Below are 72,089 nucleotides of genomic sequence, written 5' to 3'. Positions count from 1 at the left end.
AAAGAGGACGGACAAGTGTAATGTAGGCTGTCTCTTTAGTGGGTTTGCCGCATCTTCTAAGTGTTCTGCCAACAAAGCGTAGTCTCTGTTTCGCCTTCCCGATAGTATTATCTATGTGGTGTTTCCAATTTAAGTTGCTCGTAATTGTAATTCCTGGGTATTTAGTCGAATTGACAGCACTTAGATTTGTGCGATTTATCGTATACCCAAATTTTGTCGGATTTCTTTTAGTACCCATGTGGTGAATGACGTTACAGAAATCATGGATGCAAGAAGGTCCACAACATTTGATGACATTTCAGGTTGTGTTAGTATTGAAAAAGTAGAAATATATGGGTCCATAACTCAAGTTCCAGTTTCAAAACGCTGTAGAAAGAGAACCACTGTTCAGAATGACGTCAAATTTGAACACAATGTTATCGACGCAGACGAAAACGCCATGGAACAAAGTAAAAATTAGGAATAGATGGCGCTGTCAGCATGTTAATGTAAGTAGTGTAGGCTACAAATGACAAACCGCAATACGACAGCTACTGTTTGAGCTGCACGTTTCACCAACCAAACTGTTCAGTGTGCATCTCTGCACGTAAGCCCAACAACCACGGCAAGGTCCTACCACAACGGATGGCAAGAATCAGTTTTTCATTTTCCTGAGGCTGAAAACCACATTAAAAGCAAAATGACAATGGTTTTTAAGTTTCCTGGATCCAAAAACCGCATAAAAAGCAAAATGACATCGGTTTTCAACAGCTTAGAAAGCAAATGACATCGGTTTCTAACTGTCGCGAGACTATCTCGAGTTCAGTAGAATGTCCACCAAATTTTGCACCGAGTTCAAATGGAGAAACTGAATGTTTCACAACAGACGGGGTCACGTTCAGACTGGGTTACGTTCGTAAATGGAGCGTTCAATACAACATTTTTCAAGTAACCGCACAACCAGAAGTCACAACGATTAAAATCTGGTGATTTAATGGACTACGTTGTAGGGAAATGGTGGCTGATACTCTCTAGATTTTCCGAAATGACTCTGCAGCAGCCGCTTCACTGGCTGTACAGTGTCCGTAGGAGTGCCATCTTGCATGAAAAGAACCGCAAACACCCATCCACGCTGTTGAAGGGTTGGAATGACGTTGCTGCGCAAAAGACTCTCATAGCATTTACCACTCACGGTACAGCTGATAGGACCCACAGGACTGATCTCTACGAAAAAATACGTCCCTAACATAAACTATGCCGTCACCCCGCACGAAAGGCTCACCTTTGCAGATTGAAGTGGTACCATTTGATGCGTGGGTGGATTTTCTGTTGCCTATATTTTGCAATCCATTGTCCTTGGGGAGATGTAAACGGTCTTTCTTCGTCCACCGAATGTCCCATGAACATTCATTGCCCACTTCCACGCAAGCAATAAATTCTACAGCGAACGTCTCCTGTATGTGGATGATTTTGCATGGTAGCAATGCAGGATATTTCGAAGGATTTTATGAACCGAGCACGCAGGCACGTCCCCGTTCACAGCATGTTTTCACACCATCACTCGACCCCTACTGCAATGCTGTGGCCAAGTCTTCGACAGACGTCGGACCAACTGTTTTCTCCCTGCTGCCAAATGGCTTAGCAGACATCGGAACAATGCCTTTTTTAATACATTTGAGTGACTGGAACTTCTGCCGAGCTACTGGCGCACACTCGCCGTTCCTCTAAAATAGCTTTACAAGCAGTGCGCGATCCCTCATGGAGACAACCATGTTGGGCATCTCGGACGCAAATTGGGGAACAGCCGTGTGCAGCATGTCTGGTGACGTGCACACTCTAATGCTTACTGCGGCATCTATCGGACAAATTTTCGTTAAAATATTAAATTTATTTTCCTCCATGACGTTTACCCATGCATCAGTAACATGCTGTTCAAATTTGACGTCATTCTGAGCAGTGGTTCTCTTTGTACAGCGTTTTGAAACTGCAACTTTAATTATGGACATCCTGTGGAAACATTGCTCCCTATGCCATATAGAAAAGCAGTCGCAGCGTCTGCCGGATAAACAGCAACCTGCAAGAATACCTGTACAAGATCACGCAGTGGTATAGTCTACAGAAGATTAAGTCAACCCCACGAAGTGCAGGGCGATGTATTTTACCGCCAAAATCAAGAACTCTGGTCGTCAGATCACCACTAACGACGGAGAATTGATATGGAGAAATTCAGTAACATACGTGGGCCTTGAAACAGATCGACGACTGACTTGGAACAAGCACCTCACCACTGCAGCAAACAAAGTCTGCGCACTCTTCTGTGAGTTGTATCCCCTCCTGAAAAGTGACGGATCAACCATTCAGTGCAAACTCCTCTTCTGGCATTGGCTCATGCTTCCGGTCATCTTGTATGGTCGGAAGTGTGCTCTATGGCGGCAGACGCACCACTAACACGACTGCATTGTCTTCAAAGTTTTCCGTGTTATCTCAGGCGCTGGCAGTCACGTCACCAACATGTACAGGAGTGACCTTTCAGGCCAGCACATCATTTATGCAGGGCAAATACACAATATTTTAATCAGAACACAAACTTCGCCCCACATGCTCAATCAAAATTAGGACACGAACCACTGGAAGCTTCTCACAAATGGCCGAAGTTATCCCTTACGCGCTACTTTAGGTCCAATAACACACGCACGAAACACCAAGCGCAAGTTTGCCCACTGAAAACATACACACATCTCCAATCCCTCATCTTCATGAAATCTCCTAGCGCATTTTGGAATCAGACGGGCTCAGCGCAGTGGTACTTCAGATACAACATACGCAGCAATAGCCTTCACCATTCAGTATCAAATATAGGTGTCGTCAGTGTTACAACCATAAAATTATTTAAGAAGATAATGACTCAGCAGAAGTGACACACCCCCCAGTACCGCCATTACATTTGTCGTTAGTCCCCTATGCCCCTCACCGTACCAAGAAGCATGTGTTCAGTCACAACGGCAGCGGACACGGTGGCATCCATAGTATGACTGTCGCTTGCAACACTCCATCTGAGTCAGCACTGTTAGGTTATATGCCGCCCTAGTTTGCTAGCACCTAACCTGTACCATGTGTGAACTTGGACGGTGCAGTACTGGTCTTTGTGAAAAAGTAGCTTGTTCCGTCATGACCAAATGTCACAAATGACGATATCATTTGCTGGAGACCAATAAGGTCTGTTTCATTCGAACATACAATTTAAAAAAAAATGAACATGAACAGTCACAACCGCAAAAAAACTCCTTTTCTGTGAGTTAACCAGTTTTGGTCTGTTTTAGACGATTTTCAGACCTACTACCATGATGGTAGACAGTGGCGGTGAAACGAGCAGGATGTCTCCAAGAACGCTAACTGGTCCTTTGACCGCCACCATCCGAAATTATGGAGGTTGGTCTGAAGATGGCCTAAAACAGACCGAAATCGTCAGCTTTATTAAAAAAAGCAGTTTCTTGAGGTTGTGACTGTTAATGTTCATTTCTAAATAATAAAAAAAGCCGCTATTCTATGAAATACATATTTTAGAGTAAGATGACGATTCTTAGGAGTACCGGTGGCGAAAGTTGAAACGTAACCATTTGTGGTACTGCGTTAGTAGTCCCTCATGTTTAGATTCATTCGGAGTATTCTCTCTGGCTGTTGATATTTTCACTTGTGGAGCAGTAGATTAATAAGAGCTGTGCTCCGTCATTCTCTGAAGTACCAAGTACAGCGCAACGTTTCATTTAGCGTTGCTGAGTGTCACTTTCTTTCTTTTGTTCGGCAGAATCGTGTTGTTTACCCAACGCTATTCGTTCGTGATATTAAAGTCGTTCACAGGTCCAGAGGCTATTTGGACAAATAGAAACAATATACTTATCTGTCTTCACAAGTCTTTAATGACGAATGAGAGTGACTGTGGAGAGGTGGAATGAGTAAATGCGATTGCAGTCTTTCTCGGCGTATTCCAATGATGAATTCTTCTCGGTTTATCAGCCGAGTGGTGGCGTCGTTTTTTCGCAACGTTTCGATTAGTTTCGTACCCATCACCTTCATACCCATCACCTTCACCAGAAGATGATGCGTACGAAACTCATAGAAAAGTTGCGACAAGATGACGCCACCAGCCGGTTGATGAATGGTTCAAAAAGCTCTGAGCACTATGGGACTTAACTTCTGAGGTCATCAGTCCCCTAGAACTTAGAACTACTTAAACCTAACTAACCTAAGGACATCACACACATCCATGCCCGAGGCAGGATTCGAACCTGCGACCGTAGCGGTCGCGCGGTTCCAAACTGTAGCGCCTAGAACCGCTCGGCCACTCAGGCCGGCTCTCGGTTGATAACCCGAGAAGAATTTATCATCAGGTGGGATAAGTTTTCTCAGCATATATTACGCTGTTACATAATCGACGGGTACTGCAAATTTTTTATGAAACGGTATGAAAAGCCAAGTAGAAAGAATTTAGCAATTAAATTGACAACTAAAGAGCAAAGAAACACAACAATCGACACACTGCATTTATTCTTTTGTACATCAAGAAAAAGTCTGTACTAGATTGGCTATCTTGGAGCACATTAAGAAGTTAATGGTACGAATAGCAAAATTTCTGAAGTTGCACGCATTATCCCACTGCCAGCTCCAATAATTTCCGATGGAACAAATCAAAGAGTATGGAGACACTACGTATTACTGCATAGTACGTTGATTAAGTCAAGCTGCATGCTTGGAAAGATTTTTCGATTTAAAACGCACTGTTGTTGAGTTTATGAAGAAGAAAGGAATGCAGGAACTAAAATTAGAATATCCGGAATGGACTGCAGACTGTGAATTATAAGTAGATTTAACTGCACACCGACGGCAGTCAAACACTGCAATGTGGGCTATAACTTACTTTTGATATGATGGGGATACATTTGAAAAGAAAACTGCGCTGTAGGAAAGAAAATTTCTAACAAACACAGTGGACTTCTCTAAGTTCGCTGACGTTAAAGAAACACAAGGCTTGAAGACTTCACTGAGGTGCTGAAAGAATTACGACGATAGTTTCCTAAAAATGTTGAAGACATTGCCAGTCATATTTGTTTTTGAGCTCTTTTTGAGACCATTTTCTATTTCATTCGATAGCGCTGCGGCGCATAAGCAAATGTAACTGGATGATCTGCAATGTAATTCCTCAGACAGAGTTTTCACATCTCCATAATGAGGTTTCAGAAGAGCTGCAGTATTACCATCAGCGCTGCGGTATCGCAGTGCCACACCAGAATCAGCAACGTGGATCGATACCATAGGCACTAGCGAGTGCTTGCTGCAATCCAGAACAGCTAATAGGAGGTACTCCAGAAGAGCACTCCTCCTCCACAGCGTGGCAGCGCCTTCACACTGAGATGAACATGATGTCGAGCATGCAAACGCTCTGCCTCGGTTCGTGTCATCTAAAGGAGTCAGCATCGTAGTATAGGACCAAGGAGTTGTTAATCTTCCATATGAAACTATACTGTTGTAGATGTCGAACATTGTACTTCAAGGGAGCAATTTGTTAGTTAGTGGATCAAGTGATGCTTCTATCGTCACTGACAGTTTCATATCATCAAGCGCTCTTGTGGCAAAGAAGACGTGTCACAGTTAGCTACAACTTTTATTCATTTATTTAATAAAGTGAACTAATAGTTCACGTGTTCTAGTTTTGATGAAACTTCACCCAAAGCAATAAAAAAACCCACAGTTCCACAATTGTGGCCAGAAAAAGTAGTATCTACTGCTCACAACAAACACATATGTGTGAAAGATCTTTTTCCGACTATGAACCTAAATGAGTCAAGATCATGTGGCGAAATAAATGCGAAACTCTGTGAAACTGTCTACGTCTGTTGGCTTGTGGATAGTTTGTACTAGATAAAAATTATATTATGCCTTCAGCCAAAAATAATTAAATACTACTAAAAATTTCTTTTGTTTGTAATATAACTTATTGTTCTACGAATCGGAGCGTGGAATGTCAGATCCCTTAATCGACCAGGTAGGTTAGAAAATTTAAAAAGGGAAATGGATAGGTTAAAGTTAGATCTAGTAGGAATTAGTGAAGTTCGGTGGCAGGAGGAACAAGACTTTTGGTCAGGTGAATACAGAGTTATAAATACAAAATCAAATAGGGGTAATGCAGGAATAAGTTAATTAATGAATAAAAAAATAGGAGTGCGGGTAAGCTACTATAAACAGCATAGTGAACGCATTATTGTAGCCAAGACAGACACGAAGCCCACGCCTACTACAGTAGTACAAGTTTATATGCCAACTAGCTCTGCAGATTATGAAGAAATTGATGAAATGTGTGATGAGATAAAATAAATTATTCAGGTAGTGAAGGGAGACGATAATTTAATAGTCATGGGTGACTGGAATTCGACAGTAGGAAAAGGAAGAGAACGAAACGTAGTAGGTGAATATGGATTGGGGCTAAGAAATGAAAGAGGAAGCCGCCTGGTAGAACTTTGCACAGAGCATAACTTAATCATAGCTAACACTTGGTTCAAGAATCATGAAAGAAGGTTGTATACATAGAAGAACCCTGGAGATATTAGAAGGTTTCAGATGAATTATACAATGATAAGGCATAGATTTAGGAACCAGATCTTAAATTGTAAGACATTTCCAGGGGCAGAGGTGGACTCTGACCACAATCTATTGGTTATGAACTGTAGATTAAAACTGAAGAAACTGCAAAAAGGTGGGAATTTAAGGAGATTGGATCTGGATAAACTGAAAGAACCAGAGGTTCTACAGAGTTTCAGGGAGAGCATAAGGAAACAATTGACAGGAATGGGGGAAAGAAATACAGTAGAAGAAGAATGGGTAGCTTTGAGGAATGAAATAGTGAAGGCAGCAGAGGATCAAGTAGGTAAAAAGACGAGGGCTAGTAGAAATCCTTGGGTAACAGAAGAGATACTGAATTTAATTGATGAAAGGAGAAAATACAAAAAAGCAGTAAGTGAAGCAGGCAAAAAGGAATATAAACATCTCAAAAATGAGAGCAACAGGAATTGCAAAATGGCTAAGCAAGGATAGCTAGAGGACAAATGCAAGGATGTAGAGGCTTATCTCACGAGGGGTAAGATAGATACTGCCTACAGGAAAATTAAAGAGACCTTTGGAGAAAAGTGAACCACTTACATGAATATCAAGAGCTCAGATGGAAACCCAGTACTAAGCAAAGAAGGGAAAGCAGAAAGGTGGAGGAGTATATAGAGGTTCTATATAGAGGCGATGTTCTTGAGGACAATATTATGGAAATGGAAGAGGAGGTAGATAAAGATGAAATGGGAGATATGATACGGCGTGAAGAGTTTGACAGAGCACTGAAAGACCTAAGTCGAAACAAGGCCCCGGGAGTAGACAACATTCCATTAGAACTATTGACAGCCTTGGGAGAGCCAGTCCTGACAAAACTCGTGAGCAAGATGTATGAGACAGGTGACATTCGCTCAGACTTCAAGGAGAATATAATAATTCCAATCCCAAAGAAAGCAGTTGTTGACAGATGTGAAAATTACCGACTATCAGTTTAATAAGTCACAGCTGCAAAATACTACAGCGAATTCTTTACAGACGAATGGAAAAACTGGTAGAAGCCGACTTCGGGGAAGATCAGTTTGAATTCCGTAGAAATGTTGGAACAGGTGAGGCAATACCGACCCTACGACTTATCTTAGAAGAAAGATTAAGGAAAGGCAAACCTTCGTTTCTAGCATTTGTAGACTTAGAGAAAGCTTTTGACATTGCTGACTGCAATACTCTCCTTCAAATTCTGAAGGTGGCAGGGGTAAAATACAGGGAGCGAAAGGCTATTTACAATTTGCGCAGAAACCAGATGGCAGTTATAAGAGTCCAGGGACATGAAAGGGAGGCAGTGGTTGGGAAGGAAGTGAGACATGCTATTCAATCTGTATATTGAGCAAGCAGTAAAGGAAACAAAGGAAAATTTCGGAGTAGGTATTAAAACCTATGGAGAAGAAATAAAAACTTTGAGGTTCGCCGGTGGCATTGTAATTCTGTCAGAGACAGCAAAGGACTTGGAAGAGCAGTTGAACGGAATGGACAGTGTCTTGAAAGGAGGGTATAAGATGAACATCAACAAAAGCAAAACGCGGATAATGGAATGTAGTCGAATAAAGTCGGGTGATGCTGAGGGAATTAGATTAGGAAATGAGACACTTAAAGTACTAAAGGAGTTTTGCTATTTGGGGAGCAAAATAACTGATGATGGTCGAAGTAGAGAGGATATAAAATGTAGACTGGCAATGGCAAGGAAAGCGTTTCTGAAGAAGAAAAATTTGTTAACATCGCGCATTGATTTAAGTGTCAGGAAGTCGTTTCTGAAAGTATTTGTATGGAGTGTAGCCATGTATGGAGGTGAAACATGGCCGATAAATAGTTTAGACTAGAAGAGAATAGAAGCTTTCTAAATGTGGTGCTACAGAAGAATGCTGAAGAATAGATGGGTAGATCACATAACTAATGAGGAGGTATTGAATAGAATTGGGGAGAAGAGGAGTTTGTGGCACAACTTGACTAGAAGAAGGGATCGGTTGGTAGGACAGTTCTGAGGCATCAAGGGATCACCAATTTAGAACTGGAGGGCAGCGTGGAGGGTATAAATCGTAGAGGGAGACCAAGAGATGAATACACTAAGCAGATTAAGAAGCATGTAGGCTGCAGTAGGTACTGGGGTATGAAGAAGCTTGCACAGGGTAGAGTAGCATGGAGAGCTGCATCAAAACAGTCTCAGGACTGAAGACCACAACAACAACAACAACAACGTAACTTATTGAGGAATATAAAACCAAGCCACGTGGAGTGTGACTGCATTGCCACTTTAATATGGAGCATTCGCAGTTTCGTCCTCTTCCCCATCCTCAAGCTCAGTCAACGTGGCCTCGCGGCATGGGATGTATGCATCCAGGTTGACTGTTATCGCATATGAGCCAAGACGCAGCACGTAAACTTTATTCTTCACCATTCCTGCTGTAGACAAATTGTTTCAGAAAAGATTCAGTAATATCAAAGGTAATGTCTGTGGCGCTCAACCCCACGAATGGGTTCCTGGCCTGACTGCATGTAGAGAACAACCCTTTATTTGCTATGCACTGGATGGGGAAAATGACGAGCCCATTACCCGAGCCACCTTTCATATTCTTCCCCCCCCCCCCCCCCTTTCCATCACCCGTCCCCCAAACACAGGAAACATTGCTGGTACTCAAAGGGATAGCAGGCTAACTGTGTCTGGGGCTGTCTTGGAGGTGTTGTGGAAAAATCTTCCTTCGTACCCAGTACTGAACCCAGGATATCTTTGGCCAGAACCTGGTGCTCTACGTTTCTAATATTAAAATTTAATGTTCACATCCGATGTTAACCTTGTTTTCTTTTCTTGTGATTCGCGTTCTTGTCATTGCCAGTCTGCATTTCATGTTCCCTATATTTATGCCCAAGTAGAAATTTGCATCCATTATTCATTTACACCTAGAATAATCTAAAATAATTCGGGTACACTTCATTTACCTTACTTAACTTTCGTTGATGTCCATCATATAATTAGTTTTGAAGGCGCTTTCCATTCCATTCAACTGATCTAACTCTTTACCACCCGTTATAGAATTGAAGTGTCACAGTCAAATGTCAAATCCTTATTTACTCTCTCTCAGTTTTAAGTATTTTCATCTTACCGCTTGGTATTCATTACTGCTTGCTTCATGTAAAGATTGAGTTTTATTTTATTTAGCGTATGGAATTTAAGTACATTTCAGGATTGGGTAAAGCTATTCTAGATTACATAACATTACACATATTCACAGACAAACATCTAGTCTTTGTATACATTCAATGGATTTTTTGGATGCCATGAGAAATTCTTAAAAGTCCCCATTGAACACTCTAGCACTGCATTCTTCTCTGATTTGTTGGATGGTCTGGTTATGCGCTGGCGAAGACAGCAATCCCCATTTGAAGAGTAAGTCAGCACATCTTCCATGCCCAGTTCTTAGTCGGTTCAAAGTTGACCAGATCTTACAGGGCTGATGAAACCAAGGAGCAGCCTCAGTAATACATGGCATTAGGTGGCAAGTTGTTAGGGCATTTTGGAGCCATTCTCTTCTCCAGTAGTTGTGTCAGACCCAATGAGACTGTCGAGAGCAAGAGGAGGATGTCTTGAACGAAGTCTCTTGATACTCAGATCAGGTACATCAATGTGTAGCGGTAGTTCAGGGTTTGCTTCGATATTGTTGTATTCCCTGACCAAGGCGGCTCCTCGTCGTATTTTTGGGGATGGTATACGACTCATGACAGGTAACCATATGTTAGGTGTAGATTTAACGTTTCCTGAAATAATGCGCATTGTGTTGTTAAGTTCGACATCGATTTTGTTCACATGACTACTGTTCAGCCTTACTGGTGCGCAGTACCCCGCAGCAGAGTATACCAGGCACAGCGCAGACGTCCTCAGGGTTGTTGTAGTTGATCCCTAGGTGGTTCCTCAGAGTTTATGGGTGAGGCTGTTTTTTCTTTTCTCACCTTGGTAGCTGCTTTTGTAAGGTGGGATTTAAATGACAATGTTCTGTCTAACGTGACCCCTAGGTATCTGGTGGTTGAATCGTGTGTCGTGTAGGTATACTTCCAGAGATTTGGCTTCTCTTTTATTGAGGTGGAAGCAAGTTAGACTTCGTGGCGTTAGGCCTAAGCCTCCATTTACGGAAGTATGCTGCCAGGGCAGGCAGATCGGATGACACGGTTTCTTCCATTGTATCAAAATCGGTGTGCCTTGTTGCAATAGCCCAGTCATCAGCGTAGCCAATTTTCCTACAAGCTGTTTCTGGAACGTTAGCGCCGGCCGAAGTGGCCATGCGGTTAAAGGCGCAGCAGTCTGGAACCGCAAGACCGCTATGGTCGCAGGTTCGAATCCTGCCTCGGGCATGGATGTTTGTGATGTCCTTAGGTTACTTAGGTTTAACTAGTTCTAAGTTCTAGGGGACTAATGACCTCAGCAGTTGAGTCCCATAGTGCTCAGAGCCATTTTTTTGGAATGTTAGCAAGGTATAGGCTGAAAAGCAGTGGGGCTAATACAGAGCCTTGAGGTAAGCCATTTTGAAGGAATTTCTGGCTACTAACTTTGTTTCTCATGACGACCTGGTATCCTTTGTTACCACCCATGTTACCAATAACCTTTGTTACGTTTTAACAGGGAATTATTTTCATCAGTTTATAGAGTAGGCCTTGTCTCCAGACGGTATCATAGGCTGCTGACAAGTCAATGGAAGCCACAAATCTTTTTAATTTCTTTTGGAATCCCGCTTCAATATGTATTGTAAGGGTCAGGACTTGGTCTGCAAATCTTCGGTTGGGACGAAAGCCGGCTTGTTCTACTGGGATGTCTGACCTATCTTGTTAAGTAGTACTCGTTCCAGAAGATTGTACACCATGCTAAGCAGTGCTATGGGCCGGTAGTTTTGCGGAAGATTTCCTGGTTAACCTGGCTTGAGGGGGGCAATTATCTTGGCAAGTTTAAGTTCTAGGAGTATGTTTCCTGCTGCAGTTGTGATGTAAAGAACTTTGCTAACCATTTATTCGTATGTTTGCCAGAACTGAGAAGAACCTCTGGGAGTATGTCATCTGAGCCTTGGGCTTTACGTGGTTTTGTGTCCTTTATTGCTGCCGAGATCTCTTCGGGGGTGATTTGCCATGAATATTTAGTGTCAACACTGGCTGTTGCTTTTAGCTTTCTAAGTTCACGTTTAATGCGTATTGTTGTCTCTCGGTGGTTTACCCCTTTAGATGTTTTAACAATATGCAAAGCAATTTTGTTAGGTGTTGTGGGGTTTTCTTCTCGAGTGATACGGCTGGCTCCTCTTACTTTTCGAAGCAGGGACCATGCTTTACTGTTGGATGCTTTAAAGTCCATAGCGTGAATAGCTTCCTTCCACTTCTGTCGTCGTGCAGTATCAAGGCTATGTATGAGATCATCTGCCATATCTCTGTCACCGCTGCTTTGGAAGTCATTATACAGTTCCCCACATTTCTCATCCCAGCCTGGAATGTATTCTTTGCGGTATCCTCTAGGTATGTGCTTTTTTGCTGTAGTGATGACTGCTCCCACAAATCTTTTATAGCTATCAGCAGATGGACGGATCCATCCCAGGCTTTTATCGTGGTCTTCAGAGTAAGCTTTCCAATCCCCTGTTTGTACGTTCCATCTGGGTCGAGGAGTTGAGGTTAACAATGGAATACTTGTGCCAATTTTTACTAGGACTGGACGGTGTTGACTGTGAGGGAAATCTGGCAGAAGATTTCGGCTTTTGTTGACCAGCTGGTGATTTTCATCAACTGTGACAAAGCATAGATCTGGGTCATACTCTCGTTTCCAAGCTGCTGATCTGAACGAACCACGATCTTTAGCATCGAAAATGATGTGGTTTTCTTCTGACCAGTTTGCTAACGCTTCACCATTTATATCAGTTATTCTGTATCTCCATTGCGTGTGGTGGCTGTTAAAGTCCCCTACAAAGACTGCGGGAGAACATCTGCTGGCCATGCGGATTCTTGTGGTTTGCAAATGTTACATATTGACCACATATTTTGATTATCACAAAGTGGACATTGTCATTTGTGGAAGTGAATAGCAGGTGAGCGTTCTCTATTTTATTTTTGACGTATGTGGTTACTCCATAGGCATGGTGGTATGTTGCACCAATGATATGAAAAAAATGGTTCAAATGGCTCTGAGCACTATGGGACTTAACATCTGAGGTCGTCAGTCCGCTACAACTTAGAATTACTTAAACCTAACTAACATAAGGACATCATACACATCCATGCCCGAGGCAGGATTCGAACCTGCGACCGTAGCGGTCGCTCGGTTCCAGTTTGAAACGCCTAGAACCGCTCGGCCACCCCGGCCGGCACGAATGATATCGTATCCTGGTATTTTCCTTCTGGAGCGTAGTTGATCTTCGTTATCTGTGAGGGTTTTCTGTAGGAGAACCATATCAATGTTGTGCTTAGTCAATAACTTTTGAAGAATTTGCCATTTGGTTTCACTAATGCACTAATGTTCAATTGGCATATTTTAATACTTGTTCCAAGTTTCCTAGAGGCTTGGCCCTGAGAAGGGCTTTTGATGTGATTACGTTTCCTCTCGGTTATGTGCTTCTCGAATAGCCACGAGATCTAGAAAGATTGTAAGGCTGCCAGTTTAGTTGCCTACTTAGCACCACCCAGGAGTCACGTGTGGTAAGAATTTCACATCTACACCCACGGACGTAAAGCAACATCGACTTATAAAAATTCAGTAACGTGATGGATAAGACACATCCGTCCTTTCAATATTCTTCTACTCAGAACTGCAGGCACACTAGAACATCAAAATGCCACCTCATCATTGTTTGATCTCAGAATATATTTTAATACAGGTACAAATTAATCTGAACGATAAATCTAGTATTTGACACACTGGAAACAGCAAGTTTTCCTCACTGGAGGGACATCTAGGGAACGCCGAAATAAAATGTGGTGTAGTTCAAGGCTGTAAAATAGAATCTTTCTGCTAGTGTTAGTGATATATATATGGATAGTATTACTTGCAATGTGAGACTTGTGGTACCTGATACGTTACGCGGGAGGAAACTACATTCAGTTAATACTGCAATAATATGCAGGTAGAGTCATGGAAACATTATTCTCCCACAAAGATTAGGAACTGGTTCTGAATATAGATATATGCAAAGCTGTTAATGTTAAGAAACGTAAAAAAGTTGTTTTGCTTTAGGATAACCAAGAGAATCTCATGTTATGAACTGTTTGGGAGTAACAATATGTAGACGTCCGACGTGAAAGAATACAATGCGTCAGCTATAGGTATGGAAAATGGAGACCAATATCCGTTGCTAGGATACTGGGAAACTGCAGCTTGTTTACTGTGGAACGGAGGCACCTCTACAGCCGGCCCTGCTCAATTTCATGAGACTCCTATCAGGTCGGACTATCAGATGACATCTAGCGTATACAAAATATGGACACAGGCTAGTTTTAGTCTAACAGATATTTTGAAAAAATCTTAACCAAATCTACATCTGCATCTATATCCGTACACTGCTAACGACTCTGAAGTGCATGGCAGAGGGTACTTCCTCTTGTACCATTTATTATGGATTCTTACTGTTCCACGTACACGGAACGTCGCAAGAATGTTTTAGTGTCTGTTGTCCGCTGTAGTAAATCTAATCTAGTCGCACTGTCCGTATGGGAAAGAATGTAACTCCATTCTCTGTCTGGCGTGTGGGACAACGGCTACTCAATTTCCAATAATACAATAACAATAGCAGTTATTTAGGGTTTATTTTTAGGCTACCAGTTTCGACTTTACATTAAGTCATCTTCAGACCTGCTTAAATCGAGTAGCTTTTGTGTTACAAAACACAGCAGCACTGTAACTGGCCTCGTGAAGATTATTAATCTTCATGAGACCAGTTACAGTGCTGCTGTGTTTTGTAACACGAAAGTTACTCAATTTATGCAAGCCTGAAGATGACTTAATGTAAAGTCGAAACTGGTTGCCTAAAAATAAACCCTAAATAACTGATATTGGTTTTGTATTATTGGAAAGAATCGTGGAGGATTGTTGTGTATTACAAGATTCATTATTTTAAGTTCGTTAATTGGGGTATATTCGAGAAAAGGCGCCGTGTTTCCGCCGAAAATCCTCTTAAAAAGTTATTGTCAGCGTCTTTCCAAGGAGAAAGTACGAGTGATCTTCAGTTTCCAACGTATCTGCCCTGCAGAGAGGATACAGATGTAATGACGGTTAAAACCTTGCACAGAATAGTAGAAACCATTCATTCCACTCCCCATTCTCAATCGGAACTTGAAAACTTTAAATGTTTGATACAAAAATATACCTTCATTCACCTCACAATAATTCGCAGAGTGTGAACGTTGACGTTTCTAACAAGATTTTTTGAAGAAAGAAATGCACACCATTTTTGTGAAAATACAGTTTTAATTCTGCATGTGTGAAAGTTTTACTGTGTGTAGATACATCTTTCCCGCTTGTCTTCAAACTTAGTTCAACATGTTCCTGTGCGTGGCGCCGTCACAGCATGTCTTCAGGATGGCTGCTACACTTGACGTTCGTTAGAAGCAACGTGCTGTCATAGAATTCCTGTGCTGTGAAAACGAGACAGTGGGAAACATCCACAAGAAGTTGAAAAAGGTGTATAGAGATGCTGCTGTCGATCGCAGTACAGTTAGTCGGTGGGCAAGCAGGTTACGTGATGAAAGCGGGCACGGCAATATTGACGATTGTCCTCGCAGCGGCAGGCCTCGTACTGCACAAACTCCAGACAATGTGAAGAGAGTTAACGAATTGGTGACTCCTGACAGACGCATCACAGTGAACGTATTGTCACGCTACGTTGGGATAGGGGAAGGAAGTGTTTGCAGAATACTGAAAGTGTTGCCGTTAAAAAAGGTTTGTGCCAGGTGGGTTCCCAGGATGTTGACAGTGGCTCACAAAGAAACAAGAAAAGCGGTATGTAGCGAACTTTTGGAACAGTACGAAAATGGAGAAGATGAATTTCTGGGAAGAATCGTGACAGGTGATGGAACATGGCTTCACCATTTTTCACCAGAGACGAAGAGACAATCAGTGGAGTGGCATCAGGCAAATTCACCCAAGAAAAAAATTCAAAACCACACCTTCTGCTGGAAAAGTTATGGCTACAGTGTCTTTCGATTCCGAAGGACTCTTGATTGTGGACATCATGCCAAGTGGAACCACCATAAATTCTGATGCATATGTGACGACGCTGAAGAATCTTCAAGCTCGACTGAATCGTGTTCGACCACATCGGCAAAAGCAGGATGTTTTGCTGTTGCACGACAATGCACGGTCATATGTCAGTCACAAAACTTGGAGGGACAACACTGATAGACCCGCCTTACAGTCCTGACCTGGCTCCACGTGACTATCATCTCTTAGGTATACTGAAAGACTCTCTTCGTGGAACAAGGTTTGAACATGATGACTCCCTTGTGCACGCTGCCAAAGAGTGGTTCCAACAGGTTGATCCAGAATTTTACCGTGCGGGTATACAGGCGCTGGTTCCAAGATGGCGTAAGGCAGTTGAGAAACGAAAATATTATTCCTAAAGGATGTATCTGCACACTGTAAGACTTTCAAACATGTAGAATAAAAGATGGATTTTAAAAAAATGGTGTGCATTTCCTTTTGAGTGACCCTCGTAGTTACATCCACATGTATCGTAGAACCGTCTACAGACCTTCTGCGAGGAAAATGCTGCAGGCTGATAAATCTCGCCGGTCTGTGTTTTCGGAAGCAAATTTCCCCTCACGGTTATTATGTTTACGTATTCGGCAGCTAACGTTTGAGCTCGCGAAGCCCTTGACGTTTATTCTTCCGAACATTTGCAATTATGATGAATCCCTGTGTCGCTCCACGTTTAGCCACTTGTTTTTAACGGTTTACTTTGAGAGCAAACGGAACGCTCAGTGCAGCGCAGTACCAGAAGCCGACTCGCTCCTCTTGTTAACAGATCCCTTTGATCTGTTAAAAAGCTGTTACAGGCCTTCAGCCGGCGTTGCTACAACCCTAATCCAGGAACATCTGGTGGTCTCCGACCAGTCGCCTAATGTCAAACTTTTCCGATGGGCTTAAGTAATCCACGTTATTGTTCATAATATTACTAAGAAGGGTGATTCAGCTGCCGCTACTCATAGGTTTTATGCAACCCGCAACGTGTTCAAACACCAGGCGCTAGATTTTCATAATCTATCGCTTGATATGTCCGAAGTATTAGTCCTACACAAAAAATGAACAGGTTTTCATTTTTTGTAGGAAATTTAATTTAGCCATATTTTGTTCTGGGATGCGCTTTCGCTAGAGGACGTAATTTTCGAATTATTCAAGAAAAATATGCTACAGAAGTCGGCGAGATACCCATTTGGTTACAATCAGTAATGTTTCGTAAGTGATCATTAACTTCTCGAAATTAATAGTTACGTTCTCAGCGGCAGCCTCCATTGGGGAAAAAATTACGTAGTCCATACTCTAGAATATGCATAAAGGGTAACAAAACTTCATTGTGAAGGACGGTTGGAATTCGATAAAACGATAAAGAAGAGATCAAAAAATAATGGGAGAAAAGGGATTTTGGGAAGGGTATGAAAGAGGAAGCTGGTTGATAGAATTTTTATTGAGCATAATTTAATCATTGACCTGAAGGCATTAGAAGTTTTCAGACTGGTAATGTAGGGATCTTGAAACTAGATTTTGAAATATAAGGCATTTTGATGGCCAGATGTGGACATTTATTGGTCATAAACTGCACATTGAAACTGAAGATACTGCAGAAACATTGGGAATTAAGGAGATGGCGCCTAGGTGAATTGAAACAAGCAATTACGCAATAGTATTCCGTTTCTTTGTTTCAGTCAATCGTTGCGTAATGATCCTCCTTTCAAAGATGAAATACTGAAAGCAGCAAAAGGTAAAATACCAGAAAGACAAAGACTATTAGAAATCCTTGGAGTACAAAGGGTACACTGAATTTAGTTGACGGAAGGATGTAAATATGAAAATGTAGCACATCAAATAAACGAAAGAGAATACAGACGCCAAAGAACGTGATTGACAAAGTGTAATTTGACTAAGGAGGTGTGGCTAGACGACTAGAGGGGGGCTGTAGAAGCATGTGTTTCTTCGAGAAGGGCAGATACCTCCGGCAGGAAAGTTAAAGAGGCCTTCGGAGAAAAGAGAAGTAGCTCTTTATGAATATAAGAACTCATATGGAAAGCTAGTGCTAAGCAAAGCAAGAAAGGGAACACAGTGAGGTAGGTGCTGACAGGTGTGAATACTACAGGATCATCAGTTTTATAATTGATGGCCTTAGAGTACTGACACGAATTCTGACAGAATATTGGGCATGAAAGGGAACGCATGGTTCCGAAGGAAATGAAACTGGGTTACGTCCTATCACTGATGTCATTCAATATGTTGTTATTCACTGCAAGCAGTTGAGAGAACCAAGATAAAATATGGAAAGGAAATATAAGTTCAGGGAGAAGAAATATAAGCTTTGAGCATAGTCTATAACACTGTAATTCTGTCAGAGATGTAAAGAACTTGAGAGAGAAGTTGAATAGAACGGGTAGTAACTTGAAAATAGATTTGAAGATGAAAGATGAAAAATTAAAAGGAAGATGACAGAATTCTGTCGAGGAAAACCAGGCAATGCTGAAGGAATTAGAGTAGGGGTTGAGACACGAAAAGTGTAGATATGTTTTACCACATTTGTAGCGAAATAACTGATGATGGAAAAAGTAGAGAGGATATAAAGTGCAGACAGGCTGTAGCAGGAAAATTATTTTTGAACAAGAGGAATTTGTTACGTCTTTTCTGAAGGGATATGTATGGAGTGTACGCTTGTGTGGAAGTGTGGACGATAAACAACACAGGCAAGAAAGATGCAGAAGTTTTTGAAATGTAGTGTAACACAAGACTGTTGCAGATTAAGCGGGCAAATCGAAAAACTGTTGAGAAGATACTGAACCGAATTGCGGGAAAAAACTTATACCGCTAGTTGAGTAAAAGAAGAGGTCAATTGACAAAACAAGTGGTGAAGCAGCAAGGAATCGTTTATCTGGTAAGGGACAGAGGTGTGGGGGATAAGAATTGTGTAGGGAGACCAAGGCTTGATTACGGTAATGAGATTAAATGGATGTAGGTTGCCATAGTTGTTCAGAGATGACTAGGCTTGCCCAGGACAGGGTAGCATGGAGAGCTGCATGGAACGAGTTTTCGGGCTGAAGTCCTCAACAACAACAAATGGCCCATTGTGTTTCCCCTTACCCTAGAGCTAACTAGTATTTTATTGCATAGGTTCGGAATGCTTTTCCGTAATTTTAATAAACATAACAGATACACATAAGAGTTACACATAGCGGATTAGTCATCAATAGTATGGTCTTCACTATTATAATGTAGCAGCATCGCTTCATGCAGACTTACTGTTCGTTGTTCTTGGATTGCTTCTACAAGACGTCTCAGTTGTCGACAGTAAATGTCAGCAGTGTTGGCTACAACTTGGGGAAGTAATTCGTAGTTCGCCACACCACCGCTGTTCCATCAGATGGATAATATTTTCTTTATTCTATGCTCGCAGATTTTTTTTTTTTTTTTTTTTTTTTTTTTTTTTTTTTTTTTTTTTTTTTTTTTACGGGGAGTTGCTACTTTGTTTGAGCTCTGCCATTCCTTTCTTTTCGTTCTGTTGCGAAAAGATGTCATTTCTCGTAACGATACAGGATAGGAAAGGTCGTTGTTGTTTAGGAGGCAACTGATGACGAGAAAACAGAGAAGCATACACCTATATGGCCACCCGCTGGTCTCTGTGGTTTTGGCTTAGAGCATGTGGTACTCACACACCCGATTTTTGAACCTTTCCCATAGCCTGAAAAAGTCGCACGATGCTGGAATGATTAAAGATCATCACATTCAGCAATTCTCGAGTACACTGACGTGGATTACTGGGGATTAACGCTTTTAAACAATCTTCATCAAATCTGGGCGATCTTTCTAAACATGAGTCACTAATGCCATAAAGCTCGGAGCGAGAAAACCATTTTATTGCCGTGCTCTGTCCAATAGCATTATCTCCATTACGGCGCAAATATTTCTGGCTGCATCGGCTGCTGTCAGCCCTCTACTGAAATCGAACAGAAAAATGTGTCGCTGATGTCCCGATTTCTCCACTTGTCACTCCATATTCTAGCACCCACAGCTCCACCTACAATCTCCAATTGACAAAATGACGATAGGAAAACTCAAGCAGTAATAGTGAACTAGAAATAGAAAATGACGACCGGTAAATAAACCCATAGGAAACGGAATACCATCAAGCAAAACAATGAGGCTATGGAATTATAGACCAACCTAATAAATACAGAATGTTTCAAAATGAACATGCCGGTCTTAAGGCCTTGTAGCATTTATTACACTCAAGTTACAATTGTAAATAATACACCAAATGAAACAGCAACTCAAACAGTTATGTTGGTATACCTGTGCGCAATGGGAAGAGTATGGAATGACAAAGAGTGACTGAAAAACGTGTTGAACCAGTGCGAGACTTTCACACTTACACAAAGAAGCATCCCCCCGGAAAGTTTATGGGCCTTTCTTTTTCAGTGAATCAACTGTAACTGATGTTTCTTATCTTGATGTGCTACAGCCATGGCCCGTGTCTCAATGGAAGGAAGCTGAACAACACACAAAATGGTGCGCCGCCTCACTGCCATAACTCATTACGAGACTGGTTAAACGACGTTGTATCCGACCAGTGGATTGGGCGCAAGGGGCCGGTTGACACAGCACTTTATGCATGACCTCCACGTTCACACACGATCTGACGCGATCATGTGTATGAGCCTCCAATACCAGATGGTCTGTCCGAATTTTGGAACAGTGTTATTGCAACAGTTACTCCTGACGCATTGATCAAGGTTTCGGAAAAACTCGTCTATCGATTCGATGTGTGATAGGTGTTCACACTGAATAATTGTAAGAAAAACTGTTTGTGTTTCTCTTTCATTTGGCTTATTATCTATAATTATTAGATGAATGTACACTACTGTCCATTAAAATTGATACACCAAGAAGAAATTCAGATAATAAAAGGGTAGTCATTGGGCAAATACATTATACTAGAACTGACATGTGACTACATTTTCACGCAATTAGGGTGCATAGATCCAGAGAAATCAGTACTCAGAACAAACAGGGCAGCAGTCCAACATTTTCTGTATCCAGGAAGGCCCGTAAAGGACCTGCAACTGTAAGGTGTCTGGCAAATCCAACACCTTCCATGAAAACCCTGACATGATAAGCAAATCCAGTAGTATGTCACATAGCTCCGAATAAATCGTGACATTAAATTAACCAAAGTAATACGAGTAACGAGTGAGCAAATGGAATATCACAGACTAACACAAGAATGCCTAAATGCATGTCATACCTTCCCACCGTGAGACAGACGCAGTTCCGGGGGGAGAAACGAGAACAGTAGCCGAGAGCAGAACCGTGTTAAGCTAGAAGGCCCTACGATAAGGGACGGACACCCAGGTTTCCAGCTAACCTACAGGACCACCCCCCAGCCCATGTTAAGAGCTAGAGCCCTCCAGAAGAACAGTATAGATCTTACGATAACACTAAAAGTGCCACACCAGCCGCAAGTTTTAGCGTGAGACTTTTTCGCGTCTCTGTTACGTTGCAAACGTTAAAAACATTGCCCCACCACGAAAAGTAACCGACAGGACCACCCCCAGCCCATGTAAAAAGATAGAGCCCTCCAGAAGAACAGTATTGATCTTACGATAACACTAAAAGGGCCACACCAGCTGCAAGTTTTAGCGTGAGACTTTTTCGCGTCTCTGTTACGTTGCAAACGTTAAAAACATTGCCCCAACACGAAAAATATAACGTTTCTCATTGGATAGGCAGAATTTTTGTAGGCGGAGCTTAAGGTTAACATTGAGACGATGATTGGTCATATGAAAACACACCCAGACAGTTTTTTTTTTAAACCAACTTCGGTAAATTGTAGTAAGGAGAAGCTAGAAAGGAGTTGCTTCAGAGTCGGCGAGGTGCGCGGAGCTGTGAAGACCGACGCCCCCTGACACTGCCTAACCAACGACAAGGTAATGAACGCACGCGATGCCGCATAACAGCGCATAAAGCTTCACTCAGAACTGCAGAAGTCTCATCTGTTACACCCCCTTTTTGCGTAATACTAGTGTCGATCGTCAATTAAAGCTCATGGTATTCACATTTGCTACGTAAGTTAAAATCTGAAACGCGATGATTTTTCTGTTATATAATTATTGAGAAGCCACATCAGCCACTGTAATTTACGACAAGTTAGATAAGTAATTAAAGATGATTGAGGGTCACTGTAGACCATTTTGATAGCTTTCTCTTTTGTGAAACTTAATTTAAACCTAGATTATAGATGTGATGTGGCATAGGTATTCCTCCATTGTAGAACTGGGAAACCCATTCAGAGAATATTCGTACACATTTTTGTTGAACGCAGTTGGTTTTTAACATCCTGTATTAAAACATTTCCTTTTATCAATAGTGCAATTTATAAACAATGTTTTGTGAGTAGAATAAAATTTCCAATGGTAAACTTAACTGCTTTTTGGACGTTATTTTACCAGCTAACTAAAAATAGGAAAGCCTTGAACCTCTTCCACTAAATTTAGTTAGGATTAACATTCTTTTACAGGGAGTGCAGTGGAGCTGACGCTGAAATCATTAAGTATTTGGTTATATCATCGCTAGTCTCACTGAACTCATCTGAACTCTACATGTCATGTGTGGTCTGGCGTCTCCTTACCAGCAACAGGTGCCTGGTTCAAACTAGCCAATTTCCTAAAAAACACGCTCAGAGCGCCGTTACGCGAAAGTGGAAGGGAGACACGACATAGAACAAACAAACACCACGCAGAATGTTAGACAACATCCGGTCGTATATTATCCTGCTGAAATGTAGGGTTCCGCAGAGATGGAATGAATGGTAGAGCCACGGGTCGTAACGCATCTGAAATGTAACGTCCACTGTTCAAAGTGCCGTCAATGCGAACAAGAGGTGACCGAGACGTGTAACCATACCATCACGCCAGGCGATACGCCAATGTGGCGATGGCGAATACACGCGTCCAATGTGCGTTCGCGCGGTGTCGCCAAACACGGATGCGACCGTCATGATGCTGTAAACAGAACCTGCATTCATCCGAAAAAATGGCGTTTTGCCATTCGTCGTTGAGTACACCATCGCAGGCGCTCCTGTCTGTGATGCAGCGTCAAGGGTAACCGCAGCCATGGTCTCAGAGCTGATAGTTCATGCTGCTGGAAACGCCGTCGAACTGTTCGTGAAGATGGTTGTTCTCTTGCAAACGTCCCCATCTGTTGACTCGGGGATCGAGACGTGGCTGCACGATCCGTTACAGCCATGCGGATAAGATACCTGTCATCTCGACTGCTAGTGATACGAGGCCGTTGGGATCCAGCACGGCGTTCCGTATTACCCTCCTGAACGATAAACTGCAATCGCGATAGGCTACAATCCGACCTTTATCATAGACGGAAACGTGATGGTACCCATTTCTCCTCCTTACACGAGGCATCACAAGAACGTTTCACCAGGCAACGCTGGTCAACTGCTGTTTGTGTATGAAAAATCGGTAGCAAATTTTCCTCATATCAGCACGTTGTAGGTGTCGCCAGCTGAGAATGGTCTGAAAAGCTAATCATTCGCATATTACAGCATCTTCTTCCTGTCGGTTAAATTTCGCGTCTGTAGCACGTGATCTTCGTGGTGTAGCAATTTTAATGGCCTGTAGTTTAATATATGCTACAATGGCTTAAAACCTATATATTCATGTTGAAACACCCCGTAACAAACAACCGTGACTAAAGATCTTTTGTGTCACCAGTTTCAGGTTAGGAACATGGCGGACCACGGGCGCCACCTCCGCCCGCCGCTTTCACTACCGCTGCTGGTGCTGGCGGTCGCCGCAGCCTCTGCAGCGCCGCAGCTGCTGCCTCTGGACGATGACCCCGACATCGACGTCCGCCGGTCCTACCTGCCCCCGCAGGGCTACCTGCCGCCGCAAGCGGAGGAGCCGCAGGCGTCTTCCCAGGCAGACGTGGCGCTGGCGGCGGCAGCGGCGCCGGACGGCTCTCTGCTGCTGCCCCCGGGGGCGGCGGACGACGAGACGGCCGAGCAGTGCAGTCACTCCTTCCACTCCTTCCTCTGCGGCCGTCCCGGCCGGCGTCGCAGGCCGGGGGCGGCACCGGCGCCTGCTCCACCTCCAGCTCCAGCGGCGACGTTCCAGCTGCCGTCTCGCTTGCTGCCCGGACCCTTACCGAGAACGCTGCCGCCTACGTCGACGTCGCCTCCCCTTCCGCCGAACCCCCAGTTCCAGGCGACGTTCCTGCAGCCGTCTAGACTCAGGCCACCGTCTGAAAATGCGTTACCATCCCAGCATCTGAACTGCACATCTCACGCTACACTGGAAGTCCGACCGCGACTTACGTCCCCACCTGCGGTAATCAAAGACAGTAAACCAGCTCCGTCAGTAGTATCGTTCCGCCAACTGTATACTCCTCAGAAATTTTCCCTTCCAAATGATATCAAGAAAGAAACTAGCGACCACAACTGTACTTCAGAGACGACTCTTAAAGTAGCTTCTCCATCGGCTTTATCGTCGTCACTCAGCCGAGTGCCACCACCTTCTCCAGAGAGAACCTCTTACCCTTCTTTCGAGGAGCGAAGACCTGCACCTGCCATTCACGACCCTACCAACTGCTCCTCGCACACCACAACGAGTTCAACAACCACCACTCCTTCGCCCAGTAGCGTCTTCGCCGAACCGTCACCACAGCCATCGGCGACCTTCGAGTCTGCCAGACTTGCCATACTGCCCAACCATCCACCGGGCTGCACCTGCGGCGCCGACCACGGCGCCAGCTCCAGCGTCGATGCGACCTTCGTCAGCCCAGAGAAAGTCGCAGCGCCCCAGCGGTTCCACAACACAGGGAAGCCTTCTGCTGCTACAACTACCACCACTACTACTACTACTACGACTACTACCACTACGCAGAGGCCGACGACCCCGCGTCCCTCTCCACGGGCACTGGAGCCACTGGCTGCAGCCCCAGAACCTGCAGTGGTCGCGCCACCCAAGACGTCCTCCTGGTCAGAGGCGGACAGCTGCAGCCACGCCTTCCACAGCTTCCTCTGCAAGAAGCCCCAGGCGGCGTCGAGTAGGAGGAAGGTGTTGCCCGCCCAGCCCATAGAGGGGGACAGCTCCTTCATAAGCGCCGCCAGTGTACGTATCAGAGCGCGCAACTCTACTTCACTAGAAACGGTGGAAAAACCAAGATAATTCACTATTGAACGAAAGGTTGTTTCCCCCAACATTTCTATTCAGTGGTAGTTGTGGCTCAGTCTGCTTAAATGGAAAAGGAAGAAAAGAGAAAGCGCGGGTTTCTAATAAGCGTGGGCACTGGATACACGTCGTAATCTCCTTGTCCCCCTGTCTCTGTCCGTATCCCCTTCCCCATTTCTTTGTCCGTCTCCTCCTGCTTCCCCCTCTCTCTGTCCATCAACTCTACAACCTTCTTTGTCCATTTACTCCTTGCCCCTCTTTCTTTCCACTTCATCTTTCCCTCTCTGTTCCCCCTTCTCTACGTCCACCACGTCCTACCTCCTCCCCCTGTCCATCTTCTTCCCCCAGCCTCTGTACATCTCCTGCTGCCCCCTGTTTCTGTCCATCTCCTCCGTCGCGTTTCCTATGTGCATTTCCTCCCATCCCTCTTTCCATCTCCCGTTCCCCTCTCTGACCTTAAGCATTGTTTGCACTTACTGCTAATCCAGATCCTGCAATAGTATTCTGATCATAAGCCAATAAGCCATAAGCACAATTTCGCTGTTTGCTAAGAACGTTCACTATTTATTAATCGTACTAATTAGATACATACAAATATTAAAGAACGCAGTACCTGAAACACGTCCGTGTCAGAAATTCAGCGTTTTGTCAAAATTTCAATGCACTCGGTCGAGAACATTAGGAGATTAACGATTCTGAGCAAACCAATATTTACATTTTTATAACGTTTCCCGCTTTTATTACATACGAATTACATACATAACCGGTGTTATGCCAGTGGGGATATAAAAACACTTGAGTACTCGAATGCAACGTTGAGTCAAAATTTTACAGCAATGCATGAAGAATCTTTGGAGATTTGAGATTTCGAAGAAACAAGCATCCAAGCTTGTGCTTGTGTACAAAAGTGTATGTCCCAAATGGCAAATTGTAGGAGACGAGGTACTGTCAGAAGTGAAGGTGTGAGGACTGCGCGTGAGTCGTGCTTGGGTACCTCAGACAGAACACCGAATGGCAAAGGTCCCGAGTTCGAGTCTCGGCCCGGCACACAGTTTCAATCTGTATCCATCGGTATACGGGCCTGTTTTTATTTACCTATTTTTTATGTACGTAATACATAAATTTATATAAATTTGATAATAGGGAAGCGTTGTTACAAAAATCTAAAAAATTTACACACACACACACACACACACACACACACACACACACACTCATGCACACATAGACATCCACATATATATATATATATATATATATATATATATATATATATATATATATATCGTATTATCTTCCAATGTTGTGTCACAATTTTAAAGTAACCGGTCAAGAACCCTCGGAGTTGCACGATGTTGAAACAAATTTGTTTTACAGCGTACGGTATTATTCATAAATGTCTTCTCTGTTTCAGAAGACGACGGTACAAAAATAAAACAAAGACATCAGTGGAGAGGGTATTTCCGCAGGTTTCGATTCGTTTTCGCGTCGTGGCGTAGTTGAAGAGAGCAATCACGAGGCGGTAGGCGTGCAAGAATCTGTAGGCGAATTGTGTGCTCCATATTATCCCATTAAATTAACTTTATGACAGCAAGAAGGCAACCAAATAAACAGATTCCAAAAGTGTAATTTTGTTCTTCGTTACGCACGCATTTCGAATCGACATATTGACGTTCATCGAATCAAGAACGGTATCTACATAGAGCACAATGTCATTAACGAAATTGGAGTGCTTCTCTACCCACAGATTTTCTTCTACTTCCCTATTTCAAGGTTTAGCCTCCCGTGCCTTTTCGGTCTTTACTATTTACTGCCATCTGTATCTGCGTCTTTCTATGTCCCTCGTTTATCTCTGCTGACAAGGCATGACCTAGCGTTCGTGGTATCCTCTCTAGACTCATCCTTTGGGTGTGATTTTTCAATAATGTTTTATTTCCTTCAATATTTTCATTGCTCTTATGAGTTCCTGATTTCTAAAATACACGTTTATTATATGGTCGTCAGTGGTAGCACCTTTAACGTTCCTGAGAAATCTTATTTCTTCTGCCTGTAAATTACTTTTATCACTTTCCTTTACGGATCCGTGTCTCACATACAGCAGTACATATGTAGCGACAGGTTTGTAAAATGTTAGTATTCTTATTAGGTCTACAACTTTGCCTTCGCCGTTTTTTCTCGAAGTTTGAGACTATTTCGAAAAACGTACAAAAACTTCACCATTCAAAATACTTCCTATCGCTACCCACTACTTTCTCCCATCTTACAGGCAACATTAAATCCCGCGGGGAAAGAACCGCGTGTCTTTTTAGAAGATACATGAGTCGATCAAATTTTACACTTGTTCATGTCACCGGAAGTGCTGGTCAGCGAGACCGTGTGCCGTTAACCTAAAAAGGTGCTAGTCGGGGGGAGGGGGGGGGGCATTACCTGGAGAATATGGTGGGTAAGGTAGGACTCCCAATTTCAACGTTTCCAAGTGTCTTTCGACGGATTTTGCAACACATTGTCGAGCACTGTAATTCTACAAAATCATCTTCTCATATCTGATGCAGTATGTGGCCGTATGTCTTTCACCGCTCGGCTCAAACGCATCAATTGTTTCCGGTAAGCATTTACTCTGATTTTTTCCGTCGGTTTCAGTAGCATCGAAAACCTTCTCTTTTCCACCGCCACGTCCGTCTTCACGTCAAGACCACCACTCTCGAAACCTTGAAGGAAGTGTCTGCAGGTTTTTTCGCTTGTAATTCGCGCAACTTGAGTCTTACCCAGGATTTTATGAGCCTCAGCCGCAGATATCTTCATATTAAAACAGAAAACTAAAACTTCCCGGCACGTAAGCTGACGTATTCAACCTAGAATAGCTTTCTGATACAATCACAAATCGGCTAATATTTTAATGGCGTTATGTTTTCAAATGTCTAAACTTATTGTATGGCCATCACCTGCACCACCAATTGCCGCTACTGCCATCTATTGCAAAACGGCGGAAGCAAAGTTGTAGACCTAATACTTTTGTTATCTTCCTTATCTTGCTTTAGAATGTTTTATTTATCACACCGCTTATTGATTTATTTTCTTAATCTTATTTTCTGTATTCTCGTCCATAGCATGGTTTACATCGTAACCTGATATGTGCCTGTGTTCTGGATGCCTTAAGGTTTTCACACTGTCTTCTGATGCAAGTCTGCATCTTGATAGCTGCTTCTCTATCTAGCCGCAGTTCAAATTTAAACATTTATCTTAGAACTCCACTGGGTTTCACATGTCTTCTGGATATTCAGTAGCCACTAAGATGTCGAACCAGTCACTAATCTCCACTTTCAATTCACTGTCACTGCAGTACAGTTTTTTATGCAAAAAATCGTCCAACTTTGGAAAAAGATGGTAATGATTTCGAGCCAAGCCCCGGCTATAAGGCGCTGGTCGAAAACTTTTCGCTTAAACTACCGAAGCAAATACTTCGCCAACACAGCAGAATGTGCGCGAACTTCATACTGAATCACAAAGTTATATGTTTATATGTTCAGATGTGCTAACAAAACTAACGTGGTTCCATTTAAAAAAACTTAGGTTTGTGTTAAAAAACATACCTCCGAGCATTTTTGTATGGTTTGTATTAAACAATTACACTAGCCCCTCTCCTCACGTTCGGTCTGTGGAATCGGTTCGTCAGTATTTGATGTGGTTTACGAAATATATCCAGCGGTAACGTTAGGTGACTCACCCTGTATATATAGATATAACGAAATAATCAAGAGCCACTTTCATAAAAGAAATTTAATTTTTTAAGCGGTTTCAAACATGCAGTGCCCTTCTTCAGAAAGCTAAGCAAAAAATATATACCACAACTAAGTAGAAGTCAGGTAGGAATATTCAAACTAAGGACGAAAAGTTTAAAAAAATTTCCGATTTTGAAGGTAAAAATGGTACATGTTTATAACAAAGGAACTATTTGGGACTGCAAATAATGAGATGCACGCAGAATATTGCTATGATCCTACAAAATTACAAGAACAATAAGTAATTCAATAATGTGTCCGTTAATGCAATAAGAACTCGTAAATGCCTATTTGTGGTTCATAATGCCTGTGCAAAAATGTTATAAAGAAGCCTGTCAACAAGTGCAGACATCATGCAGGAACTAGAGTGAATCAGCTAGTGACAAGCGTATGTTGAGATTGGCCTGAGGATGGGGATAAGAGTACACACCTATAGTTGTCATAAATCATAAAGGAAAAAGTAAGTACAACAATATATGTTGAAATATGAAACAAACCAGTAACTCTAGCTCCTTATCATATGCTTACTCTTAGACAAACATTACACCTTACGTAAATCATACCACCGTAGAATACAGTTATTTACAATATACACGTAGAATTACTTCGGAAAAAGTACCAAAATTTGTCTTAAAGTACTAAGCGATTTACAGGAGATGGTTCTTTTGAAACGACACGCACGATTTCCTTCACCATCCTCGAAACAATACGAGGTGGTGTTCCGTCCCTAATAATCTCAATGCTGACGGTATGTTATATCCTAATCTTCTTTCCTACTTTTTTTAACAGTATTCTCGGTAAGGTGATAAAGGAGTGGTAATGAGAAACCACAGGAGTGGATATAATACTGGAATACAAGAAAGTAGGAATACTTATTGATTATCTGGCTTCCACGGACAAAGTGATATTATCGGAACGATTACAAAAGGAGGTTAATCAAATTATCCTACTAAGAGACAAGCGGCATAGGAGCCCGGAGTAGAATGCCTCTATGGTGGCAGTGGTGGTCCGTTGTCAGGATGTTGGCTGTTGATAACGCATGAAAACAGCATCATTAGTCGGACACTTTATTCATACTCTTGTACGAAACTCGCAGCAGCTTTGCTGAGATGACTATCCCTTTTGGGCGGTGGTGAGAGCAGCACGTGGATGACCACTGTGGCCAGGGGGCGGCTAGAGGCGACATTTGACGTCAGAGCCCAGAGGAATGCTGGCGCTCCGAGCCGCGCACCAGCATGTGCAGCGGCTATGCATGGCGCGCCTGCTTGCGACAAAGCGTAGCAGCGCCGCATAAGTCCGCTGTAATTATCGCACAGGATTTCTGCCTACAGAAGCGGAGCTCACCCTTGCGAGATAAGTCTCTTGGCACCGGGATGCCGCAACGGCTTAGGAGGGTTAGTTGCTGCACCAGCTTACATCTGCACTGAGGTAACAAACCTCTTGAGATAGCGATGTGCACATGGAGGTAGTGTCGCGGACACAAGTTGTAAAAGAGCAGAGCACTGCTAGAGCTGAAATTTATACTCAGGTGTCCGACGTGATTACGGTCGCACGATGGGAGTTAACAGACTCTGAATGAGGAATGGTAGTTGGAGCTAGACTCATGGGACTTTTCATGGAAATTCAATCTTCGGAGATCCATGGTGTCAAGAGTGTTTCGAGAATACCAAATTTCAGGCATATCTCTTAGCACGTACAATGCAAAGGTAGGCGGCCTTCACCTAACGGGCGAGAGCAGCGGTGTTCACGTAGAGTTGTCAGTGCTAATAGACAAGTAATACTGGGTAGTAACCGCAGAAATCGATGTGGGACGTACGATGAAAGTATCCGTTAGAGCAATGTAGCAAAAGTTGGCGCTAATGGTCTATGGCAATATGGCAGCAGCCGACTTACACGAATGCCTTTGCTAACAGCACGACGTTGCCTGCAGCGCTTCACCTCTGCTTGTGACCAAATCAGTTAGACCCTAGACGACTGGAAAGACGTGGACGGGTTAGATGAGTCCCGATTGCAGTTAGTAAGAGCTGATGGTTGGTTTCGGGTATTTTTTGAACATTTGTCCAATAATATAAAACGGCCAACAGGTAGCGAAACAAAATTTAAATCTAATTTAAAATCGTTTCTCCTGCACTGCACCTATTCCACTGAGGAATTTCTGCTTAAAAAGTGGTAGTCAGCAAAAAAAAAAAAAAGGGAAAGAAGTAAGGGTAGTTGAATAGTTGGGACTAAAAATAATAATTTGCACATTAATATTATCAGTAAACATGTATACATGTTCTGTAAAGTGACTCGTTCCGTAATATTTCGATAGTGGACTCGTTCAAATTGTCTATGGAAGATGTAGCCAGCTAAATAACTAGCAGGACATCGATAAAGGCCTAGGAGAGAAATGGCTTTCTAGGACCGCTGGTCTGGAACTGCTGCCCTCCAGGGCAGATGTCTGCTGTGGTCAAATGGAATCGGAAATGACTCATCTGTGTGATGACGCCAACTGCAAGAAGGCGGACTCAGAGCCTGCAGTAGGGTCGTTGGTGGTGAAGGCCCAAACCTTCGATGGCTGCATGCAGAACCATACGGCCCCATCGCATGGCCAAGTACGCTTCTCGTGACTGGTGCTACCTGACTGTAGCACCCACTGTTAGAACTGGTGCGTACTTATACAGGTTAGGTGCTCAGTTGTTGTTGCAATGGACTGTTTCTAACCACGTACGGCGTAACACGTCTGTCACTCGAGGATTAGGAAACCGACCAGCCGGTCCTGCTGTAGCCTTGCCCTCTTGCTGTGTTATCGGAATTCCAATTCTCTACCCTTCTCGGCTCGCAGTGTGTAAAAAGGCCGGTTGCAGCATCTGCCATGAGAGTGTTTTGGCTCTACCGGATCAGAAGGCTTCTCACAACTGCTGTGGCGCAGCTACTAGTTTCATAACAGGGCCCAAAAAATAGTGGTTGCGCTACAGCAGGTCTGCAGATCTCTGTCGAGAATGCACAGAATATGAAGAACATGAAGACATCTCGCTGGTGGATGACAATAGAAGGAAAAATATTCGAAAGACAGAGAGATTTAGGGAAACCTGATGGAGTAGACGGAAACTGGGCTGACAGAAAGAGAAGCACTAAGAGCAGCAAGTGAAATGACAATATCTGCAATAAAAAGAATATTTCGATAACTGTAAAACTGAGATATTACCAGACAATGACCCGCCCTGAAGGCTTATAACAGCCTCATAAAAGTCTGCGCCTTGCAAGAACAGTATGACTTAAAAGGTTAGAGCTTATAGAACCAAGGATTCAGGTGGATATTGGGACCTCAAAGAACAGGAGCTAACTAATAAAAAACGTGATCTAACCAAGATCTGTGTACTCTCGCAGAGGAAATCTCGGGTATCATCAAGAAAAGAAGGACCATGTTCCTTGGACACATCGTTAGTATGGACAAGGAGAGGATGACACATCAGATAATACAATTTTGTCAGTAGGACCAAAGTATGCTGCATCCAGGAGGTGAGAAGGTATATGGAAGAAATGGCAAAACGAGAAAAAGAGATTTAAAACATGGTGACTTTAAATTAAAATATTCAGGCTGGCCGGCCGGGGTGGCCGAGCGGTTCTAAGCGCTACAGTCTGGAACCGCGCGACCATTACCGTCGCAGGTTCGAATCCTGCCTCGGGCTTGGATGTGTGTGGTGTCCTTAGGTTAGTTAGGTTTAAGTAGTTCTAAGTTCTAGGGGACTGATGCCTCAGAAGTTAAGTCCCATAGTGCTCAGAGCCATTTGAACCATTTATTCAAGCTCCTCTCCAGAATTATACCCGGCACAAAATCTGCATGGGACGAAGCGCAAAGAAGGGAACAAAGTATCAGAATGAAACAATACTGGAAATTAATTTGGTCCTGTGCTGACAAAATGAAAAGAAGAAGTAGGAATTAGGTGTCCCTAATTCAATGGGCCAATAGTTTACAGGCAGCTCCTTCTCTGTAGGCTTGAAGCGGAGAGAGGAAAACGTTTTTCAAGAAATAAAACAAAAAAATATATAGATGCTGGTTATGTCCTTAGTTGTAAATTACAGTGCTAGCCCTTAATGTTTCAATACGAAGAATGACAGAAGTTCGAGGTATGCGATACAGTAGTCAAAATACATGAGTGGCCACGGCTTGTGAGAACAATGGATCTTAGTCCGCTGTACATCGAGACGAATTAAAGGGTACGTCATTCGATTGCTGCTCCAGCTCTCTGCCAAGGTTCATCAACAGTAGTGCGTGGCGAATGGTACTGTGCCAGTCCCTGACTACTCATGAACTTATGTTTTCAGTGAGCTCTAGAGAAACTACTGATCAAGATACTAGTCGAACACCGTATGCAAATCAGCATGGCACAGGCATAGCACGGTCTTGCACTACCTTGTTGAAAGATAACGTCACAGAGACATCGGAGACAAGGCATAGCCATTCGTCTCAACACATCAGAAACGTAACATATGCGGTTCACAGTTGGTCGTGCTATTTACCCAGTGTGTACATATACCTACGCACCAATTACTGGGAGCGTATTTTGATGATGGATACAATATGACAACGTCCACTCTCCACAGAGCCTTTAATACATATGTATATACAGGGAGACGACAAAAATTTGGAAACACTAAAAACTTATTATCATGCCTAAAGCGTTAACGAAATGCTTCCAGGGATTTACCTTTGAGTTCACTGATAATATCCATAATAGTCACGTGTTGACAGAACCTACCGCTAACAAACGTAGCAGACGCCTCTGACTGTTACGATGTCTTTATTTAATCCGATTTGGTGAGGATCCCAGACACTTGAGCCGTGCTCTATAATGGGTTGTACTAGTGATCCACACGTGGGCACTTTTGCACATGAGCTACACTTTTCTAGCAGTCTCCCAATGAATCGATCATTTACTTCCCTGATACCAATCTCAAGTATTTGTTGAATTGCATACACCTTTTCAACGTTACATCCAGGCATTTAATTGACGTGATTGAGTCAAGCAGCCAGCCACTATCATTGTGTTGAAACGTTCAGGGACTGTTTTTGCTAGTCATCGGAATTAAGTTACTTTATTCTATATTTAGAGCTAGCTGCCATTCATCACATCAACTAGAGATTTTGCCCTACTCTGAGGAGACAAAAGTCGTGGGATAGCGATATACACATACACCGATGGTGGTGTTATCGCGTACAGGAGGTATAAAAGGGCACGCTTTGGTGGAGCTCACATTTCTACTCAGGTGAATCGAACGAAAAGATATTCTACGTGATCAAGGCCGCACGATGGGAATTAACAGACTTCGAATCGAAATGTTTGCTCGTGCTGGATGCGTGGCGCATTCCATTTAGGAAATCGTCAGAGAATTCAATATTCAGAGATTTAGAGCGTCAAGAGTGTGTCGAGAATATCAGTTTACGGGCATTACCTCTCACCAAGGACAACGCAGTGACCGACAGCCTTCACTTAACGACCGAGAGCAGTGGCTTTTGCGTAGTCAGTGGTAACAGACAAACAACAATGCATGAAATAACCACAGAAATCAATATTAGATGCACGATGAATGTATCAGTTAAGACAGTGTGGCATAATTCGGCTTTAAAGAGCTATGGTAGCAGACGACCGACTCAAGTTCCTTTGCTAACAGTACGTCATCGACTGCAGTTGCTCTCCTGAGACGCGACTATATTATTTGGACCCTAGACGACTGGTAAACCGAGACTTGGTCAGATTTCAGGTGGTAAGAGCAGGAGGTTGGTTGCGAGTGTGGCGCAGACCCAACGAAGTCATAGACCCAAGTTGTCAACAAGGCACTGTGCAAGCTGGTGACGGCTCCATATTAATGGACCGTAGACGACTGGTCAACCGAGACTTGGTCAGATGAGTCCCGATTTATGGTGGTAAGAGCAGGTGGTTGATTTCGAGTGTGGCGCAGACCCAGCGAAGTCATAGACCCAAGTTGTCAACAAGACACTGTGCAAGCTGGTGACGGCTCCATACTGATGTAGGCTGTGTTTACATGGAATGGACTGGGTCGTCTGACCCAACTAAACCGATCATTGATTGGGAAAGGTTATGCGAGGTTACTTGGAGGCCATTTACAGCCATTCATGAACTTCACCGGATCACAATTGCTCGCGATGTGTTTGAAGAACATTTTGGAGAATTCGAGCGAATGATTTGGCCACCTAAGTCGCCTTACATGATAGGCTTCGAACATTTATGGGACTTCGTCTGAAGGTCGGTTTGTGCGCAGAATACCACTCCGGCAACATATCCGCAATTATGGTCGGCAATATCGCGGACACTGCTCGCTTTTTCTGCAGTGTCCATGTCACGTCGAGTTACTGCACTACACCAGGCAAAAGGTGATCCGACACAATGTTAGGAAGCACCTCACGACAGTGTAGAAATCACTTGCGCTTTCTTGTTGTCGATTGGGATTTTGCACTAGGCGAGATCTTCGCGATAAATACAAGATAAGAATGGGACCAACACAAAAGGAAGCAAGACTAGGATTTAACGTCTCGCCAACAATGAGTCGTTATATACGGGAAACAAGAGCACATTATTGAAGTATAGGGCAAGAAACTCGGCCTTACCCTTTCGAATAATATAGATGTGAATAACTCGACACGAATTTTATCCATCGTCCTTCCGAATGTTAATTCAGTCTGCTAACCACTGAGCCAACTCGTTCGGCGTCTCAGTGCCTCAAGAGTGTACTCTCTGTGAAACCAATTTGTGATATCATCCCGACCAGGCAGTTGCTTACATCACCAAGGAAGTCTGTTTGAATGTACCTCTCACATGAGTATGGGTGACGGTCGAAATATACTATGTCTGTAAGATCCTCCTGCATGACTTATCTTGCCAGTAACGAATTCCAGTACGTGCTGACAAGCGTTCGTCCTTCTTACATGATAATAAGACGTTCTCACAAACAAACAACATTAGAATCCATACATACTATAAAAATTGATTTACGAATGTAATGGACGGCTATAATTAAAATACAGCTGTTTACGGGGGCGCAGAGAGTGTTGTAGCTATCGTATAACTTGGTATATATTCTAACGCATTAATGTGGAACCGATTTACCCTGAAAAAAAAAATAGTTGCAATTTTTGCCACCAGGTGCCAAATCTGGCATTGTACACCGTTTGTTTGACGCTACGACATCCGTCCTGTCGTTTGACAACCCATAACGGTTAATAAAATTATCAGCATTATGCCTTTCTCTTGTTTGACGTTTTCTATCCATGTCCCGTGCCTAATCCGTTGCGTATGGAAACATTTCAGTTTGTCTTTCTTGCATCCACAGCGCCATATTTGCACCAGGTTCCAAAACTGGGACCAGTTTTTTTCCTAGCATAAATCGGTTTCACATTAACGCATTCGCAAATCTACCAAGTTTCGCTGCCATACTTAATTACAACCCACTCTGGACCTTTGTGAATACTTGCACTTTCTTCAGTCCGGAACCGCGCTGCTGCTACGGTCGCAGGTCCGAATCCTGCCTCGGGCTTGAATGTGTGTGATGTCCTTAGGTTAGTTCGGTTTACATAGTTCTAAATCAAATGATTCAAATGGCTCTGAGCACTATGGGACTTAACTGCTGTGGTCATATTGTCTTAATTTAGTGGACATAGACGGATACAGATGGGAGGGAGGAGGGCAGAGAAAGGGGGAGAATGAAATGGACAAAGAATGGGGAGAGGATGAGATGGTTAGAGAGAGGAGAGAGGAGGAGATGGAAACAGATTGATGGGATGAGGAGATTAATAGGGGGAGCGGGTGGAGGATATGGAAAGGAGAGGGGGACGAGGAATTTACTTACTGTGAAGGTGGAGATGGAAGGTCGAGGAAGAGATAGAGGGAAGAATGAGGTGATGGATAGAGAGAAGGGAAGCAGCAGATGGACAGAGAGAGGAGAGGAGCACTTGGACAGAGAGAGGAGGATGAGAAGATGTACACAGACTGGGGAAGGAGGACATAGATAGAGGAAAATGGACGAGATGGATTAAAAGAAGATTGTAATAAATACATACCAGGGCAACGTCGGTTACTGGACTACTTTATCATATAGTCACCAGTCTCTCATTAAGTACAGATTGTAGATGACATTTCTGCGACATGCTTTCTATTATTGCCTTACAGTGCTGATCTACTGCATATCCACATGTTCAGTGTATATAATGTCAGTCTGAAATCTACTACAAGTGGATGTCATTCTGTCACCATTTTAATGGTCTACGGAGCGGATTCTCATTTCTGTAATGCTTCTGAACCTCGGTTACGCTCACGCGACTTCCAATTTATCTCAAAATGGCTGGAAGACGTTTTAATTGTGAAAAGCCCCACAGTGCGTTTGGCTGCATGTATTTTCGGAGTGGAAAAAAATTCCGGTACGTTTTCAATACGTCCTGTTGTAAAATTCCTTTGTCAGCACCCATCTCACAGCGCAGTTGAAATTTCATTCGTGAACGATTCCTGACATTTTAATTAGGTTTCGCCTGTTACATGTCGCTATTTTCAGAATCAGTCTGAGGGATGGAATTCCGGCATTTTGTTATATCGTTGCTCGACAGGCCGGTTTCCATTGATACGCATCAGTGTAAGAGAACGTAATGGCGTCGACCGTATCCAAAAGAAGAGAAATAGAGGCATGACATTGAAGTGTTTTATTGGAATCAAAAAACCGGACAGCTCTGTTTAAGGAAACCGTATTGTAAGAACTACAACATAATCGGCAATTTACTGTCACGTTCGCTATACCTCCGACCACAGGTCAGGCATTAAAACTCCATCGACGTGGAATGATGGAAGCAGGTATGGTTAGAATTTTACGTTCCGTCGACGTCGAGGTGATTGGAGACTGATCACGAACTCGGACTGTGGCATGATAGCTACTGAAATAGAATGTGTACATTTCAGAGGAACCATCTCGGTATTTACCTTAAGCAGTGTATGGAAACCGCGCAAAATATCAAGCAGGAAGGCCGAGTGAAGACCTGAGGCGCCGTACTTCCGAGTACGGGCACATTTTCTGAACACTGCTCCACGTCGCTCGGTGTTTGCATAGACTTCATCAAGGTCATAGAACTAGCTGTGTAGGATGAGAACGGCGGACGAGATCGATAGTTACTTTTCCAGATGTACCATCTCAGAATTCTTGCGTGTGGTTTTGGAGAAACGGCGAGGGAGCTAAATTTGATACAGAAACCCTTTCAACTTCATTTTGGGGCAGAAATAACTGGGTTTGATATCTAGCCATCTCGGATTGCATTAGCTTATGTTGTTTTTAAGCCAATCAAAGGAATTATAATGCTCTGTCGATTCTGGAAACTCCATTTTAAAATTTGGTAATAAATACCGCGTCACATCCTGTATTATGTCTTTAATTTCCGTTAATTAGAGCGTGTTTGGGTCTAGATCATGCGTGTTTCTGTTGACTGTACCGTTCAATTCGTGCCTGTTCGCGTTCAATTTACTAATCTTTTTTCAGTCCATCAGTATCAAATACTGATGAATTAAGTGATGATCAAGAACGTATCCAACGGGAGAATCATTCGTAGTGGGATGTTGAGTCACCAAAACATAATTCACATCAGTATTTTCCATTGGAACTGAATCTGAGGGTTCATTACTGTTACCAATCTCAGACTCCACAATACATCATCTACCCTCGCTGCTTGACTATGAGAGTTCTTATCAACAACAACCTCACCGTTACATTTAAGTTTAAAATTGAGTTTCATGTAAAAAAAAATTTCCAGGTTGTAATGCAATGAAAATTGTCTGTTGTTGATGTATCACGTAGATAACACGTTTTTAGCCTGTTCAGAGTTGTTAAAATGAAATTATTAGGGGCCATAACAAATTTGAAGTCGCACTCGCCGTTTCTTGTCCTAGAACTAGCGACGTTGTACATAACACTACCATCGAAATGGCAGTGTCATACTCACCTATTTCTTTTCTCCAAATCCAACGTGATTTTATCCTTTCCTCAACTGCCGGTCCTCTGCGGACATGAGTAAATACAATAAAAATATAAATTAAGTAAAACCAATAACCAGGTTTCGAACACGGGACGCAGAAAGCGAGAAACCGTGACGCTTGCTACTGTGCCACCAGCTCGGCTGAGTTTCTCGCGCGCTTAGTGGCACCTAAATTACGTAAGAAACTTTGAGAGTCGTTATCTCTCAAACTATCGAATAGCTACTGACAAGACTAGATACGTGTTTGCTTATTTTGCTCGTCTTCCACTGAGCGGAGTTTCTGGCAAACAGTGCTCAGGCACTTACCAAGTTTTCCCTTTTAGTCTACTTCTTGGGTCGCCACTTCGAAGTTAAATTCGTAACTAGCATTTCTTCTGCCTTTCAGTATTTTCACCGATCGAGGTGACGTAATGTAGTCTGACTCTTACATACGTAGACGATTGCAGCAACCAGCCACTTCTTACAGTGCTATTTATTTATTTAAACTGCACTGCTACCGGTTTCAAACGGACAGGTTCATTTTCAGACGACTAGTTCACGTTTTACATTAGATTTCGCCTTTTATTTCCCTAACAGACGAAATGTCGTTGGGGTGTTGGTGTCCTACAACCAATACAAGATGTGAGACAATGCCTTTTTAACTGTAATTGTGCCTCACAACGATTTTAACTCATGTACAAAAATTATCAAAGGGAAGATGTTTCTATTACTTACGATGACGAATTCGCGCCGTTATGTTCCAGTGCCGGCTGCTTATCATCTTGCAGCAGCGAAAACTATATAGAGCACTTTTTAAGTATATGTATGCACATAATGTAAAACACCACTCATACACTAAGAAGTTTCATCACATAGAGGTATGTATACAAAGATAGCGACATTACAACCGTAACAATGCCAAAGGCTTTAAGTCTCAGAGGTATTTCGTTATGTACATAGTAGAAATTTACACATTGATAATATTACATTACTTACGAGTCACACTGAAAGAGAAATGATTAAAATTAACATAAACAAATGAAGCAGTTAGTTATAAAGTGTTGTTGCAGTGCAATCACGTAAATATTATAGTATACATTGGAACCAAAGTAAATGATAAGTCCAGATGTACACAAATAATAACTATGGATATATTATGGCATACATTGAAGTCACAATAAATGATTTGGCATGGACGTGCATATATAAATATTACAACTTTTTTACGTTAAATTGGAAACACTGGCTAACTCGATTTGTTCATTGAGGAGATTTTGTGGTGATTCGCTTTTATGTACATATATTTATCTCCCCTCAAACAAATGCATAAAGCTACCTTTCTCAGCATGGTGTAATACTTGTATATAGCCGGCCGGAGTGGCCGTGCGGTTTTAGGCGCTACAGTCTGGAGGCGAGAGACCGCTACGGTCGCAGGTTCGAATCCTGCCTCGGGCGTGGATGTGTGTGATGTCCTTAGGTTAGTTAGGTTTAATTAGTTCTAAGTTCTAGGCGACTGATGACCTCAGAAGTTAAGTTGCATAGTGCTCAGAGCCATTTGAGCCATTTGTACATGGTCTTCAGTGCTCTTTATTCTATGATTGTTGTGTGCAAGGCAAGTGTGGATTTTGAAATGTTGTTCAAACATATGGCGTCTGCATGTTCTCTGAATCGAGTCGCAATGTTTCTTCCAGTTTGTCCTATATAGTAAGAGGGTCACCTTTGACAGCTGAGTTTGTATATGCCATGAGTTTGTATGAGGGGTTATTATTCTTTACGTTATGAACTGCTAACTGCTGGAGTTTGTTTTTGTGGAAGCTTGTTTATGTTTTTAAATAGATAGCTTATTTTATAAGATATGTTCCCTGAGAAAGTTAGTGGAATACTGTTTTTGCTGTTTGTTACTGTGTCTTGTGTTAGTTGCATGGCTGTCAGGTGTGTAGCTTTGCTGACTGAAGGTTTTTGGATTTTTTGTGGTAATTTGTCTATCATGAGAGAACTGTATTCATTGTCGAAGGCTACGGTTTTAATGAGACTGATTTTTTTTTTCTTTTTGATCTGGTTCAAGTCGAATTTTGTGTAGGCGATTCACTGTGGATCTAAAATATGCCATCTTATGCTGGTTTGGATGTTAAGATGAGCTGTTGATACATACGTCAGCGATTGTTGGTTTTCTATCAACCTTAAAATGATTTTATGGTTTTTGTTGGTGACGTAGTGGTCAGCACACTGAACTCTCATTCGTGGGGGCATAGATTCAGAACCCCAGACGCTCATCCACTCAAGATTTCCACGACCCACTAAATCACTTAAGACATTTGCAAGCATACATCCTTCAAAAAGGTCACGGTTAATTTCATTCCCCATTCTTGAAACAAATGAAGCTGGTGCTCTGTCTCTTATGACCTCGTTTCCTTTAATAATTTCTCCATTCATCGGTTTACTAGCAGTCCATATCTTTTATTCTGCAAGTGGCCTCTCCATTGTGCAAGTTCTTTAATTCTTATCCATTTCCAGAACAGCGAATTCATCAACAAATCTTTCCACTAATGTACTTTTCCCTCCAGTATCAATTTCACATTTGAACACGAAATGAGGTCGTTCGAACCTTCTGAGGAGATTGTGGAATTCTGTGTCGCTGTTATACGATAGCTTATTAAAATTGGTTAATGGTTCGGGTTTGCACCCATCATCATATGCAAAAACGGGAAAATATAAACAATAATAGTCAATGGATTTATAAAAACAAGAAAATGAATATGAAATGTGAGGATAAAATTAATAAGCTACCTACAACTTCCAATATCGCCACAAACTGGCGTAGCCAGTACATAACAGAACAAAAGTACAGTATGAAGCTCTTATCTTTACATTATATGAAGTTTACAAAGATCGGCACTAGTAAAGAAGCAGCTACAGACAGTTGACATTATACCTACACTCAGTGAGGTGACAAAAGACATGAGATAGAGATATGCACATATAGAGACAGCGGCAGTATCACGTACGCAAGGTATAAAAGGCAGTGCATTGGCAGGGCTGTCCTATGTAATCAGGTGATTCATGCGAAAATGTTATCGGCGTGATTACGGCAGCACGACGGAAGTTAACAAACTTTGAACGCGGAATGGTAGTTGCAGCCGGACGCATGGAACATTCCATTTAGGAAATCGTTCGGGAATTCAATATTCTGAAATCTAAAGTGTCAATAGTGTGCCGAGAACACCAAATTTCAGGCAGGAACAACGCAGTGGCCAACGACCTTCACTTAACGACCGAGAGGAGCGGCACTGTGCAGGCTGGTGGTGGCTCTATAGCTGTGTGGGCTGTGTTTACATGGAACTGACTGGGTCCTCTAGTCCAACTGAACAAGTCATTGACTGGAAATGGATATGTTCGGACACTTGGAGGCCTATTGCAGCCATTCTGGACTTCATGTTCCCAGACAAAGATGCATTTTTTTTATGGATGACAGTGCGCCCTGTCACCGGGCTGTAATTGCTCGTGACTGGTTTCAAGAACATTCTGGACAATTCGAACGGTTGATTTGGACACCCAGATAGTCCAACACCAACTCCATCGTGCGTTTGTGGGACATAATCGAGATGTCTGTTCGCGAGCATAATCCGGCACTGGCAACGGTTTCGCAGTTATGGGCGGCTACACAGCTTTCTACGTGACACAATATAGTTCAAATGGCTCTGAGCACTATGGGACTTAACATCTGACGTCATCAGTCCCCTAGACTTAGAACTACTTAAACCTAACTAACCTAAGGACATCACACACATCCATGCCCGAGGCAGGATTCGAACCTGCGACCGTAGCAGTCACGCGGCCCCGGACTGAGCGCCTAGAACCGCTAGACCACCGCGGCCGGTCACAATATAGTCTACGACATTATATGGAAATGAAAGACGATTTAAAATAAGCCTAAATGCATGACATATGAATGTGAGGTGAGTTGAATAAAAAGTAAGAATGTAAATAGTGGCATAAAGATAGAATTATAAACAGGCGAGACTCAATACAGGAGTAGGTGAAGCAGCCACGGTGATGTGAGCAGTCTTATGACTTCAGAGTGACCAATTGGAGGCGGCGGCGTATTTAATCCATGAACCTGTGTTAGGACGCTATAGGCGTCAAACATCACTATCATAATATAGGTGGAGGCTAGTTCGATAAGCTTCTCTTAAAATGCCTTCGTATCCCGGCTGTGTGGATACAGCCTTGAAGCGCATTTTCAGTTGCCTTTACACCGTTAACTTTTATCCCAGGTTATACCATATATTACATTGCGAGAGTCGCCTCCATAGAACGTTATCACCCGTGTGGTGACACATCTACGGCACACAGACGTCACGTTACGCGGCGTCAACATCTGGACTTAATACGAGCAGAATTCCCACTCTTCTATAGCTTATGAATGATACAGCTCGTGCGCCAAATCGGTCTATCACATCGAGCGCTGCCTGGATTGTACAGAGGTTGGACAAAAGTGTGAAACACCAAAGAGAAATGCAGTCTTGACCGTAAATGCATGTTTTAGCCGAGCCTGCAGGCTGCGCTGTTGTACTATACCATGAGAGGCACCTGCGCAATGTGCTCAATGCGCTGTAGGAGTCAGTGGTGGTCAGAACAATGTTATGTGTAGTTGTGAGTGCGTTATGTCGGACCTAGTGAGTTCTATCTTGGGAAAACTGTTGCTGTTGTTACGGCGGCTGCTTCTGTAACCAAAGTGGCTGCAGTATTTGCTGTTTCAACAGGTACCTTACCGAAGATTTCTACTGCGGACAGGAAAATCTGAAAATCATCACCAGCCATGTCACAACGCGACGGAAATGGGTGTTGAGTGATCATGACAGAGTGGCATTCAAGACGATTATGACCAAAAATAAGAGGACGGCCACTGGAAAAGCCACTGCAGAACAGAACGTCGCATTCTGCTGTCAGCACCGAAATAGGGAGGGGCTCCCACAAACGGGGAGCTGCAGCACGAGTGGGAATTCCAAAACCAGTCATCAGTGATGCAAATACCCGTCCCATGAAAACATGTCGAAGCCATGGAACCTGGGCTAGGAAGCAAAGGAAGAAACTCGTTTGTTCGTGTGAATACTGTTTCACAATGTTTCCTACCTCTGGCTGAATTTATGTCTCATGGCGGGGTTCGATTGGTGACTAGGGCAGCCATGTCGTGACATTACATAGGCCCCATGGTCACTTTGTAAGATCGCTTTACTGTTAAAAATTACGTGACCATTCTAGTTAGTAATGGCCATTCCACGGTACAATGTTTGTTCCCTATCGTTGTGTTCGAAGACGACAGCGTCCGTGTTCACACAGCTCATCGACCAGCTCTTGAGCGCGAGGATGAATTTTTGAATATAATCTGGCTACCACAGCAGTCGATCGCAGAATTACCGAGCATTTGCGGTCAACTTTGGAGAGAAGGATGAGTGATCTTCGTCCACCTACATCATCCTTACCTGAACTTGCCGCTATTTTGCAGGAAGAACGAAACAATATTCCGTTGAAAACCACAACGAACCCGTATTTATGCATTTCGAAGAAGCTATTTTGAATGCCAACGGGTTGCCTACACAGTAATTATTAGACATACGCTACTGGCCATTAAAATTGCTACACCAAGAAGAAATGCAGATGACAAACGGGTATTCATTGCACAAATATATTATACAAGAACTGACATGTGATTACATCTGGGTCACAGATCCAGAGAAATCAGTACCCAGGACAACCACCTCTGGCCGTAATAACGACCTTGATACGCCTGGGCGTTGAGTCAAACAGAGCTTGATAAGCGTGTACAGGTACAGCTGCCCATGCAGCTTCAACACGATACCACAGTTCATCAAGAGTAGTGGCTGGCGTATTGTGACGAGCCAGTTGCTCGGCCACCATTGACCAGACGTTTTCAATTGGTGGAGATCTGGAGAATGTGCTGGCCAGGGCAGCAGCCGAACATTTTCTGTATCTAGAAAGGAACGTACAGGACCTGCAAAATTCGGTCGTGCATTATCCTGCTGAAATGTAGGGTTTCGCAGGAATCGTATGAAGGGTAGAGCCACGGATCGTAACAGATCTGAAATGTAACGTCCACTGTTCAAAGTACCGTCAATGCGAACAAGACGTAACCGACACGTATAACCAATGGCACCCCATACCATCACGTCGGGTGATACGCCAGTATGGCGATATGGCGATGACGAATACACGCTTCCAATGTGCATTCACCGTCATTTCGCCAAACACGGATGCGACCATCATTATGCTGTAAACATAGCCTGGATTCATCTCAAAAAATGACGTTTTGCATTGGTGCTCCCAGGTTCGTCGTTGAGCACACCATCGCAGGCGCTCCTGTCTGTGATGCAGCGTCAAGAGTAACCGCAGCCACGGTCTCCGAGCTGATAGTTCATGCTGCTGGAAACGTCGTCGAACTGTTCTTGGAGATGGTTGTTGTCTTGCAAACGTCCCCATCTGTTGACTCAGGGATCGAGACGTGGCTGCACGATCCGTTACAGTCATGCGGATAAGATGCCTGACGTCTCGACTGCTAGATATACGAGGCCGTTGGGATCCAGCACGGCGTTCCGTATTACCCTTTTGAACTCACCGATTCCATATTCTGCTAACAGTCATTGGATCTCGACCAACGCGAGTAGCAGTGTCGCGATACGATAAACCGCAATCGCGATTGGCTACAATCTGACCTTTATCAAAGTCGGAAACGTGATGGTACGCATTTCTTCTCCTTACACGAGGCATCACAATAACATTTCACCAGTCAAAGCAGGTCAACTGCTGTTTGTGTATGAGAAATTGGTTGGAAACTTTCCTCATGTCAGGACGTTGTAGGTGTCGTCACCGGCACCAACCTTGTGTGAATGCTCTGAAAAGCTAATCATTTGCATATCACAGCATGTTCTTCCTGTCGGTTAAATTTCGCGGCTGTAGCACGTCATCTTCGTGGTGTTGCAATTTTAATGGCCAGTAATGTAGTAATGTGTTGCGTTTCCGTATTTTTGTCCACCCTTTGTAACTTATTTCGGGTGGCACTATTGGTTTTCAAAGCTATGCTGAGGAGACACACCTCATGTATTATGTCAGTAGATTTGTTCAAAGTAATATTCTTTCACACAAGTGGCGAGTATCTAAAACACCACCGGCAGTGTATATAAATACTGATGTAAATTTGGTCTACTTGTTGCAGCTGCCGGCGCCACGGAAAGCAACACCGCCGCCATTAGTGACCACACAAGGGGAACCCAAGCGTCAGCCCCAGAGATCTACCGCTACGACGACGACTTCCACTACGATCAGGGCGTCAACCATAACAGCCCCTCCGTCGAGGAAGCCGCTCACGACGCAGCCACCAGCTACGACCCCAAAACCTACAACAGTGGTGAGTGGTCCTGTGATCGAGCCTCAGGCAGCACAGGATGCCCCTGCAGTGGCAGTACCACGGCCCATTGACGACGCTGGCCACCACCATCACCACCATGAGGGCAGGGATCTCTGCAGCGACCCCTTCCACAGTTTCCTGTGCCAGAAGGTTGACACCAGCAAACGACGGAGGGTCTATGGTCGGCTTCCGCAACCGCCGCTCCTTCCAGCCGGATCGTCGCCAGACAGAGCGCGGGTGGATGGACTTTCATTCGTGGGAGACAGTACATTCGTCAAGGCTACTGCCATCCCACCTCCAGGAAACTTCGTCTCCTCCAGCAGTCTTTCTACTCCGGCAGCTAGACAGTCTTTCACATCGAGTGTCTCACCACTCACAACTTCTCCTCCTCAACAACGAAGGAAACCTACACTCTCTATACAGAATAAATACTCACAATTTCCTCAGCATCAAACAGCTTCTCAAAGACTTCCAACGACAACTGAAAGTGATACGGTGCAAACGACAAGCCCCACTCCTCCTTGCCACAGCCAGGGAAGAGCCATACCTCGACCGACTATCGCTACATTGCCCATCATATCGCCACAGTTCCCTAGATACCGTTCGGAACAAGCAGCATCTAATCTATTGACGACCGTGAGTGATCCAGGTCCACAGAATGTGCTCCACAAAGAGCCACGACCATATATAGTGGAGGATTCAAGTCCCAGATCTGACGTAGCATACTCAACAAGAACAGTGCCGCCTTCAAAACCTGCAGTGCCACCTGATTTTTTCAACAGATTACCGACACCTCAGATCAGGCCAACAACGACGGCAGTTTCTGGTTCTAGACCTCAAGAGAGACCCAGCCCGGCTGCATCCAACTCACAGCCAGTCACATCATGTGTGAAGTTGGGTGGGAAATGCCTAGAAACTGCGGCAACGAATCCGCAGCCATTTGCATTCGCTCCATTGGCTAACACTCCAGCTCAGGCGGAGCGCGTTCCCATTTTTCGCCCGCCTTCATCGACCTTAAGATCCACTACAGCCCCTGGTGACAATGACGTCCAGCCGGCCGCAGCCCAGAACGACGACGCCCGCGTGCTCCCAGATAACACCGAAAAGCACGGGCACGACCACCACGATCACCACCATCACCACCATAGTGGTAACATTTGTGATGATCCATTCCACAGCTTCCTCTGTGAGCCGACTAAGCCAAGGCGACGTTTTGACGGACGACCACAGACCTCTGGAACTCCGACAAGGATTCCAGGTATAGCAGGAGGGTCGCCACGCTCGGGAAGCTCGCCGCTGGAAGGAGCTGGGTCGTTCCTCAGCTCTGCCACCCTGGCGCTTCCCTCTTCAGACGCTTCCAGATCTGTGAAAGCAGGCAATGAAGGTCGATACTCGCAGGAGAAGCCACGCACATTTGAAGAAGCACTCCCAGCTGCAGCTCAACAGCAGGAGGTGGTCGGTTACTTGTATCCCAAACCTGCCGACCCTCTCCAATACCCTGGGGATTCGATTCGCAATAGTTTACCTTTACAACAGAGAAACATATTCCCAACAGCTCAATATTTCCAAGCAGAAAGAGCCAACAACATCCGTTCGATTGCAAAATCTCGTTCGTCTGTTGGTGCAGGTATAAAGAGGGACACGCTGAGTGCAGCAAGTGGTTCTAGTACTGATGATGTTACCGGCTATCGCCAGAGTTCTGAAACGCTATTGGTACACTCCTCAAGTAGCGACAGCCAACCCTCGAGATGGTCATGGGCGCAGACGGTGGCCTAACAAGCAATCGTCGGACATGCGAGTGAAATACGTATATAGTTCCTCGTACCTTCTTGGATATTACTCTCAAGAAGATCTGGTGATGTAAGCTATGTGCTCTAGGCAGAAAATGTGACAGCGTAACCAGCTAAGAGTAGAGCTACGCGATGCTGATTTTGTATTACAGGTGACTTTCCCGCGCCCAATTCATCTATACTATTATCTCCGTGCCCAACACTTTGTACAATATGAGCACCGTGTCACACAAAATGGAGACCATAAAATTACAATGGAAAGTAGCTGTTTTCTTTATGTTCTGCTACCGTTTTTATCCTCTCATACAGATTTTCAGGTTCCATTGTAGTGTCGCAACTCAAAGTCGAAATCAAATTCAAGGAAAGTGTAAAAGGCACAGTAATGGAATCTGCATTGTAAAAGTGAGATTAATCTCACTTTCAGAGACATTACTTGGACACAAGAGCTTGTTTTCAGCTACACTTCTCTGATTTATCATATAATATTCGTAAACATACTCTTTGTGTATTTCAGTTAATGGTTTGTGTACAGACCAAACTAATGCGATCGAAAAATATACAAATTACTAAGGATATACTGAAGTGCAGGTATTTTTATTGATGACTGAGGACAGTGAACTGAACTATATTACATCACTATTTACTTCATTTGTCGACGAATAATTATAGCCATTAGGAGTATTATGTTTTTAGGTTGGTTAGTACCTCCAAGTACCAGCGTCAAGAGCAAGCCATTAATGTTATTCCCCCATGGGCAGCAGTTCGTATGCTGAAGTATAGACGCAAAACGGTTAATTTATACTGGCAGGTTTAATGCATTTAGTACAGCAATTAAGAACCTGCGGAAAAATCAGGTAGTGGTGTGTTTGAAGGAAGCGTATTAGAAGCAGACAAAAGCAACTAACAATCTGAAGTGGATACATGTCAAGGTACCAATGAGCACAATATCTGCACATTTAGCTCTAACAACCTGTATTTATAAACCACCATGTGAAGCCACGAAGACTGAAGCTTAAGCTTTACCGTACTAAAGCACGAATCATTCAGAAAAGGAAAAAAAGTGACAACTTTAAAACATAACTGAGCCTCCGTGTCAAATGTATATTAATTTATAAAATTTCTGTCTGCGCCATATTTTTCACGTTTTACTAATTTTAGCTGTATGGGGAGCGTTTAATTGAATCATGCAGATTGCTTTCATTTAGATCAAGAACAGAAAGATTAATTTGTAAGGATCCTCTACCTTCTACAACGAGAACTCGAGCTAATTCCTGTAACTCTAATAGTTAGATCGTACAGTTATGTACAATGTTTACTGAAAATGTGACGAATGCCATATTTTTAACTTTAATTTTGTATTTAGTATTGAGGAGTATTCTTGCTGAAGTACTCCTAGTGTCAACACTGTATTTGTATTTATGGAGTTGTGGAATTTTGTACAGGATGTCTGGACCATGTTCCACAAAGGATAAATGATAAATTCAACTAAAATAACTGTTCAGCATAGTTGTGAACAGCACAGGCTATTGATATACATGTTTTCGAGAAAGGGGAAAAACACTACTGGAAGGGATTGGGTATTAATCGAATTTATCATTTCATTTGCTCTAAATGAACATGCCATTACTTGTCTAACGTTCAGAATAGTTTCAGTAGTTGTGTTTGAAAGATATTACACTTTAATATCTTCTGTCATCTGTACTCGTAAGACTTTAATATAGTTACCATGTATATACAAATGAAATGTAAATATTGTAACAATAACTGGATCATGCCAGTACATTATTCACTATAATTCTGTACATTATGAAGGCATGTCAACATTGGCAAACTCGTAATTTGTGATAAATAAAGTACATTCAGTTCCACAAAGTTTCTTAACTCATTTGTGAAGTCTATTTTCAACAGATCATGTCTTTATTTCTATTTAAGTTTTCGATCAGAGTACGTCTGCGAGCTTGATCTTAAGAGACTACTTAGCATCACAGTGCTTTATATGCAAACTTGCACATTAATTTTAGCTATTCCTCATGTTACTAATGAAACAAACTTCGTCTCAACACAGAAACCGAAGACATTTATACTTCTGTATTATACAGATAACAAGTTTTTTATCAACAACATTCAGTCTGGATTTGAAATCTTCGTTTCTACCTGTCTGACGTATGATGACAGTTTCTGAGGATGTATGTTGAATAGCTTTCTGAATCACTGATAGCACCAATGGTAAAGAATGAAGGTAGTTTCCCTCTTCAATGTTAGGGCTGTGGAGATTACTGTTTCCTTCAAACGCAAATTAACCCTTAACTGCTCTAGTGGGGTCCCGGAAACCCTAGACGATAGAATACAATACATGGTACGTGAACGGAACAACAGATGGCACCTGTGTTCTTGGTAATCCTCAGTGAAGTGCTCCCTTTTAACGCGGAGTGTTGAATGCGGTGTTTCCAGTATTATTGTGTGAGATAAAGAAAAAGAGGTCTCAGAATACCCCACCAGAGTATTAACGTAAGTTGTTTTTGACTATCTCAATTAGTGTTTTACGCGACTGAAATCTTAGAGTACTTCGAAAACAGCACACTTTCTATGATAACGTTAATTGTTAAGGTTATGTGAGTATGAATGCATTAATTTTCAGAATGGCATCATCGAAGTCATTAACAGATGACGAGTTGGAAAGAATAGTGAATGATCCTACGTTTTTGCAATCTGATGAGGAAACCACAGCAGCTGAGGATGAATTTATACTAAGTGACCATGATTCCACCTCTGAAGCTACATCAGAAAGTAGTTGTGAAGAATCAGATGAAGAGGCGTGTATTAGACCTTCCGCTGACAAATATTTTTTTGGAAAAAAGCAGTGCTACAAGTGGTCAAAAGAAGCTCCTCCTACAACTCGTACCCGTGCTCACAATATAGTTTGTCATCTTCCAGGTAGTAAACGTAAAACCAAAACGATTGATTCAACTGACATATTATCTGCTTGGGAACTATTCATTAGTGAAGATTTATTGCAACTAATACTCACCAATACAAATGTCAAGATACATGACATGTCAAACAAATACAGAGCTCCTAAGCCAGCGTTCATAAGGCCGCTAGATATAGATGAACTGAGAGCATTTCTGGGTCTGCTTTATTTATCTGGAGTAATGAAATCCAATCACGAAAATGTTGGACTTTTTGCTAATGATGGAACTGGTCGTGATGTGTTTCGAGCCACTATGAGCGTTCAGAGATTTTTGTTCATTTTGTCTTGTTTGCGATTCGATTGTGCTGCTACAAGAGATGCTAGGAAGGCTGATGACAGACTTGCGGCTATTAGAGATGTGCGGGAACTTTTTATAGACAAATGTCAAAAGTATTATACTCCAGGAGCGTACGTGACAATCGATGAAATGTTAGTACCCTTTCGTGGTAGGTGCAAATTTCGCATGTATATGCCCAAGAAGCCAGCCAAATACGGCCTCAAAGTTATGTGCCTTTGAGACTAACGAACATTCTATTTATGCAATGCATTTGTTTACACAGCAAAGGGACAAATAAAAGTACATTATCAATCTCAAAACAGGATGTTTTGAAATTAAGAACGCCAATTGAGGAAAGCAATAGACATGTGACAGTAGACAATTGGTTCATGTCACTTGAACTCTGTGATCAACTAGAAGCCAAAAAGTTGACTGTCTTAGGCACTCTAAAGCAAAATAAACCGCAGATCCCAGAAGAATTCAAACCAAACAGAAAGCGCCCAGTAGAACATGCATTATTTGGGCATAACGAAGGAAAGACAACTTGTTCTTATGTTCCTCGGAAAAGTCGAGCTGTTGTGTTGCTTTCATCTATGCATCACGATCAGAAAATTAGTACTCAACAGAAAAAACCTGAAACGATCATTGATTACAATGCCACAAAAGGAGGAGTGGACGCACTGGACCAAATGTGCGCCAACTATTCGTTATCACGGCGAACACGCAGACGGCCAATGTCTCTATTTTATGCCATTCTAAACATAGTAGGAGACAATGCTGCTGTCTTGTTTCAGTGCACCAAACAACTTGATGAAACAAATGATTTAAAAAGAAGAGAATAGCTACAAAAGCTTGGAATGGATTTAGTAAAGCCCCATATACAACGTCGAGATGTCCGACCCCTTTCTCGTGAACTGAGAGACGTTGTTGTTAAACTTGGTGGTACTCCTCTTACCTCAACATCTTCAGAGCCAGAACCCATGAGGAAAGGAACATGCTACATGTGCGCAAGAAATGTGGACAAGAAAACCAAAATAGTGTGTGAAAAATGCTCAAAACAAGTTTGCCCCAACCACAGATTTTCAGTGTTCCAAAATTGTTTGTAATCATATCTCAAATATGTAAAAATGTTTATAATATTCAGTGATAAAAGTGCAATTCAAAATAAAATTTCCTTAAATTACAGTTTCGTTTTTCTTATTGGGGTACTCCGAGACCCCACTAGAGTATTAGTGTATGAGCATTTCACAAGAGTAGTTAAGGGTTAACTCTTCATGTTATGAAGTCCCGCTGAGGTAAGTGCTACCTTATTTTTGCCGCTCCAGACGGAGAAGAGGCTAAACTTCAAAGACACAAGTCATTCAAACGGCAGTACTAACAGCGCAGAAATGACGTTATTCATTGTAGTTTAACTCGATAACTCTCGATATTTTTGAAAAACAGTTTCACTACTGAATCAGTTCATAGTCTTTTCTGCAGAAAAATTCCATAGTCACCATAGCCACTGTAAAACGTGCAAATAATTGCTAGTGCTTTCTTGAATGTCACTGAAGTGATTTTGGATAGAATAAGCAGACAAGGATTTAGAAATCAGTCTTTATCTGGACCACTTTCCACTCACATAAAAATTAACAATGGGCTTGAAGATGATATTGTTGGGTGGGACACTCTGCGTAAGGATTGGAACTGAACACCGTGGGATTCCATTCGTGACTGTTTGGTTTTAATGAGCAACATTGTCCCTCCAAACGAATTTACTCGGTAGCAGTCTGTGGATGCGTCCTGTAGATTGAAGTGTAATCTAGTTCAACCAGTAAGTAAATCAAAGAAAAGGTTTTTAAAGAGATAATCATCACCTTCACAGTTAAATGCCGGCCGGGGTGGCCGAGCGGTTCTAGGCGTTACAGTCTGGAACCGAGCGACCGCTACGGTCGCAGGTTCGAATCCTGCCTCGGGCATGGATGTGTGTGTGATGTCCTTAGGTTAGTTAGGATTCAGCTGTTCTAAGTTCTAGGGAACTGATGACCTTAGATGTTAATTCCCATAGTAGAGCCATTTGATTTTCGCAGTTAAATGCTTCGGTAGTTCGGACGGATCACAAAAATGACCAACTGGTGATATTAGGTAGAATAAGGAGTCTACATTTCATTAAAAAATATGTTAATTATTTTCTCAAATCTTCTGTAACCCAAAATGCGATGAACGATATTAATTGTTCGCACTTGAGAATACTACTGAAAAGGTGCAGCCGTGTTCCGTCCCAATCCTTGATACACTCCGAGCTTGTACTCCGTTTGTAATAATGTTGATGTCGCCGGAAGTTAAACCAAAGTTATCCTTCCATTTTCATAATGTACATTACTCACTAGAATATTCTTTAGAAAAGTTTCTCAGTACGGTAACTGAACGCACTACATACCCGCTGGTCAACAGCGGTCTCAAGGGAATGAACTCGCTGGCCGGCTTATTCTGCTATACTGACCTGAGCGACCCGCTCGCAGTGTGAAGTGGGGGGAGCCACCTGCGAAATACGATCCTTACCATGACTAGATTAGCTCCCTGTTGCTTATCGTCTGTGCTCCACACATTCTTTGTTGTATACGACCTTTCAGTTCGCCTCTGTAGCTGAACGATCAGCGCAGATGGCTGCCATGAGGAGGAGTCGGGTTCGGTTCCTGCCACTGCCACGGATGTTCCTTTGTTGGGAGGAGTGGTCCGCGGTGCGCTCGGACTCTTGATGCCAGCTGACGAGCTACTTGGCTGAGTAGCAGTGGCGTTCGTGTATACTACCTTTCTTTTATTTACGACTTTCGCAGTGTATCCGTATAGACTATTATCGCTACCCCACTACAACTACGGTTTTTCTCACACCTCGACAATCGAAATCTGGTGTGTCTCTCAGTTGCTTTAAGGAAGCCATTTTCCTGCGTAACCTGAGTTGTTCCATTGGAACTAACACCTTATTTCACTATTCAGCAATCTGCTACTTTCGCTTCTTGGGAATTAAGAGTATCATGATGCATAACAATAAAAATTACTGGTCTTACAGGGTATTTTACTACACACATTAATGTAGGAAGGGAAACAACCGACTCCTTGGTAACATTGGGTCCCTGTGCGGAGGGATGAAGGAGCTTAACTCCTAGAGCTTTGGTTCAAAATATCACTCAGTAGTTGTTTGTGTTGTCTTCTCCATACTATTGCGCTTACTGGTCTAAGGGTTTTTGTGCTTCACTTGATATCTTTGCAGTTAATGTCTGCTTACAAAGCCTGGTAACTTCGGTCGGGTATTGGGGTAGATTCTACTACTCAATAACTGGATTTGTGTAGTATTTAAGAGTGGTCTATTGATAACGTCTTCAGAGATGGTGAAGGGCGACTCAGCTTACCTCGGCTAGGACTCTCGGCGGAAAGTCTCTTGGCACGTGTTAGGTAAGCGTCAAGGACGTGTTCTTAATTGTTTTAATCTCTTGGTGTTAGTATCTGCGGTTTCACCCCAGACAACGAAAGCATATCCCAGACGCGGACGAACTAGTGGCTTGTACATCGCACATTCGTGTTTCGACGGTGGCGTGGCTGTTGGGGGAGGGGCGGTGGGTTAGGGTTAGCGTCGACCCCAGCTGAATCAGCGGGTAAAGGGAACGTATAGGCCGTACTGCAGGGATGAGAAACATGTAATGACATCCTTCATTAGTTTGTGGAAGAATGGCCTAGTCTTTCTAAAGAACCGGAACTAGAGAAGGCAGTCATGTTGAGCGCTAGGGTATAGTTGGCGTTCTTTGTCATCCAAAATATGTTCCTCTGATTTCACGTCGGGACTACAGGCAGGCCAGTCTATTTCGGGAATGACACTGCTCAAAAATTATTGCCTTACGAGTGCTACTTTATGCCAGAGAGCATTGTCGTGCCGCTACCGTCATCATCCTCTAATTGTTCCTAGATGGCAAGCAGGACACAATGCTATAAAATGTATTCGCATCATTCCGCTTATAGCGTTTCCATAAATACAATAAAGGAAGACATCGTAACCACGGAAGGAAAATGCCCATACCCTAGCGCCACTTTCTCAATTCACTTTGCCGGCCGTTGTGGCCGAGCGGTTCTAGGCGCTTCTCCGGAACCGCGCTGCTGGTACGGTCGCAGGTTCGAATCCTGCCTGGGGCATGGATGTGTGTTCTTTTCCTTAGGTTGGATAGGTTCAACTAGTTCTAAGTCTAGGGGACTGATGACCTCAGATGTTAAGTCCCATAGTGCTCAGAGCCATTTGAATCATTTTAACTTCACTTTCGGCACTACAAATGATGGAAAGTAGCGTTTTCAAGGAATACGGTAAATCCAAACCTTCCCATCAGATTGCCAAGTGATATAGTGTAAATCGTCTCTCCAAATTCACTGCCCACAGCTGTCGACAGCTACACTACTTCAAGCGTCGCTTAGCAGTGGCTGCATGTGTGGCTTATGGCTCCACCGTTATTCCCTATTCTTCTTAACTACTTACACGCAGTTAGTGTGCTAGCTGAACTGATGGCAGGGCTTTGGAACTCACGAATGTTTCCTTCCACTCATTTCATGAGTTTTTTTACCACCACCTTCCACGAGGGACCCTCTCCGTCAACACGTAAGGTCTGTCAGGTATTAGTTTAGCTGTGGATGTTCCTTCGCGTTTCCACTTCACGGTTCAACAATCGGCTTGAACAGCTTTAAAGAATTGAAATATTCACACTGAATTTGTTACACAGGTGACATCCAGTGACTACTTGCAATGTATCATCTTTCCTCCCTTGTATGGATTGTGTCATTTCAAATACGCTCATGAAAGTAAAATTACATTGCCGATAAGAAAATAAAACATGTAATTATAGGACTGACAAGAAGGTACTTTTTTTTAGTTTTTTCTTACGGAATAAAATGATGTTTACAAGTATGAGTTCACTTTTATTCTCATGCAAGGATTAGCTTCAAGCTAAGCAGCCGTTGTTGGAGAGCAGCGAGATGGGTGGCAAATCGTTAACGTAAACAGTTTATTTTGCATAATAATAATGGTCACAATTGGACTTCGTTTGGAAAACACGCTGCAGGTCTGACTTAACAAACGTTGAACTGGGAAAACGATAGCGCGCATATGACGCGCGACCATTCCATCGCCGAAATGACTATGGTACTTTCACTAATTTACAAACTAAAAGTTATGCGAAACAACCTTCATTAGTACGAGAACAGAGGTTTTTGTACAATACTACCAAAACAAAGAAGAATTAATTCAAACTGGATAATTATTTAACACCGAATGTGAGTTGCAGGAATGATAGAAAGTTATATCACCTATTCTCGGAGAAGAAGAAGGAAGCAATATTAGTTCTATTAGTTTGATAAAAAAAGGACCAAGAATGGCTTTCTCAGATGACTCATATACAAATATGTAGTTGATTTTATGAGACCTAATCTGATCACTAATAACAAAATATCAAGTTGAATCAGGATGGTCGATTCAAATGGAATGTGTTGTTATACAGCCCTCTTGAACAGTGGTGACAATTCCTATCATAGTTTATGGATATGCTATTCGAAGTTACTTCTCACACTCCACTCAGGAGTTTGAACAGTCGTACAAGAATATAATTACGTACCTAGTGTAAAAGGAAAACGGAGTAATTCTGTTGAAACAATTGCCTCGTAGAATAATAATAGTTTCTGGAAAGCAGTTCAGTAACCAGCGTGTCAAAAATGACCTTCCTGTATTCAGAGTCACGCATATGATATCAGAGCTACAGATTTGATAAAATTTTGCAGTAGATGACTCGGTGTTCTGACTTAGGGATAATATATGGATTTAGATGTACGCTCAGCAAAATACACTCATACTCATAAGGATAATTGCAAAATGTGGTGCCACACAACGTGGCACTACACAAAACTGGAGCTAGTAGCATAGGCACATAGGGAACACACACGACACAGATCTGTGACTCCACGGTATTGGTCATAAGTTGAGAAAACCGTCCAGAAACACATGTGCTACAAAATGCCACTGTTTCCTGCTCATGTACCCCGAAATCAATATGGGATATGATCACCACGCACACGTGCACAGGCCGCACAACGGTTTGGCATACTCTGGATCAGGTGATCGAGAAGCTGCTGGGGTATAGCCACCTGTTCTTGCACCACTGCCTGTCGGAGCTCCGGAAGTGTCGTAGGGGTTTGAAGACGTGCAGCGATACGTCGATCGAGAGCATCCCAGACGTGTTCGATGGGGTTTAGGTCTGGAGAACAGGCAGGCCACTCCATTCGCCTGATATCTTCTGTTTCAAGGTACTCCTCCACGATGGCAGCACTGTGGGGCCGTGCGTTATCATCCACCAGGAGGAAGGTGGGACCCACTGCATCCCTGAAAAGGTTTACATACAGGTGCAAAGTGACGTCCCGATACACCTGACCTGTTACAGTTCCTCTGTCAAAGACATGCAGGCGTGTACGTGCACCAATCATAATCCCATCCCACACCACCAACCCACGACCTCCATACAGGTCCCCTTCAAGGACATTAAGGGGTTAGTATCTGGTTCCTGGTTCACGCAAGACGAACACCTGGCGAGAATCACTGTTCAGACTATATGTGCACCCGTGAACATAATCTGGGACCACTCTTCCAATGACCATGTACTGTGTTCTTGACACCAGACTTTACGGGCTCTCCTGCGACCAGGTGTCAGTGGAATGCAACTTGTAGGTCTGGGCGAATAAACCATGTCTGTTCAGTCGTCTTTAGACTGTGGCTGCGGTAAGGTCCCGAGCAAGGCTACCTGCAGTACTCCGTGGCCGTCTGCGGGCACTGATGGTTAGATATCGGTCTTCTGGTGGTGTTGTACACTGTGGACGTCCCGTACTGAAGCGTCTGGACACGTTTCCTGTCTGCTGGAATCGTTGCCACAATTTTGATATTACACTTGTGGTACACGAGGGCCCATGCTACGACCTGCTGTGTTTGACGAGCCTCCATTTTACCCCTCATAACGTCATCAATATGTGTTCTTTGAGCCATTTTCAACACACAGTCACCATTAGCACGTCTGAAAATATCTGCTCACTTAACCGCTGCACCGTACTCTGACATGCACCAACACTCCTCTGCGTTTGTGGACTGCTGCCAGCGCCACCATGCGACGACCGCAGGTCAAATGCACCGCATGGTCATACCCCGAGGTAATTTAAACCCGCAAACTGCCCACTAGAGCGTTGTTTCACGATATATCAGCATTATCCTTAATTTATGAGCATTAGTGTATTTAGGTAAATCAACCCCCCACCCTCCTGCCACCACCACTACCACCTTTTGGTGTAGTCGACGGGAAACCTGAGGGAAGACTGTAACGTTGTCTTTAACACTCCTCATGATTAAATGCATTACAGGTCACAGCCAAATAAACTGTTATTCATTCAAAAGTCGGTAGGAAATGTAGTAGAAATGACGAAGTACTTAGTTACCGTTATTGGCAAGTTAATTTGTTAGTTTAACTAAACATTTAACTTAGGACACGTTTCATTTAGCATAGCTTTTAAAATTTTCAGTTTGTGCGATTTAGACTCATTTGAAAATTTTCTGTTTAGGAAATCAATACCGATATGCACATATAAGATGAACATCGACAAAAGCAAAACTAGGATAATGGAATGTAGTCGAATTAAGTCGAGTGATGCTGAGGGAATCAGATTAGGAAACGAGACACTTAAAGTAGTAAAGGAGTTTTGTTATTTGGGGAGCAAAATAACTGATGATGGTCGAAGTAGAGAGGATGTAAAATGTAGACTGGCAACGGCAAGGAAAGCGTTTCTGAAGAAGAGAAATTTGTTAACATCGAGTATAGATTTAAGTGTCAGGAAGTCATTTCTGAAAGTATTTGTATGGAGTGTAGCCATGTATGGAAGTGAAACATGGACGATAAATAGTTTGGACAAGAAGAGAATAGAAGCTTTCTAAATGTGGTGCTACAGAAGAATGCTGAAGATTAGATGGGTAGATCACATAACTAATGAGGAAGTATTGAATAGGATTGGGGAGAAGAGAAGTTTGTGGCACAACTTGACCAGAAGAAGGGATCGGTCGGTAGGACATGTTCTGAGGCATCAAGGGATCACCAATTTAGTATTGGAGGGCAGCGTGGAGGGTAAAAATCGTAGAGGGAGACCAAGAGATGAATACACTAAGCAGATTCAGAAGGATGTAGGTTGCAGTAGGTACTGGGAGATGAAGAAGCTTGCACAGGATGGAATAGCATGGAGAGCTGCATCAAACCAGTCTCAGGATTGAAGACCATAACAACAACAATGCATATATGTTGTTTTTAGGCACTGTTTATGGATTTGTATTCCTTTGCTCACACAGGTGTCATGGTATAGGTGACATGTGACATGTAATGTAGTAGAATAAGAAAATGATTTAGTTCACGCTTTTATGACATTGCGTATTAGAAGTTAGAAGATGTTGGATTGTGGTGGTAGTCGGATGGTTCAGCTGAAGAAGCCATGGTAGGATGAACCCGAGAACACAATGTGGGCGACAGTTGTTGACTGTACTAGCGTCTGTCCCGAATGACAGACAGTGAGATTGATTACCAGCACAGCCAGCATAATTTTTTTACACAAAGATATTCAAATGGTTCAAATGGCTCTGAGCACTATGGGACTTAACAGCTGCGGTCATCAGTCCCCTAGAACTTAGAACTACTTAAACCTAAGTAACCTAAGGACATCACACACATTCATGCCCGAGGCAGGATTCGAATCTGTGACCGTAGCAGTCGCGCGGTTCCAGACTGAGCGCCTAGAACCGCGAGACCACCGCGGCCGGCACACAAAGAGGCACCGGATAGTCCATCTGAATCAGGATACATGTAACATATACACAGTGGACCCAACTCATAATGCACATAATGCACGATTTAACATAAACTGTACTGAAAGTAAGAATTTTGCTAGGATACAAGTTATTTTTCAGATTAGTGAGAATAATGGAGAACGACATAAAAACATGAACTGAATCCTTTTTTAGCCTGTGGGAAACCCCATTACACTTGTCTTAAACTTATTGCTTAGCGACAACTGTTCAACAACTTAAACTATCGTTTGTTGCTTTGAATCGCCAGACTAGCGCAATAACAGTTACGTAAAATTAATGCTCCGAGAAGTGTCTCCGCTGGGCAAATTTTCATCTACATTAATCGTACAGTTCAAGCCAAAAATGACCATGCACACGGTACATGTCACAGTCAAGTTTTTCTGATGCCAGACAAGATCGTCAGTTACTGCAACTTGCAGCAAAGTTATTACATGTTCGCATAACTAGTTAATGAGCTCCTGTGCTGACAGATGTCTCTCACCACATTCGGAAAAGATTTTAATCCTCCACACAGCTCTAACAGAGGGAAAACATTTTGGTGATATCTCCTCAGGTAAGTGCAATATCCATGACAAGGTTTTCGTTCGTGTACTGATGTTGTTCTCCATTTAAACTGGTACTAGCGGCATACTTTGTTCAATAGTGTCTTACAGTTTCACAGGCATTTAGAAATGCAGAAAAGAAACGAAAATTGAAATTTAATTCACTGTATCGCAGTCTTTCAGCGCTTATTTTTTTTGCAGAGGCTTGCATTAATGCCACCTCCACAGATTGCTGTTTTCCTGTGACACAGAACACAAGTAAAATATTTAAAGGATAGATGTATACGTATTTCTGTGGGAAACGAAAACATAATTAGCACCAAGAAACACGCTTCTATGAAGTAGCATACTTTTTTTACGAATCAGGCCTGATCTAGTGAGACATTCCTTACCAAAAAATGGTTCAAATGGCTCTGAGCACTATGGGACTTAACATCTGTGGTCATCAGTCCCCTAGAACTTAGAACTAATTAAACCTAACTAACCTAAGGACAACACACACATCCATGCCCGAGGCAGGATGCGAACCTGCGACCGTAGCGGTCCCGCGGTTCCGGACTGAGCGCCTGAACCGTTAGACCACCGCGGCCGGCTACATTCCTTACCATCTCACCATTCATGAAGGCAACGTTTATGTATTTATTCACAGTAACATTACTGTGAATACTTTGTATATTTTGCATTAAAGGGAAGATCGTTATGTTACCTTAAATCAGAGCAGAATATTTAGTTGTATTCACGAAGTGTCAAGTTGAAGCGTAATCCTTCAAAGCCCATATATATCGAATAAAGAATTATCTATAAGATTTTGGATGCCTATAATGCAAATTAAAAATTCTGCCCTCATGTTAGAATTGTTGCTCTTGCGGTTTTCAGTCCGAAGACTGGTTTGATGCACCTCTTCATGCTACTCTATTCTGTGCGAGACTTCATCTCCGAATAACAACTGCATCCTACATCTTTCCGAATCTGTTAACTGTATTGACCTCTTGGTCTCCGTGTACGATTTGTATCCCCCTTACTTCCCTCTGATACTAAACTGATGGTACCTTGATGTCTCAGAATATGTCCTGTCGATCGATTTTCTGATTTTGGTAAAGTTGTGACACATATTTCTTGTCTCCCGAATTGTACTCAGTACTTCCTCATTTGTTGCATGATCGACCCATCTAATCTTCAGCATTCTTCTGTAGCACTACATTTACAAAGCTTCTATTCGCATTTTATCTAAATTATTATCGTTTATATGGCTCACTACGTTCAAATATTTCCAGAAAAGACTTCCTAAAACTTAAAATATTCAACGTTAGCAAATTTATCTTCTTCAGAGACGCTTTTCCTGCCATTTCCAGTCTACATCTAATATCTTCACCACTTGTTTCGCTGCCTAAATAGCAATTTATCTTCTTCAGAGACGCTTTTCCTGCCATTTCCAGTCTACATCTAATATCTTCACCACTTGTTTCGCTGCCTAAATAGCAAAAGCCATGTACTACTTTCAGCGTTTCATCTTCTAATTCAATCCCCTCAGAGTCACCTGATTTAATTCGACTTCATTCCATTATACTTGTTTGGCTTTTGTTGATGAGGATCTTATAACTGTCTTAAAAGCGTGTCCATTTCGATTAACTGCTCTTCCAAGTACTTTGCCGTCGCTGACAGAAATACAAAGTATTTATTTCTTTTCCCTGAACTTCATTTCCTACTCCAAATTTTCCTTACGCTTCCTTTACTGCTTCCTCAATCTTCAAACTAAATTATATGGTGGATAGGCTGTAACCGTGTCTCACTCGTTTCTCAGCCACTGCTTCCTTTCTTGCCCCTCAGTTCCTACAGCTGCCCTCTGGTTTCTGTACAAGTTGTAGGTAGCTTTCATGTCGCTGTATTTTACCCCCGTTATCTTCCGAATTTCAAAAAGAGTATTCCTGTCAACATTGTCAAAAGCTTTCTCTAAGTCCACAAATGCTATAAATGTAGGGTTGGCTTCCCTTAACCTATCTGCTAAGAATAGTCGTAAGGTCATTACTGCTTCGCGTGTTCCTACATTTCTCCGGAATCCAGACTAATCATACCAGAGATAGGCTTTCATCAGTTTTTCCATTCTTCTATAAGGCATTAGTATTTCGCATACATAACTTCTTAAAGTGATAGTTCGGTAATGTTCAGAGCTGTCAATACCTGCTTTCCTTGGGATTGGAATTATTATATTCTTCTTGAAGTCTGAGGGTATTTCCCTTGTCTCACACCTCAAGCACACCAGATGGAAAAGTTTTATCATGGCTTGTTCTCCCAAGGCTATCAGTACATCTGACGGAATACCACCTATCCCCAGGGCCTTGTTTTGACCTAGATACTTCACAGCTTTTTCGAATTCTTCTCGCAATGTCATTTCTTCAATTTCATCTTCATCTACGTCCACTTGTCTTTCTACTCACATCAAAAAAAGTACAGAAAATTGTAATAGAGATCAACATAAGCATCATTTCCGCCCTTTTTATTGCTCATGAAAACCACACATTGCATGTAGTAGCACCACATAGCGAGACCTTCTGAGATGGTGGTCCATATTGCTGTAAACACCGGTTCCTCTAACACCCAGTAGTGTGCCTGTATTCGCCGTGGCATACTATCCGCAACTTCACCAAGGCACTGTTGGTCCAGATTGTCCCACTCCTCAACGGCGATTAGGTGTAGATCCCTCAGAGTGATTGGTGGGTCACGTCGTCCATAAACAGCCCTTTACAATTTATCCAGGCATGTTCGATGGCGTTCATGTTTGGAGAACATCCTAGCCACCCTTGTCTAGCGATGTCGTCATCCTGAAGGAAGTCATTCAGAAGATGTGAATGATAGAGGCGCGAATTGTCGTCCATGAAGACGAATGCTTCACCAATATGCTGCCAATATGGTTGCTTATCGGTCGGAGGATGGCATTCACATACCATACAGCCGTTACAGCGCCTTCCATGACCACCAGCGGCGTACGTCGGCCCCACATAATGCCACCCCAAAACATCAAGGAAACTCCACCTTGCTGCACTCACTGGACAATGTGTCTAAGGCTTTCAGCCTGACCGGGTAGCCTCCAAACAAGTCTCCGACTCATCGGTGAAAACAACGTGATGCCGATCCTAAGCAGTCCATTCGCCATGTTGTTGGGCCCCATCTGTACCGCGCTGCATGGTGTCGTGGTTACAAAGATGGACATGGACATCGCCAGCGACATCAGGAGTGAAGTCGCATATGATGCATCCTACTGCGCACAGTTTGAGTCGTAACGCGATGACCTGTGGCTGCACGGAAAGCATTATTCAACATGGTTGCGTTGCTGTCAGGGTTCCTCCTAGCCATTATCCGTAGTTAGCGGCCATCCACTACAGTAATAGCCCTTGGACGGCCTGAACGAGGCATGTCATCGATAGTTCCTGTCTCTCTGTATCTCCTTCATGTCCGAACACCATCGCTTTGGTTCACTCCAAGGCCCCTGGACACTTCCATTGTTGAGAGCACTTCCTGGCACAAAGTAACAATGCGGACGCGATCGAACCGCGTTATTGACCTACTAGGTATGGCTGAACTACAAACAACATGAGCCGTGTAACTCCTTGCTAGTGGAAGGACTGGAACTGATCAACTGTCGGACCCCCTCAGTCTAATAGGCGCTGCTCATGCATGATTCTTTACATCTTTGGGCGGGTTTAGTGACATCTCTGAACAATCAAAGGGACTGTGTCTCTGATATAATACCCACAGGCAACGTCTGTCTTCAGGAGTTCTGCTAACCAGGGTGACGCAAAACTTTTTTTTGATGTTTGTGTAGTATTACTTTCATATATCTTGTATTGGCCTTCTATATATTCCTTCAAGGAATTCCTTCATGTACCAAAGACAGACAAGTGGTTCAAATGGCTCTCAGCACTATGAGACTTAACTTCTGAGGTCGCCAGTCCCCTAGAACTTAGGGCTACTTAAACCTAACTAACCTAAGGACATCACACACATCCATGACCGAGGCAGGATTCGAATCTGCGACCGTAGCGGTCGCGCGGTTCCAGACTGTAGCCGGCAAAGACCGACGGCTGTATGGTATGTGAATGCCATCTTACAGCTGAAAAGAGATAGAACGCATTATGTATACAGTTAAAGACTAAGTTTTACATACAAATGTCTCTTTTCTTGGTGACACTGGTATGGTAATTTTAATTCAGCAAATAATTCTACTAAAATATAGAAGGCAGTGGAAATTCTTCGTTCTGTCATTGACTCTGTACACCGATCTCGTGAAATTGTACATCTGGTAGCCTTCAGTACCATAATTATAGTCTATACAAGACACATACTTACGTTAAGTACTTGTATGTACTTTTGCTTTATGTTCGTACCAGTTATTATTTACACACATTGTGAGATACATCCACGATAGTGCCCTGTACTCAGTTTATCTTGAAGTATGTAAATGTTGTGGCATCGATTACTTATTCTATGCACTAGTCATCAATGTTGGTCAAATGCAATAAGTTTTCAAGTACAAATAGTTATGCTGACAGAAACTTCTCCCTATCAATGGGAACTCTGTATGTAAATATGGTTCCATGATTTTCTCAATACACACGAAGTCAGTCATCTTGTCAAACTTAACTTTGTGAATATGGCCATCAATTACCAAAAAATTAAAATATTCAAACTCTGAAAGAAAAAAGTTTGGCCGTGAACCATAAATTCGGCTGCAACCATCATGATATGCACAGGTAACGGAAATAATTAATGTTTCCCTAACCTCAGAAGATGCGCCATATAGAATATAAATAATTTCTTAAAAACTATTTCAGTTACTTTTTCTTTTTGATTCCTAAATTGTTTGACATTAGTTTGTTTATTGTAATTTCCTTTTAATGCGACACATTTTTCTTGGACTTCAGTTTGTTTTCGTCAGTATTTTACAGTTTGGAAAATTTTGGAAATTTGTGATAAGGTATTATGGGACCAAACTGCTGAGGTCATCGGTCCCTAACCTTACGTACTACTTAATCTAACAAATTAACTTAGGCTAAGGACAACACACACACCCATGCCCGACGGAGGACTCGAACGTTCGACGGGGGAGAGGGAGAGGGGTGCGCAGACCGTGACAGCCGCTCCTAGACCACGCGGCTACCCCGTGCGGCAAATGATTTACAGTTTCTATAGAGTACATGGAACTGAGAAAAACGGTATGTAATACCATAGTTATAGGAAATTGATGTGAAAGCTGTCCTGTTAAACGGTCGACAGTGAAATGTGTCCTCTTTGCCCCCCAACGTAGTGCCGATATTTTAAATTTGTTCATGAAAGTAAAATATTGTCGAAGGCAAAGTATATTACGTTGCTGGTACGGAAAGGAAACACGTAATTGTAAAACTGGCAAGAATGTATTGATTGTTTTAGTCTTTCCTTGGGGCATAAAATGATATTTATTTATATGACTTTACTTTCATTCTCGTGCAAGAATTAGCTTCAGGCCAAACAGTAATCGTCAGGAAGCAGTGACCTTGGTGACAAGAAACCGTGCTATCGTTAATGCACATAATTAAATTTGCAATTACATTACAATTACAATCGGCTTTAATTTAAAACATAAGCTGCAGTTTCAACTCACAAATGTTGAGCCGGAGAAAAAAAAAAGCACATTTCTGGCACGCGACAGTCACGTCACCGAAATTACTACTTCCGTCTAAATTACAAAGCAGAACTTATTCTCTTCATTAGTATGGAAACTTAGAGTATCATACTATGCTATCAAAATAAAGAGGGGAAAAATTCTGTTAGCATTATCAATGAATACGGAATGTGAGTTGCAGGAAAGATACAATCTTATACATCGACGCTCGAAAAAAAGGGGAACGGATATCAATTCGACACGTTTAACAAAAATGGATTGAGAATGTGTTTCACTTATAATTAAAATAAAAATATGAAACTGATTTTCTGAGGGTTAATATTTTCTCTAATATCGAAATGTCAATTTCAGTCACGGTGGCTGCTTTAAAAGTGATGTGATGTTATGTAGCCCACATTCGAAGCCTCTGGGCTCTCCTGACCGCGATCTTCTGCTATTACTGCGTCTCTGCTGACTAAACAATACGCCCCGCCTCCTTTATATGCATGGTTCCGCCTCACTTGACAGCTAGTGTTCAATTCTGCATTACATAGGTGCGTCTGAATACTTCGGATAGAGCACTGTCTTTATGTCGAGTGTCCAATTGCGTCTTAGATACTGAGGTCTACGTAAGTATCGAAGAGGGAAAACGCACATGGCTTGGTTACGTTACTTTTCCCCCTCGCTGACACGTGGATTGTAGCACGGTGTGGGCATGGTAATTTTTATTGATAAGTAGCTTCATAGTGCCCAGAAAATGATTCGCTAATTGTTTACAAATGAAATAAATATTTATTTTGATGTAAAAGATAGGCTACGCAGTATCATGTTTTTCAGTTATATGTTCCATAGATCATGCGAACAATTCTGGCGTCGAAGTCATGTGAAATGAATCAGTTTAAATACACATATCCATGATTAGTGTTTAATCAACACCGTTTTTCTGTCTGAAAATTGTTGCCAATTACAACACTCTTCCCTCTGGCCGACTACGCACAACAACATGCAACACTCACTATCCAAAATTTATAAATTCCTAATAATATAAATTCCTAATAACTTATAATTTTATTATTCCTAAATTTATAAATTGAGTGAACTGAAACAAAAATTGAGGTAAATATAGCTGGATCCTGTTAATAATAACACAATGAAACGGACTTAACTGCCACGGCTGTTCAACGTACTGCTTTTGATTGGCCAAGTGCCGTGAGTCGTGATATTAAAAGTGATCTAAAAAAAATTCATTGGCGCCTAACGCTATGAGTTCCCAGAAAAAAATCAAAAGACTAGGCTTTGTGTTAAAACAGAGTAGAACGTCAAATAAGATAAAACTCTCAACGATATTGTTCAGTTTACGTCTTAGATACTGAGGTCAACGTAAGTATTGAAGAGGGAAAACGTTATTTTTCCCCCTCACTGAAACGTGGATTTTCATGTCGATGTTTATACCTATAATGAATGTGCTATACTGCACTACACACGAAATATATCATACATACCTCAATAACTTTTCAGCAATAAGTACTGAAAACATCACCTACACGAGAATAATCACGGTTTTGGCCACCGATCCAACCCACACTGAAAACACGTAGCGAGGGTTTTGTATATTTGAGCTACTTTTCCCTGATCTCACGCTTGTAATTGAAAGGTCAAATGACTATCGCTGCATAATGTTACGCATTGGATACCGCCTTATTTAGACTATGCATTGCTGCATATCAAATTAGGAACCTCGATTTTATTATTTGATCCACCTGGTTTGGAAAGAATGATTTACTGAAATATTACAAACAGCCCTTTTCCTTCTGGAAGAAGAAATCGAATTACGCTCTCAGTTCGCAGCTAGAAGGTTCGAAATATAGACATTAGTTTAAACTCAACACTATAACAAGGACTTCCTGCTAACAGAGACAAACGGGCGTGCGTACATCATACAAACAATGGTGCATTCTACTGTCAATATCTTGTCCTTCAACTCAGCCTTGTCTTCATTGTAGAAAATAACATCTCTTTGATCGTCAGAGGCACAGTACTCTTACTTTCTAGTCATTTAATCATTTGGTTTTGCTGTTTTTGCAGTGGCCGTGTTAGGAGAAAAAATTAGTGGACATTCTTTGTAAGTGAATCTTTGAAGTTTAGACGAACGACATGAATGATATAGATTGTGGTGTTGCATATGTGTGCTTGATGACGAAGAGAACTGGGTGGCGAAGAGGGTAAGGGAGACATGCAGCTTCCGTATCACTTGTTATTATCGAATTGTGCCAAAAGAGGCTCCGGTGTTAAATTCTCCATCAAACCGTTGCTTGATCATAAAAACCGTCCTGACTCTAGGAGAACCTGGAATTTAGTCCTTGACAATGACTCAAAATACAGCGGTCAGGAAGAGCGCACCTCTGTTCCTCACCTGCTTGCAGTACATTTTGTTTCTTTCGAGCACCGACACGAAGTGAGTGCGCTGCCATCCAAACTTGTTCATTAATACTGAGCGCCGCCGCTGTAGATTTGCATTTGAAGCGTTGTCGGCGGTGCTGGGATTTGTCGCCAGCGTAGAACGGCCACCAGTGACTCTATTGGAGCTTGAATATGTAGCGAACCAGCGCCGTATGGAAATGTTAAACGTGTCGTACGTAACGTCATAAATCGTCTGCTACGTGAATTAAAATCTGTGAAAAATCAATTGTTTCGCATAACAGATGCTTTACTGCAGATAGCAAAACATTCTGAGCTTTCATACTGAGCGATGAATGATGGAAAATACGTTCCAGCAACACACGAGGTGACGGCTGACGCGAAATGTTAGTCTTATTGTGGCTTGATAAACAACATATAAACACCCCACGCAACTTTCAATTTAACGGGCCATACTAGTAAATGGGCACAGACAAACAAGTGGAATATTCTAACAGAATATCGCTCATACTACTAACTCGACTACGGAGGCTGATAATCGTCGATGAAGTCGGAGCCACTGCCCTTTTAATAGCTGTCGACAGTTTGAAAGAGGACGGTATCTTCTCTAGGCCCCATAAATCGTGAACTTAGTTCCTCACCCGCCGACAAAGTGACCACGAAAATAACGAATATTCGGCAAACTTGTTGAAGAAACGAGTTGGGACATTCTCCCGATTTGTAATCAACGCATCAGTTGAGCTATTGCCTAGGGAGATTTACACGTAGTGGAACATCAGTTACGAAGTACAGGATACGAATAAACCAGGGTTTTAATTTTTCGCACAGGTGCGAACATACCAAGAGCAAACTTTTTTTTTTTTTTTTTTTGCTGAGCTCGCTTTACATCTGGAGGAACAGTCGTGGTCCCTCACTTTTAAGCCCAAATGTTCCTCAAACCCTTAAACAGAGGATACAAGTTAACGAAACGAAGTTACACATTAATAAAGTGATTAAAAGTCATACAAAATACCTGGTAAAAGTCTCATCGGATAATGAGGTAGGCTAAAGCAGATAGCCGTAGTTTAGAGCAAAGAAAGGTTATTTAATAGGGTTTACACAATTATGAGAATGGTGGCCTCACATAGATTTTCGGATTCAAATAAAGCAAGCCATTAAACAGTAGTTAAACATGTAATGCAAATTATAGCTACGTAGTGCAAACTAAGAAACATGTCCAAATAAAGTTCATATAAGAATGCAGTAAATGACGAGTTCAGCAGCAAATATTCAAAGTTCTGAAGTGGAATCTATCACTTACAGTTCCTACTAAATCATGAAGGTTGTTATTCCCAGCAACTATCCTGAGAAAATACCCGACTTGTTCACCACAAACGAATAATCACTGTTCAGCTGCCTCGAGCACGGCATACAAAGTTGAAGTTCAGGTAGTCACGCAAAATCAGCAACGAGAAACCACACGAATGGCTCTACTCGTAAGTCCCATATGAAGTTAGACTTCTAAGTCCCGTGAAATTTCAAATTATTTAACTAGAGCACTCAACAATATTTCAAAGTCCAGCGAACGCTAATTGCAGCCAAGCATTGCCTCGGCTACATAATCCACTCTCCAGTCTCAACAGCTGAGTGACAACTGATGAAAACCCAGGCACACACTTCTGCTCGCTCTTTTATGCACTCTGTGAGATGACAACTACTGAATCCAAGTTAAATGTTTAAAGAATGACCTCCATTAAATTTTAAAGATAATCACACACGTATGCAATATACTAGTTCATAAAGAAATATCTTACGTTTACTTTACGGCCTTTCACGGAAGTGTCAACGCACTACTTAATAAGTTGTGAATAAATTTCACGAATACTTGCCTGCATCCAGTTGTGGTGGCTCAACCAGAAAGAATGTCTGCTAATGACCTAATGACCTGGGGCGCTGATTCTGATTTCGTGTCACATGTATCTCTGAAAACTTGGTGAAATGGCGCAATATGTTTATCAGTTTACTAAAAGTGTCAACAATTTCTGATACACATTCCTGACATTAAAAGTTACGCGTCATGGTGATTACTGATGTCGTCGGCTTTCATACGTCGCATCATATGAACATACTGTTCCATTGGTTAATTCGATACGAATTTTAGAATTGTTGTAATAAAAACAATTACAATATTTAAAGTATTGCGCCTAGCATTATGGACGTTGCAGTGAGATCGTTTCATTACCGAAATTTCCCTAGTGTGTTTAGCATTCCTGTCGGACGTCGTAATGTTACATTTTCTTGTAGCAACATTATAAGCTTTATATGTTGAAACATCCCCTTAGAATAATTATTGAATAACTGTGCTGGTAAACCTCTACGTTATTCGATTTTCAAACTGCTGAGCAAAACTGAACGTACTCAGACATTTCGCTCCTTACTTATTCTGATCAACACTAAACTGACACAGAATATTTATAGCGCAACGCAATCTGACTTTCAATAACCCGTACAAAAGAATGGCCCTGACTAACATTAACCTATACCTTTCACGAATCACTTACCTCACAAAAATCTTCGTTACTCAACCTAGCCGGCCTGCTACAGTCTAGAACCGCGCGACCGCTACTGTCCCCGGTTCGAATCCTGCCTCAGGCATGGATGTGTGTGATGTCCTTAGGTTAGTTAGGTTTAAGTAGTTCTAAGATCTAGGGGACTGACGGCCTTCGAAGTTAAGTCCCATAGTGCTCAAAGCCATTTGAACCATTTTACTCGAACTACTGCAATACAACGAGCACCAATACTGACAGCTAAATAAAAGATTCTAACTACTGAAGGCACTAACTACTGATAGGCATAGTTAGCAAATGAAAGATTTTGATAGAGAACAAACAATGTATTTACCTTAATAGTGTTCAAAAGTCATAATATTAATATATCAGTTCATGACATCCAGTCTTACAAATTTACTGTCCCTGAGGGACACACGTCCAGATAATCCGCTCTCAGAACTCCGCCATCTCTCTCCCCACATCCACCACTGCCGGCGGCTCACCTCCAACTAGTGATGGGGAGCTCGTGAATGAGTCGTTCAAATGAACGCTTCACTCTAGTGAAGGGTGAACTAACCACTCAATTTCAATGAATTGGTAGTTCAAACTCTTCACAGATGGGACACTCCACACTTCTTTCTCGTTCACTCACTCTCTTCCCCTCTCCCACTACATCGGCGCTACGTCTCTCATTCTCCCTTCACTTCAGTTCCCCCTCTACTGCCTGTCGACGAATCGTACGGCGTTTGTGGGAAACGATAGGTTTGCGAGGGGTTGTGGAGGTGAGGGGGCGAGGGGAAGGCAGCGTCAGCTGCTTCCTGTAGTGCTGAC

At 42.6% G+C, this 72,089-nt stretch overlaps 2 protein-coding genes across 2 annotated transcripts; both read left to right on the top strand.

Moving 5' to 3' along the window:
- Positions 1–23,559: 23,559 nt before the first annotated feature.
- Positions 23,560–49,956, top strand: LOC126419181 (uncharacterized). Its single transcript, XM_050086312.1, has 2 exons — positions 23,560–24,951; positions 46,010–49,956. The coding sequence occupies exons 1-2, from the start codon at positions 23,569–23,571 to the stop codon at positions 47,975–47,977; spliced, it is 3,351 nt and encodes a 1,116-aa protein (XP_049942269.1). The 5' UTR covers positions 23,560–23,568; the 3' UTR covers positions 47,978–49,956.
- Positions 49,957–50,630: 674 nt separating this feature from the next.
- On the top strand, positions 50,631–51,479 carry LOC126419601 (piggyBac transposable element-derived protein 4-like). Its single transcript, XM_050086789.1, has one exon. It carries the CDS (start codon positions 50,631–50,633, stop codon positions 51,477–51,479), a length of 849 nt encoding a protein of 282 aa, XP_049942746.1.
- Positions 51,480–72,089: the final 20,610 nt, after the last annotated feature.

This window comes from Schistocerca serialis, chromosome 9 (genome assembly GCF_023864345.2).
Source record: "Schistocerca serialis cubense isolate TAMUIC-IGC-003099 chromosome 9, iqSchSeri2.2, whole genome shotgun sequence".
Lineage (NCBI taxonomy): Eukaryota > Metazoa > Arthropoda > Insecta > Orthoptera > Acrididae > Schistocerca > Schistocerca serialis.
The sequence above is the reverse complement of the archived record's forward strand: the minus strand, read 5'-3'. Positions and strand labels throughout refer to the sequence as shown.

Excerpts from the sequence above, each read along its gene's own strand:
- LOC126419181 (XM_050086312.1), top strand. The coding sequence starts at position 23,569 with ATGGCGGACCACGGGCGCCACCTCCGCCCGCCGCTTTCACTACCGCTG. Across the intron at positions 24,952-46,009 it reads CCTTCATAAGCGCCGCCAGT|CTGCCGGCGCCACGGAAAGC; the intron begins GTACGTATCAGA and ends TACTTGTTGCAG.
- LOC126419601 (XM_050086789.1), top strand. The coding sequence starts at position 50,631 with ATGGCATCATCGAAGTCATTAACAGATGACGAGTTGGAAAGAATAGTG.